Source organism: Macaca thibetana, chromosome 15 (genome assembly GCF_024542745.1).
Source record: "Macaca thibetana thibetana isolate TM-01 chromosome 15, ASM2454274v1, whole genome shotgun sequence".
NCBI lineage: Eukaryota > Metazoa > Chordata > Mammalia > Primates > Cercopithecidae > Macaca > Macaca thibetana.
The window spans coordinates 60,662,850-60,734,938 of NC_065592.1; the positions used below are offsets into that span (position 1 = coordinate 60,662,850).

The window sequence follows — 72,089 nt, forward strand, 5'->3', positions numbered from 1 at the left end:
TGAAGAGCAGAGGTTTAATGAGTTTACCAGGTTAAAAACGAGCCTGTGTCAGGCAGGAATCAGACTCATTAATTAGGGCTCCACTTAAACTATTGAGCAGTTTTACTTACCAGCGGTCCTTGGGGGTGGGCTGGGGGGTGGACTTAGTGATAGGGATGGCCGCCTTTGCTCGTGGCCAGTTATGAACCATTCATTGAGGGTTAAGAAGGGGCAGGGGGTAGCTAGCACAGAAATATAACCAATTTTTGCCATTGACCACAATACATTTGAAAATCTAAAGTCCTAGCAGTTTTACTTTTGAAACTGATTGGGACCTTGGGTGACAATCTTCTCTACTCTACTTGAGATGATTTCCAGACCACAGACAATCCCTAAATTGCCAGGCGACTTCAAAAGCTACAACTGGTGTGGAATAGGAGGCAGCCTCCTTTGGAAAAGATGTAGTTTCCTTGGTGCCCAAGTCACTGAGGGATATATGGATAAAACCAGTTTATTCACACTGTAATGAGAAGAAGCCTCCATTTTAATTATCAGCAGCTAGTTGAGAATTGGGAACTCAAAGTGTGGGCTTTGGAGAGATCTTGGCTCTGTATCTTGCTGTGACATCCTTCAGCCTCCATTTCTTCATCTCTAAATTAGGGGTGATCATTCCTAATTCAAAGGATTGTTGTGAGGATTCCATGTGATGATATAGGTAAGGTACTTAGTGCCTGGCATTTACTAAGCATGCCACAAGCAAAGGTAATTGCTATGGTCTACCCTGAATAGCAAAGGGAGAATTACCCCTTTTCACTTCTGGTTTCAACAGTAGAAATTAATGAACATGGAAAAGGGGAAAGGAAACATAGATACCAAATGCATTGGGGCATTAAGTCTAGTGAACAGCTGCAGGGACTGGGTAATTGTTCTTACACGAAAGAAGTCCATTTCCACAGGCATGCTGTGCCCTTCCCTGCTCAGTCTTTTATGTTCTCTCTCTCTCCCCTCCCTCCTTCCTTTTCCCCTCCCCTTGCCTGCTAAGGAGGGAGTGTATATTCCTCCACCTGCTTTTGTGCTAGAAGAGCCTGGTCCTGCTAATATTTTCCTTATAAAACAAAGGCATCTTGTCCCTGATTCAGGAAAATCGCAGATAAAATTGTCCCAGCTGAGTCTGGATTTTAATGTCTTGTATGCTTGTACATGACAACTCAATGCCGTGTTGACCATGCTAGTGTTCTGATTTTGCTGTCCAGATTCTTTAATTCAAAGAAAAGCAGCTGAGATGTGTATGATGTGACTGATCAGGAGCACTCTGTATGCACAAAAGAGACGTGTGAAGACCAGTTCATCCAGATTAGAGAGAGATTACTGATGAGATACATATGGGGTGGATCAAACAGAAATTAGGTACCTTTTTCTTCAAATAGAAATCTGATTCTTTTAAGTCCAGCAATTTAGAATGGTCCTTTTTTCCCTGTAACTATCAAATAAATAGTCACACACACACACACACACACACACACACACAGAACAGATTAACGAAGACAAATATAAGTGAGGAAAGGTTTCTAAGTTCCAATTCACCTCCAGCCTCTTGGCACCTGCATGTGCATTATACTGGAATGAATATCATGTCTCATGGTCTAAAAGAAACAAAGGGACACTGAAGCTTCAGAAAGGCACTGTCCCATATGGGATGTTGCAAAGAGGTAAGACTGGTGGAAAATGGCATTTACATCTTGAAATAACCTTCCTGACAGTGAGAAGAGGATCCCATTATTAACTAAAAGTTCTTTCAAACCTATATTAAACGGTTATTTCTTAGTTATACTTGTTTTGATAAGTCAAATTCATTTATTTTCACATCCTGCATCCTTCCTTTTTTTTTTTTTTTTTTTTTTACAACTTTTATTTTAGATTCAGGGGGTATATGTGCAGGTCTGTTGCCTGGGTATATTGCATGATGTTGAGGTTTGGGGCGTAAATTAGTATTACCTCTCTCAGAATTCTTCTGAATCATTTGCTGGCATTGTAAGTGGCTTTTAAACTTTGATTTTGCCCTTTTTGAGACTGTTTGTACTAAGACTTTTTGCTGGAAGAATTTGAGCTGCTTTGATTGCTTAAAGAAGGTCTTTTCACTTACCTTTGCTTTTTAAAGTTGAGTTGGACCTAGACACTGAGCATTGTACCCAAAAGTTAGTTTTTCAACCATTGCTTCCCTCCCTCCCCTGCCGAGTAGTCCTCAGCATCTGTTGTTGCCGTCTTTATGTCCATGATTACCCAATGTTTAGGTTCCGCTTATAAGTGAGAACATACAGTATTTGTTTTCTGTTTTTGCATTAATTTTTGCTTACATCCCTCCTTTAAATCATCTAATGTTTAAATTGGTAGAAAAATGTGGTGCTTAAATTATGCTCCTTGAGAGCAGGGACTTTTTAAAAATCATTTTTCTATTCCCAACTTCTAGCTCAATGTCTTACATTGAGTAGAATATTAACCACATTTTTGATGAATGAAGAGATAAGTTGGAGTAGCTTTCAAATATTAGTTAAGAGAAAAGGCTAAATAGCTTTAACTTTTTAAAAATAAAAGGTAGCATCTTTCTTATTTGAGATACTGGCAAAACTTAGAATGTTGAAAATAATACCATTCTGTGCCTTGGGTGAGAAATACAGATAGATTAGCAGAACATTATCTGCAAAGTGCTCTCCTAATTATTTTAGAGAAGAGATACAAATGTACTCTTGAGCTTCCTTTTAGTATGATTCTTGCTAGCAACTAATAGTGCATTTTGGGCAGTTGCAGGGCTCAAAAGCAGTATATATACTGTAAAACAATAAAAAACATTCCTTGAATTATAGTAAAAAGAGAACTAATGAAAAGGGACCTAAGAAATATAATGAAAATAAATAGTTCTTCCTCTTCCAACTTTCCTCCAGGGAGCAGGTTATGAAAGATAGCTAGAATAGTAGAATAGTGGAATAAAATTATTCCAGGGTAGAAAGTAATTAGGGGTGAGTACATGAAAGCCCAGATTTAATTGTTCTTTTTAATACAGTGAAAAAAAGTCATTCATCATACAACTTTAAATGAGTGTCCCATTAATGGAGTATTCTCCCAATGGAATATAATAAATTAATATTTTTATATGTCCTGTAATTATTCTCTGAGTAGCACGTTTGTAGGGCACTGCACTTAGGAGTATGCATTAAAAGCATTATCAGGTAAATGTCATCATTTAAAATATACCACAATTGTTAATATTGCATTTAAGCACTTACTTTTTAATATTCTAAGACCTTCATGCAGATCAACAATAATTTCTTCAGTTTCTGAAAGGATCCATTTTTTGCTCTAGTCACTTCACTCACTGTTAGAGATTTCTAGGTTTCTCTAGAATGTTCATTTGGGGTCATTCTTTGGATCTAACCAGTGGAGGAGATAGTGAATTTTGTTTACAACTTCAAGTCATTGTTGGTTCATTGGCGCCTGTAGGCTACATGATAAACATCCATGACTTCCCTGCCTTCATTATGGCAGCAAAATGTGCTTTACTTTCTCTTACATTAAATTCTTCTAGAGAGTAAGTAGGGACTTTGTGAGGCACATGACATCTTCCTGGGCACAGTGCCATGTAGACATAAATGGTGGCCTTAGGATACTTTTGAAGATCTGATTATAAATACCTTCTTACTGCTAAATACTCATCTGAGATGGCAATTGTGTTCACTAGGTTAAATTAAAAATGCAATGCACTGTTTCACCATGTTAAGCTGTCTTTTTCTTTCCCCTAAGAAATTCCCATATTCTTCTGCAGTTAGTATAAATGTACCCAACATCTGGATTGCTACTTGAAATGAAGTTTCCTTTCAAATTCATCCTAGAGGAAATGTGACCTCGATATCACCTGGACATAAGTCTTGAATCAGACACTGACTCTCCATGTGACCTTGGACAAGTTATTCACCCTCTCTGAACTTCAGTTTCCTCATCTGTAAAATGGCAATGATAATAGTACTTGAATCTTTAGTACTTGAACCTTTGAGACTTATTGGGAGAATCATAAGTTAATGTTCCCAACATGTTTAGCATGGATACAGCCACTTATAAATGCATTCTCACGGTTTAGAATTATTTCTTCCAGAGCTCTACTGTTGAAAATTACTAAACAAGATATTTACTCTTACTGAGTTTCAGTTTCTCAGAGGGTTGACAAAATGAGATAAAATATACATAAGGCTTGGAAAATTATTCAGGGCTATGTGAAGGCTTGCAAAATGCCAACCAAAGTGAAGACTCAGAGCAGTAAATAAAACATAATGTAAGATTTTTTAAGCCCCTAAAGTAATCACTCATTGTTTAAAATCGCTATATTTTCATATTTTATCTTTTGAGGGAAATCCTTATTCTATACATAAATATGCATATGTATACATGCATATACACAGGCCACAAAATATCCCTTGTGGGAATAAACTTCCTAGTACTGATTCCTTATTGGTATTTTCTTGTGTTTATCATGCATTTAATGGAATGGAAACAGAACAGTCTGGCAGACATATTCATCTAATAATCTAATATCTTGTTATTTACAATATCTCTAGTAATTTTATTAAAGTTATTTGTCATGTGCTTCTAGTAAATGTGGAATTACAAATACTACATTGATGGGCATTTTAGCCCCCATGTGTTTAGAAGAGGTGAAGCCACCTCGTTTCTACAACTCTCTCTCTCTCTCTCTCTCACACACACACACACACACACACACACACACACACACACACACACAACACTCCCAGTCCTCTACAAAAACTGGTAAATAAATCTGGTGGCTTTCAAAAGCAGGTGCTTTTTGGTAGGGGGTGGAGGTGGAGTTTGAATATGTGATGTTTTTAACACAATTACTAAAGTAGACTTTGAGAAAGACAGAGAAACAAGTTAAGACCAGACAAAATGGAACCCCATAAAGGGCTGTGCCATCAAGCTTGGAGTCAGCTCATCAACACTAAAGATGCTGATGAATTGGAAAATCAGAGAAGAAGGCTTCAAGTTTCAGTCTCAAGGGATGGGTTAGCCTTGGAGATTTATTTTCAGATCTTTTTTTTATTTGTCTCTACTCCATAGTAAAACTTGGGTGGGCAAAATTCTCCCCATTCCAGGGACCCCACATAGACTGTTGCAGGATTTTATGGGACTGATACTCTGTTCTTTTTTAGAGGGCCATTTATGCCCAGTGTCTTTCCTCCTCTCAGCCAGTGTACATCAGTCTCTAAATCTTCCTCCCCCAACCTTTGAAAATTTATGGCAGCTTTCAGCCAGGATTGGCTTAAAGCCATTGACCTCTGTGGCCTGCGTTATTGACCAGAACACGGCATCTTCTGCCCACATAATATATGTCTCTTTATCTCCCTGAAAGGAAAGGAAATGACTCTTGGAATGGCCAGGAACACAATAAAAATGAGAGAGGCTTTCCCATTTTTTTGTCAGTGGCGTTTGGCTTTACAAAAAGCCACAGTGAAATCAGCATGTGCATTCAGCAGTGCTTTGAACTGTGCATTGAGAGGGCACCCTTGGGAGCAGGCATTGTAGGCCAGAAGCCCATCCCATATAAAATCACCTTTTTGTAACTTCTCACCTTGAGTGTGAGTGTAACAAATGGCCCTTTGTCAGCAATCCTCAGAGCTGAATCTATAGACTCACTGACATAGTAAGCCCACAGAGACACGTGTGGAAAGCACAGTAGGAAAACACAGATTCCACACACCTTTTGGGGTTGGGGATAGGGGTGAGGGTTACAATGTCAGAAAAGGTTGAATTTTGGAGAGACGTGAGCACTCATCTAGTCCAACCCCTAAAATTGTACATGAGGAATTTGACACTCAATGAGAACATACAACTTACCCAAGGTCACAGAGCAAATAAGTGCTAGAAAGGGAGCTCACCTCTAGGCCAATGTATGAAGTACAGTAAGGCTTCAAATGTTCACCTAGCCATGTTTATAAAAGTACCCCCCGAGTATTCTACACAAAAGTCATGTGGCAAGGCTTATATGGAACAGTTGGCAAAAGCCTCTTCTGTTCCCCTGTTTGGATTATTAGTTCCACAATCCCATATTTAAGAGCTACCAGATGCCTCTTAACTACTATGTTCAGACAGGAGCTGGGAGTGTCCCAGAGAAAAACCCTAAAGGAAAACAATGCAAGAAGTGGCACTTACAGCTTCGCAACCTTTGATGAGTTTTTTTACTCTATACTTTGACTTCCCCATGAGTACAATGGGAATGGGAGCATCCCCTCAAATCCCCAAGGGTGTCGTGAGAAGTGAGATAGCTGGTACAGAGAAGTGTTCAATCAGTTGAAGTGCTATTGTTAAAGCCTGGATGGAGGAAAACTGTGGCAAGCATGTGCTACTGCAAAACGCTGTGTGAGTTGAAGCATTTTATCTGAGTGTGCCAGGGATTTCTGGAGAAGGGATTTGGCAGAAGTCATGATTTTAGCATAGCCGTAATTCACTAGAGGCTGGCAGTTTATTTCTACCTACAGCATTACAGTCATGTTCTGCATGATGACATTTCGGTCAACAACAGACCACTTGTAGGACAGTGGGCCCCTAAGATTATAACGAAGCTGAAAAATTCCCATCCCCTAGTGACATTATAGCTGTGGAAATGTCATAGTGCAATTACTTCATTTTTTACAAGTTTAGTGTAGCCTAAGTGTACAGTATTTATAAAGTCTACCATTGTGCACAGTAATGTTCTAGGCCTTCACATTCACTCACTACTCACTCACTCACTGACTCACCCAGAGCAACTTCCAGTCCTGCAAGCTCCATGCATGGTAAGCGCCCTATATAGGTACGCCATTTTTTAGTCTTCTATGTCATATTTCTACTGTCACTTTTCTATGTTTAAATATGTTTAGAATCACAAATACTTATCATTGTGTTGCAATTGCCTACAGTACTCCTACAGTAACATGCTGTACAGGTTTGTGGCCTAGGAGCAATAGGCTATATGCCATATAGCCTAGGTGTGTAAGTAGCTATACCATCTAGGTTTGTGTAAGTACATTCCATGATGGTCACACAATGATGAAATCACCTAAGGACACATTTCTCAAAACATAATTGCTTTGTTCTCAGGTTTAGAGGGCCAAACACTTGGGTGGCACTATACTCATTCCAGAACACCAGGATATGCTTATATCCACCATTCTGTTATGTAAAGTAGAATCCAGAAACAAGATTACTAGAAGAAGACAGATATTACCTACATATTTATCTGTGTGATCTGCCATAATAGTCACAGACATGAGAAAAAAAGTTAGTGGGACTAAACAACAGATATGAGTTTTTCCATTTTCCATTATTCCATTACCATTTGTTTATTGCCTGTTTGTAAGATATTTTTAGTTTTGGGTTTTGTTTTGTTTCTTTGTTTGTTTGTTTTTTGTTTGTTTTGTATGTAGCCTCAAAAAGACAAGCTGTAGAGGATGCCAAAGTTTTAAGGAAAATGTGTGGAGAAAAATGTTAAAATGAGAAAATTCTATCTAGCAACTTTTTTTCTGGAAACTTGGAAAATACATACATTATTAAATTGTAGCAATAAAACATCTCAGTCATCTCAGTTTACAAAAGACCAAGGATCCATGGAGCAATTAAAGAATCACTAGAGGGTTAACAACAGGGGAGGTCATATTTCCTAGTCATTGAAGTGTTAAAATAGGAAAAGAGACCTGGAGACTTACAGGTCCAGGTGAGTTTTAGTGTCTTACCTAACTAATAACATTAGAAAGGTGAAGCAGAATAAGTCTATATCAGAGTCCATAGTCAACTCTTTAATTTAAACATTTTAATAAGCCATACCCCTATTGATCACCATGAAATTTCTCTTTCAAACTGAAAGGAAGTGTCAAAGTATTAGGAAGACAAATGGTAGTTAAAAATATTGTCCATATAAGTCAAATAGGACTGTAAAAAATGTCTATCCAGTTTAGAATATCTTTCAGTTTTCTCAGATTTTTCTTTTGAGAAATAGCATATTAAAGAACCTATCAATTCAACCTTTAATATTGAGTTTCTATATCATATTTTTTAAAATGAATCTCCAACAGTGGGTAACTGGCTAAATAACCTAAATATACATCAAAATGATGCATTATACAGACTTTTAAAAAAGATTTTCTGCAAGAATGTCTAATGATATGGGAATACAGACACTGGTATTAAAGGAAATCACAGTCTATAAGAGTACTATAAAATATTATTTCATTTTTAATCTATAGAGTATAGAAAAGACTCATTAATAGTTAATGCTATTAATAAATGCAATATTGTTATTTCTATTCTGTACTGTTTCTATGCTCTTCTATTTTCTTCTTTTCATGTATTTCCATTTTTAATAAACATACTGCATTTGTAATAGGCAAACCACAATTGTTAGTATAAAAATTACATTTGAGTTTCTGTGCAATATTATCTAATTGCTGAAGTACCAGAAATACAACATTTCACCTATAAGGCTGTCCCCACCATATACATCCTGAAGACAGCATTAGAACACAGCTTTGCTATCCAGAGAGAAGCACAGGAAATGTGTATCTGTAAATATAGTTGTGTTCATAATAGCACTTTATGTTTGCATAGACACAAATATCATAAACAAAATATCTGTCTCTCAACTTTATTAATTATTAGGATACATAGATCTATTTCAACAGACAACATTGATTAGCTGTAATCCAGGTGTTCATTAGAAAGTATAGTTTTAAACTCATTTTCAGCTAATAATTTTCAATAGCTCAGTTGAGAGAAATTCTATTTTAAATTTTTAAAGTTAAAAGTAACAATTCTGTTAGTACAAAACTGCATATATTTTTCAAGATATTCCAAAATCTAACCCTAGATCAAGCAGGGAGCTGAGTTCTCATGGAATTATTTATCTAACTTGCACTTGAGTGTGACACCAGCAATCTGGGTTGAGAATTCTAAGGGAAAAAACAAAACATGAAAACCATTATTCTGTACATTTCAAAGACATTGTTGAGGATGTTAATCATCTCTCCATGTCTTCTTTAGGAAGACCCCTGGAAGAAATTTCATTCTGATATTTTAATAGCAAGGAGCAGCCAAAATTCGCCCAGTTGGTCTGTTTTCATCTTGTGGATATTATACATGGACTGACCAGGGGTCCCTCTGTAATTGCTCTGGCACAGTTCAGAGCCAAATGTGTGGCCCAGCTGCAGCAAATGTGTAAATCAATGCGGTATGTGTTTTTAGGCCTAATTCTTGACTCGATTTTATATTCCTACCATATTTTCCTTTCTCCTGACTTTTTGGTTTTTGCTTAAAAAAAAAAAAATCCACTAAAGTAATACAGATGTGTGGGAACATATCAGTGAGGACAGAAGAACTTAAGGTCTGAAAAGCAGCAGCCTCTACCCCTCTGCTCTCTGCCTCCACCCCATCCCACTTCCCAGATTCAACCTCTTTTAAATGTTTGTTTTTGGTTCTTTTAGCAGTTACCTCCATAAATCTAGATAAGAGGCTTAACCTCTTTTTCCCCATTTATCATCTTGAGATAATATCTCTAGACACCTTAATATGAAAAGGGGAGGATTTAGCTCATTTAATCTAAGTTTCCTCCTCCACCTCCAAATGTTTTATATTTGCATTATTACTTTTAGTTCTTCTACAGTTCATACCATTGCAACTTTAAATAATATATAAACCTGTTAATCAGAGGCTCCCACTGCAGCTTTTTAATTGTTTGTACTCTTGTAAGCTGTTTCATTTTACAAAGTGAAGAGGCTGGGCGCTTGTAATCCTGGCACTTTGGGAGGCTGAGGTAGGTGGATCGCTTGAGCGCAGGAGTTTGAGACCAACCTGGGCAACATGAGGAATCCTTGTTTCTACAAAAAATACAAAAATTAGCCAGGCATAGTGGTGCACACTTGTAGTCACAGCTACTCTGGAGGCTGAGGAAGGAAGATGGCTTGAGCCTGGGAAGTCGAGGCTGCAGTGAGCCCTGATCATGCCACCCCACTCCAGCCTGGGAACAGAAGGAAACCATGTCTCAAAATAATAATAATAACAATAATAATAATAATAATACAAAGACAACTAACAACACAAATTCAAGAAGAATAAGGTCAGCAAGTCTTCATGATGAATACAAAGGTAAATAGTTAAGGAGTCCTGGAAAATACAAAGGATGGTAACGCAGGCTAAGCAGGCCTCCGATATCACAGTGGGCTCTAAGGTTTATTGTGGTGGCAGCCTCATTTTTGGTTAAATTTAACATTGAGCTTAAGCTGATGCTTGAACAAGTTGCAGACATGTACCCTCATACTCAAGTGAATTTCTTTCAAAACTCTTTGTGATTACTTAAAGCCTTAAGTTTCAAAATTTGTCCTTCCTAAATATTTTAAGGCACTTATTAAATCTTCCTTATTTCCTGTAGAGAAGCTTTTTCTTCTCCTTGTCTTCTGTTGCTTCTCATGTGGAGATTGCTTCGAGGGCTCAGGGTAATGGATTGGGTTGACTTCAGTCAGTGAGATGAGGTTTACAGGTCTATCTCAGCGAACACCTCACCGTGTTTTAACTTGGTGACTCCCCTCCCTATGAGTTCCTCACGCTAGGACACACATCAGACACACGGGGGACCTGGCAGAAGAGCATTCCTGACAGCTCTGGTAAAGGCTACCTCAATGGCAGCCAAGGAACTTACCCTCCCATGCCATTCAGCACCAGCCACCCTCTGGGCAGACAAGAAGCCTCCTCCTAAGGACACACACAAGGGCAGCTAATCAGGCAGCCACTCAGCTTGCGCCCCAGGACAGGTGAATGAGTAGGGTGGTGATTGAATGGGGAATCAAGTGGCAGCTTTGTTTTGTTTATTTTTTCCAAAGGAGGCATTAGTTTATATTATCTACGCAGTCCCTTTCAGCCCTGCTGCTCTTAAGTGCCGGATTTTTTGTTTTGTTTATTTGTTTTGTTTTTTGGTTTCAGTTCTTTCAGATCCTGTTCAGCAGCAAGGACTTTGTGGCCACCGGAGGCTCTTAAACTTTAGTATGCTTGATAATCATCCAGCAAAGTTGTTAAAAAATATACATTTTTATGCAAGAACCACCCCCCTGTCCTTAATACATACACACCCCACCCCCCTAATCCCGATTTCCAATATAGTAGGTCAGGGTGGGAGCTGGGGGATCTATTTTTCACAAGCAACCCAAGTGATGCAAATGCAGGCACAATATTGAGAAATATTTTCCACCCATCCTGCCGCGTGACTAAAGGGAGAACCAACAACCGCACCAAAAAATAATAAATAAATAAATAAATAAATAAATAAATAAATAAATAAAAGAAAAATAAGTGGTAATGGGCCTCCGCAGAAAGAAATCCGATTCCTCCTTTCCCACGAGGAAAACAAAGTTTCAGAGGCGCCAAGACGCCCGTATCTCAAGGCCATGAGATCCCTGCCAGCTCTCCTGCCTCCAAACCTCCACGTTTAAAATCTTTCTCTTCCACCACTCACTGCTCCTCCTCTCCCTGGAGAAGACAGAAACCGACGCGCCACGCTTGCCCTCCTCGCCGCGCCCCGTTCGGTTCGTTAATTACTCGTAGAGGCTCGCGTCCAGCAAAAGAGAAAGTTCCCCAGCTTTACAACTCTCCGGGAAGTGTAGGCAACATTTCCTCTCGGAAAGCTCTTCGCAGCGATTTTCCCAGGGCTGCACTTGAATGAAACCCCCAAAGGAAATTACCACTTAAATGAGGCAGGAGGTGCCGGCTGCCTGTTTGGCCTCTACGGTGTACGCCGCCTGGCAGGCAGTGCAGGTGGCTCCAGAGCCCCGCCATAGGCGACCATAGTGCGGGTGGGCCGGGCCGGGCTGGACCGGGGGTGCGCGGGGAGCTGGGAGCTGCAACCGGGCCCAGGATTTACTCGGGGGCCTTGGGGTGCGCGGGAGCCTGGGGATGCGCGGGGGTGCGGGATGCAGGGCGTGTGTCCCGGCCCAGGGCCAGGGAGTCCGCTTTGGAAAACCGACGCTGAGACATGAAGCCACCTGTTTCCTTCCTGCCAAATCCTTCACTGGCCTGCTGGGAAGGGGACGGATAAAATGATGGGCCTCCTTTAAGGCCCGGCCACCCCGTATTGGAACCTGCCTTAATAAGTGCAGAGACCTCGCAGACAGCCAGGCTGTAGGCTTCACAAAAGCAAGAACAAGATCTGTTCTGGTTTGTTCTGAAAATCTGTTTTAAAATTAAGGTATAATTCAGATACTATAAAATTCGCCCTTTTAAAGTATACTATTCAGTGGTTTTCAGTTATTCAGGAGGTTGAGTAGCCATCACAACTAAGTCCGGAACATTTTCATCACCCCAAAAGAGAAAGTCCTCTGCTCATTAGCAGTCACGCCCCCATTATTCCTTTCCTGCATACCCCTAGCATACCATTAATCTACTTTCTGCCTCTATGGATTTGCCTGTTTGGGGAATCTCACATAAATGGAATCATACTACATGTGGCTTTTGTGCCTGGCATCTTTCACTTAGGATAAAGTTTTCAGGTTATTCCCATGGTCGAGTGCACCAGGACTTTATTCCTTTGTGTTGTGGAATAATATTGCATTGTATGGATATCTGCATTTTGTTTATTCATTCATCAGCTGATGAACATTTGGGTTGTTTTACTTTTTGGCTATTATAAGCAATGCCGCTATGAAGATGCATGTACAAGTGTTTAAACAGACATGTGTTTGATTTCTTTTTAATATGTATGTAGGAGTAGTATTGCTTAGTCCTATAGTAACTGTGGAACCTTTTGAAAGGATCTGTTTTTACCCATACAGTTGATAGCCCAGCCCCCGCACATTCTTTGACAAGTAGATGAATGAATTGAATGGATGAATGAATGAACGGATGGAACTAAGAATCAAATAAATGAGATTATGAGCTTTTGAGTGTAAAGGCATTTTATACTTTATTAAGAGCAATACAAATGGGATTTACTGCTATTATTAAGTAATGATATTATAAGTTCTTAACTTGCAATCTATGGAAGAGCTATAGGACAGTTGTGAATCCCAGAAGTTGTATATAGAATTGAGTATGTGTGCAAGTACCATTGCTTTTAGATCAGGCAAGAGGGGTACCTTAGCATGCCTTACTCTGGCTGTGCCCCTCTCTACAGGACATGATGTTCCAGAGGTCCAAGCAAAGTGCCCACTGTAAGCCTGCTTCCTCCTTTTTTGGCCCATGGTTCTGCTCCTAGAACCTGGGATTTTTCTACCTAAAGAGTTCAAGCCTCTTCCCCAAGTCCATCCTCCCAGCAGCCCCCACCTCCTGCCCCAGAGCTGGGAAGGCCAAGGATGAGAAGGCCACCACTTTCCATAGTAAAATTCCAAGGAGTCCAAGAATTCTATATTCGAACTTGGCCTTCCAGCCTTAGGTTCCTTTGAAGAGCTTAAAAGGGTGAAACCAGTGATGACAGGGGAATCTCAGAGTATTACGGGCAGAGTAGGATGGGGTGGCATAAGGCGTATGGCTCTCCCTTTGTATGCTTGTCCCAGGTCTTATAACTGATAGGAAAGGACCTGTGCACATGTATATTTTTTCAAGGAGAGGTTATTGTAGTTGGCAGGCTCTCGATGACCTCCAAAGTCTGAAATACAGTGGCAAGAGTTGAAAACTAGACAGCACTAGACTAGAAGTCAGAAGTTCTGAGTTCTAGCTCTCTTCTTCCACATACCTGCAAAGTGAACTTGGGTAAATTCTCATAACCGTAAGTCACCCATACAATAAAATGGAAAGAATCATAACATACATTGAAAATGTCTATAAACCATAAAGGAATGCAAGATGTCATTTTAATAGGTATTTCCCCACTTTGTTTTTTGTTTTTGTTTTTATTTCTGTTGACTACAGCTCCTTCATTAGCAGACCCATAAAATTATTAATTCAGGCTCATAATATTGCTACCAGCTAAATTTCACTATGATATTGAAGAAGCTCCACATAAGACAACATTGGGCTACATAATTTGTATAACATTATTCAGCAGTGAATTAATGGCAGTTAAAAAATACCTACCAGGAATTTTAACGATCCTTCCCAAGCTTTCATCTCTACCCAACACCCTCTCACCTAAGAAAAAGAAACCATGACCATTTCAGAACAAAAATATTTTTCTTACAGCTTTGACTATTTAAATGGTTTCCTTTTTCTCCTGTGGTTCAGTACTATTTTTTAGAGTTTCACTGAATGAATTTATTCCAGTATTTGTTTGTTTTGATACTCTTATGTTTAATGGGACCGTATTGTGGTATGTGAATATGTGAGAAATTTCAGCTGTTGACCATGATGGCTGATACATAATGGATGATTTTTTAAATTAACAAAACTAATTCTCTTTCTACATGGGAGAAAATTAAAAAAAAAAAAAAAACCCAGTTCAGTCTATAATGTAAAATATCCAACTCAGTGTTTTATTTCTTTACTCAATGAATTCATTGGTATTATTTATAAATTGTATATAAGGTGAGAATTTAAAGAACATAATTATTCTGGTTGTTTGTACTGTTGTTTGAGGTAGGGTGACCAGCTGTCTTGTTTGGCCTGGAACTGAGGGGTGTTCTGGACATGGGACTTTCCATGCCAAATATGGGACAGTCCTGGGCAAACCAAAATGCTTACTCACCCTAATTTGAAGGTAGCATGTACCATTTTGCCTGTGATTTAAATATAAAAGCCTTGGTAGATTTTTCTGTCAATTTAGATATTCTACTGTCTACATCTCCTGTTTGTAAGTGAATAAGTAATCTATGTCAGTATGACGTTTGTGTACTTTAAGTAGAATAACAAAGGCATAGAGAAAAATAATAATAATCCTTAACATTCTAAATAGATTTTTGTGTGATGAGAAAGAATTGTGGGTTTTCTCTTGTTGATTTTGTGTGTAAATACATTATTTTGTATATGGTTATGGTGAAAAAATCTAAAATCTATTTTTAAATTATAGTATTGAATGTGGAAGGTACGTGATTTTTTACTTTCTCAATTATAATAACTCTTTCTGTGAATTTCCACTTTGATAATTATGGGCCCAGTTTGAATACCTGACTGATCAAAACTGCAACCTGACCTTCCACACCTTTTGATTGTCTTACTTGGCTGGCAGGATGGTCTTGTATCTGTTGGTGTTGATTTTAGCTATTGATATTGTCATTCTTAAGTGTTTTTATTTTTTGTTTAATGAGGTTTTGCTTCCTGCTCTTTTAAGTAACATTCTATTGTCATCATGATTATTTAATGTCTTTTCTTGAAGGGTTTTAATCACTATTGGTCAGTGCTAGTGTCAATGAATTCTGCTAATGCCAATCCTGTATGGAAGTACAAAGGATTAGTAATCTATGCTTGATCAATTGTGAGATGCAGTAAAATTAATAGTTTCCCTCATTATTAATAGTTAAAATAGACACAGGCTAAAAGAATCAGAACACTTGGACATAAATCCCAGCTTGACCACTCTCTAGCTATCTGAATGTGGACAATCACATCAAGTCTCTGGCACCCTGTTTCCTAGCTACAAATGAGAAAGTTGGACTTCATCAGGGATTCCTAACAGAGTTCCTGAGTGGTCTGCAGGGGATCTGTGAACCTTCCTGAAGTTATAGTACCTTTAGTAAATATGTCTGTATGTACAGTCCCCTCCGCAAGAGCATCCATTGCTGCCCACACATGCGAAAGCAGTCCTTGTCCTAAGAAAGATTGAAAACTTCTGAGCCAGATGGCCACTGAGAAGATTCTAGGGGCAGTATATGATGCACAATCATGGGCCACTTCATGATGGGGACATGTTCTGAGAAATGCGTGGTTAGGTGGTTTTGTCGTTGTGTGAACATCATGGCGTGTACTTATACAAGCTTAGATGGTATAGCCACCTACACACGTAGGCTATATGGCATAGCCTTTTGCTGCTAGCCTACAAATCTGTACACTATGTTACTATTCTCAATACTACAGGCAATTGTAACACAATGATAAATATTTGTGTATTTAAATATATCTCAACGTGGAAAAGCTAGAGTAAATATATGCTATAGAAGATTTTTTAAATAGTACACCTGTATGGGGCATGAATGAAGCTTGCAGGACTGGAAGTTGCTCTGGGTGAGTTGGTGAGTGAGTGATAAGTAAATGTGAAGACCTAGGACGTTACTGTATACTACTGTAGATTTTTATAAAATCAGGCTACACTAAATTTATAAACAGTTTTTCTTCAATAATAAATTAACCTTTGTTATTAGAACATTCTTTATAAACTCTTATTTTTAAAATTTTGACTTTTTGTAATAGCACTTAGCTTAAAACACAAATATATTGTATAGCTATACAAAAATATTTTTATATCCTTATTCTATAACCTTTTTTATCTTTAAAATTGTTAGTATTTTTTGCTTTTTAGACTTTTTTGTTAGAAACCAAGACACAAACATGCACATTAGCCTACACAGGGTCAAGAGCATCAATATAATTGTCTTCCACCTCTACATCTTATCCCACTGGAAGTTCTTTGGGGAAAATAACCCACGTACAGAGCTGTCACCTCCTATGACAACAATGCCTTCTTCTGGAACACCTCCTGAAGAACCTGCCTGGGGCTTTTTATAGTTAACTTTTTTAAGTAAATAGGAGTACACCCTAAAATAACTGTGAAAACTATAGTACGGTAAATACACAAACCAGTAACATATTATTTTCAAGTATTTATTATTATCAAGTATTATGTACTGTATGTAATTGTATGTGCTATTCTTTTTTACAACTGGCAAACAGTGAGTAATGTGTTGCTCTACCACATTTTGATAGCTATAATGTCACCAGGCAATAGGATATTTTCAGGTCCTGGGATTACCATCATATATATGATCTGTTGTTGACTGAAAAGTTGTTATGCAGTGCATGCTTGTATACATTTTAAAAAACAATTGTCGCCAGCCTATTTAAGACAAATTCAGCAGACTCTACTAAAATTTCCTAAGTGAGGACTGTGAATGGCTTGCTAAGGGTCCATGGGCATCCTGGACTTCCTGCTGCCAGAGAGCTGCACAGGTGAAAGTCTAGGGTAAAGGCAGTGAAAGGAGTTCCCTTCAGTCTTGGGCTGAGGAATTTGGAGTTAACCTTGTTAGAAGCAGACTTAGAAGCTACAAGATCGTATAGAAAGGGCGTTTATCCCCACCTTTGCGGGTATACAGGTTATTCTACAGACAAAGGGATACCCGAGCCATGTCTTGAAGGATAGTCAGAGTTAGCCAGATCCCGAAGGAGACGAAGGAAGAAGAAAAGATTGTGTGCAGAGTCTTGGAGGTTCAAGAACACCTCAGTCAGCTAGGGAAGGGTGAAAGCTCAGTGTGGTCAGAGGGGAGACTTGCAAGTCAGAAAGTTAGAAAGACGATACTGGTTAACCACTGCATCCTGAAGGCTCACAGCATGGAAGCGTCCTTTTTTTCTGTGTTAAAGAATTTTATTTTATCCTGAAGATAAATCCATAGTAAGATTTTAAACCAAAGACTAATAGAACCGGACATATTTTAGAAAGGTCATTCTAAGTTTTTGGCAACCTTCCTAAACTTCTGTTTCCTCACTGGTAAAACGTGCATCCGTGCAATGCCTACCTTATGAAAGGGTTCTGCGGATTACATGAAATTGATATAAATTGCTGAGCACTGCACTCAGTTAATTTTGATGATTGTAATTATTGTAAATCCCAGTTCTCATTGATCTTTTCTTCTGACTGGAACATGAACTACCAAAAATGTTGGGCTAGACAGGGTAAGATGAAGAGGGAGCAGAGAGCAAAAGAACAAAGGGAACCTCAGAGGGATTCAGTGACTTTCTCAAGGTCACTCAGCTATGAAGAGTATGACCTAGGACTTGCACCCAGGTCTGCCTGCCTCCAGAGCTTATACTTTTAACTCCCTACCCAGAAAGCTCTCCTTCCACCTTTTTAGACTCTAGCTCTAGACATCATTTCAGAATCTCCCAGAAACCCTGCAGTCTTTTCAGAGAGACAGTAACGATTCCCTTTTAAAAGAAAAGGTTTTTAGCATTTCCATACCCTAGCCCAAACTCTGAGTGGGCAGCTGCTTTTCAGTTTAGAAGGTATCAAGGGTTTGGAAAGCACTAGAACCTGCTTCTTGGCTGTGAGAGGAAAACCTGGCCAGGCCTCTGAGAGTCTTCCAACAAAGCCTCACTCTCCCCGTGTAAGCAACCCCTAGGAGACCCCAGGACAAAAGCCTGCCTGGTTTCTGAGGTCGCTGGCATGGGGCCAGCCCCAGGGGTGACCAGAGGACCTGCCTCCTCGCTGCTGCCAGGGAAACAATGGTCCAGGGCCCCCAGCCAGGTGCAGCAGACCCTTCCAGGCACACAGGCTCACAAGTGGCAGGCTTTTTGTGAGCTCCAGGAGCACCAGCCAAGAGGGAGGGAGCTTTGGTTTGGTTTGGCCCCTTATGGAGCTCAGTGCATGGGGTTTTCAGGAGATCTTGGGTTTCAGTTCACACCCCATTGGATTCTACATCAACCTGAAAACTCACGGGGACGGTCAGCTGAAACAACTGAGTTTCGTTGGCTCTCCCCTCAGAGCCATAAATCACACTGTTGCCACTGAGGAAAAGAGCAGGCAACACGAGAAACTTGGCCCATCCTGGTTCTAATTTATCCTAAGTACGTGGGGGGTGGGGGAACTGTTGTAAATGACAGGGATTTTCATTGCACAACTGCTTAGGTTTTCATCATGAAATGTTTCTATGAAGGTACTGAGGTGTGTTTCCTTAGAACTAGGTTCTGCCTCATATGACTAAGACGTCAATTCTAGGCCCAAATTAATCAACATCATCACCATCATCATCATCACTTAGAAGTACATTATATGGTCAAATATTGTGCTAAGCTCTTGACTTTCATTAGATCCGCAAGTGAAGTAGGTGCCATTATTATCTCCATTTTATGGAGGTGGGAACTAGGCTTAGCTGGAAACTCAGCAGAGCTGGGATGTAAACCTAGGCCCGCAAGCTTAAGCACTGGATAGACTGTGAGAGAACTTTCTAGCCCAAGGCACAGAGAGCTTCTCTTCACAAGGTTCGTAGAAGGGGCTGGGCGACCACAGGTTGGGGACCCCTCACAGGATCCCGGCTGGAGGGCGGAATTGCTGATGAAGGCAACATGGTAAGGTCCAGGCTCCCATGACTCTCTGCCAGGTCCGGCTGGAAGCAGCAGAGCTCTGTCCCTCCTCTGCTGGTGTGGAAGCCCCGACTGGAAATGCCGCCCTGGAGTCTCCCCTTCTCTTTGTTAAATCCCATTAACACTGTGGGAGTTACCCCTCTGCCTCAAGGAGAACATAGACCTCTAATTGCTGTGAAACCCTGTTCGGCTACCACCCGTAACTCTGGATCTCCTCCTCCTCTGCTCACCACTGGGGGGTGGCAAATGTCTGTCAGGGGCTCTTCCAGCCTCTGCAGCCCTGGCTTGGTACCCCAGATTATTAAGTCATTTGTAAAAATAAAACTTATGTGCTCTCTAGAATGTCTTCCTAAAATCAGCTATCACAGCATGGTCCTCTGAATTTTTTTCCCGGGTGCATACAGCGAATGGCCAATCCCAGTGCAGCGTGGAGAGATGGCAGGTCTGCAGTCTGTTTGGTCTTCATCCTCTCTGGGGAATCTTTTTTCTCTCCCAGTACCACAGATTAATATTCTGATTCACATTCTGTGATGCTGCCGTTCTTCTTTCTTTTCTTTCTTTCTTTTTTTTTTTTTATTTAATACCTGCATAAACAGCAGTGCCCCAAGTTATGTAGACCGGATCAGTAAGCCAGTGATGAGCCGTGAACACCTGGACACTGATTGGATGACATTTGCAAAGAATTGTGCGAAGCATCTGGGAGCGAATGCTTGCACTTGGCAGCAGGGCGGCTGGCGCGGGAGAGCCAGGGTCATCCCAAGAACTCTGTGTGATCCCAGCCCAAGGACCAGAGACAGGGCTTTCCTTGAAGGGAGGTACTGAATGAAAGGTGAGTCACGTAACTACAGCGGAGAGAAAGGGAAACAGAAAATGGTGAAGTTAAACAAAGGGGCAGGAAGAAAGAGGAGAGACAACAGTGTTCCTCCCACCCTGCAGGGAGAAAGGAGCCGCCGCCAGGGCTTCAACTCAGTCCTCTCCCGCCATCTAGTGGTCATGCTTAGTGACTGCAGCACAGACTACTAAGGGAGACCTTGACACGGGGAGGTGTCGGTGAGATCGCTGCCTTATGGCCTGAAGAGCAGACATCCTCAACACAAAGGGTAACTCAAGCCAAAACCACCACCAGGAAAGCAGACCCTTTTCTGTGGAAGGGCTTGTTTGTTTTTATTCGAAATACTGTGCAATTAAAGAACAGATGTGTGTCTTGCTCAATCTGCAGGTTAATGGAGGTTGGCTTGGAAATTCCCCAGCCCCTAGCAATTTCTTTAAAAAGAATTCACGTGTGTAGCACACGATTAAAATCTCTGTCAGGCAAAGCCAGTTCTTTATGAATAAAGACTATTTGTTACTTCTGTTTTCTGGCACAATCCAGAAGCCAAACATTCCTTACATTTTGAAGAGGATAGGGAAGGAACCCTGTCACATCAGATCCCTTGTCTAGACTCCACTCCCTACTCCGGGAAGCTTAGGTTTTTATCCTCCTCTAATAATTAGCTTTCCTGTGAAAAATACATAACGTAGGTTCTGGCCAATTTTTTTTTTTTCTCTGCAGATTTTCTTTCCCCATTCTCAAATACGAAATATTTGAAGTTCCCAGTGATCAAATCTTGGTACAGGTGTTCGCTGATTGAATTATAAAATGCAGAGCTTTTTGGCAGCAAGAACTAATGTGTAAAGAATAAAACACATATGTACACAAGGAGTTACAGCTTCAGAAATATATATGTCTACCAGGAGTAATTGTGCTTGTCTATGCCAAAATTTTCACATGTATTAGATTCTAAGAGGTGACAAAAAGATCAAGTAAATACAGCCTGTCAACATTCCTTTTTCTCTGTGTCTGTGTATATGAGATGAACAAAAATTGTAGATCTAAGCAGCAGGGTGCTTTCTCCAGGTTCCTCTGCATTCTTTTCTGGATCACTGTAAATGTATATATCTTTGACTGGATATAGATGAAGGTGCAGCCTAGGCCTGTCCTCACAGGGAAGGTCTGATGTTTGTTTGTTCTACAGCACATCTGTGCAGGTCTGTGGGGTCACTAGTTTTTCTGGGAGTGACAATGTATGCTCCCTTACGTAAGGCAAGCTGTGTTTTACTGCGGTACTGGACGCCAAGGGTCCAAGGGTGCTACAGAAATTTCCACTTTGATGCATTGATTGCTCTGGGGCCAAAGACCCCTAAGAATTGACTCTACTTGAAGCCTGACCTTCAAGAGTACTGAGCCTAGAACAGTCAGAAAAGCTGGGTTCGTTCTGTCTGTGCTGCATTCAAAGGCGTGATTACGAGCCAAATGAGCTGAAGGATTGTAATTATGGGGCAAGCAATAGACTCTCACAGAGATAGGAGAGCAGGAAGATGCTAGGCAGTTTGGTGGTTGCTTTGGTGAAGAAGTTATTTCACTTTGTCCTGTGTTTTACCCTCAGAGATTCAGTCTCCTTTTATCTTCCTTTATTCACCCTGGGCCCAACCTTAGGAAATTGACATCTGCAGGCAATGAAAGGTATTTATTTTGAGCCACAAGACATGGGATCCTTATTTGCTCTTAAGGAGGAGTCACACCCTCATGGGGTCCTTACTGGCTCTTGAGGAGGAGCCACACCCTCATGGGGTCCTTACTGGCTCTTGAGGAGGAGCCACACCCTCATGGGGTCCTTATTGGCTCTCAAGGAGGAGCCACACCGTCAGTGGCTTGTGTTGGGAAGATGTCTGGAAGCCCTGATCCCACTGATGGACACAGCTGACAAGATCAGTGATGGAAACCTGACCAAGATGACATTCTAGAAGCCACAAGGGGTATAAACCAAGAAACGGGAGAAGCAGGGAATAAGGTAACTAGTAACTGCAGGAGAAATGGGGTGGCAGACTCCCCCAAAAGCAGCCATAATGGTAGAGTTCTAGCAAAGAGAAACACTGATATCTGAGGCTGGGGATGACACATCTTAAATTGCACAACCACCCTAAACAAGCTGTCACAGCTCAGCTGACTGAGAAGGACATCCTGGCCACTCTCATTTTTGTTTTCCTTACTCCTCTGCAAATAGTTTGATAGTAACACCCATTGCCTGAACCAACTGGGTATATATATCCATGTTCCTTAAAGGGATTGCACAGCCAGCTGCTCTGCTCCCTCTCAGGCATGACGGTGGCACAACGGAGTGAATACAGTGTAATTTCTGTTTGTTCATCACCCTTGCTACCCACTTCCATTTAGAAATGATCTAACTCTCTGTAATCCCAGCACTTTGAGAGGCCGAGGCGGGTGGATCACCTGAGGTCAGGAGTTCGAGACCAGGCTGGTGAAACCCCGTCTCAATTAAAAATACAAAAATTAGCCAGGCATGGTGGCGCATGCCTGTAATCCCAGCTACTCGGGAGTCTGAGGCAGGAGAATCACTTGAACCTGGGAGGCAGAGGTTGCAGTGAGCCGAGATTGCGCCATTGCACTCCAGCCTGGGCAACAAGAACAAACTCTGTCTCAAAAAAGAAAAAAAGTAAAAAGAAAGAAATGATCCGACTCTCTATGTATTTGTCTTTGTTGGGGGATGTTTGGCAGATTGCATTCTCCAAAGGTGACAACAACCATATCCCCATTTCACATGTTCTTCTACAATGTGACCTTGTCATTCCTCCATGAATGGGGTGGGCTTGTGACTGCTTCAACCAAGAGGACAGCAGAACTGCTGCAATGTGGCTTCCAAGGTGGGCTAATAAATGACAAAGGACTGCTTCTTGATGTGTGGCTGGGTAGGTAGGGAGGGGAATGAGCCAGGTCAGGAAAGATCCCAGGGCACAGGGATGGCTGCTTTTCCTCATCATGGCTAGGACAACATGCCTCCTCCATTCTAAGATGCTGTGTATTTGAAAAGTATTATCAATTCAATGAAGACTTTAAGGGAACAGAGTCCCACCACCTCAATGTTAAACGTGTCATCTATTATGTGATACATTAAAGGAAACATTAAAATATGAAAGAAATTCATGAAATGCAGGAAAGTATGGTAACTCTTTGGGTGTCCTTGGACATCTTTCCGTACATTCTAAGAGTCTAAAGGATGGAAGGCTTCTAGGCCTTATAAACCTTGACCTCCCTAGTGTGTGCCAGCCGTGCCAATTTATCCACTAGGCACAGTGTGGAGGGCCCACAATACTTTTAAGGTCCCAGAAAAATGTCTTTATTTCTTTTAACAATTTTTAAAAAACCAGTAGGTTAAATTAAATGTTATAAATGTAAATATATACTACTTAATATGCAATATATAACAGGAATATATTCATCTTTAGGCCAACACTCATACAATTTTTAATATTTAAGATATTTCATGTCTTTATAAATATTTAAAAGTTAATATCTAATATGTTTTATGGAGAAAAATCCTCATGCATTCAAGTTGTCTTTGATCACCTGAGACTCAGACATGTACAAGCTTCTCTTTTACCCTCTCAATATCCAGATCTCAAGGAGCCTCTAGGAATGAATCCCAGGAGGGATTTTGTCCTTTCAGCACTTCCATATTTGGAGTCTAGGTGGCCCCATTGCTCTAGAGTTAGCTGTGTGATGGGCTGTGATTTACAGTGACTGCTAGGATGCTCGCCAATGCCTCCTGTGAAGCAGGCAGAGGTTACTGCTTTCAGTAGAGATAGTTCAATGTGCACAGCTGGGAGGAGGCCTGGGATTTTTCATAGCTGTCATTCTTTTAAACCCTCAGTCCCCAAGGATAATCCCATGGAAGGTAAAACCTGGCCATTTTCAACTCTGCTTAAATTATTGAGCATGCTGGGCATAAAAAATTTAAATGTCTAGGAAAATAAATAAGGTGCATAAAAAGTTTTTATTGCCTGTCTCCAAATCAGAGAAGAACACTAAATGGCTGCTTTTTAAAAACATCATAGGAAGTTCCTGCAATTTGGTATGAGATCTCTTGGCTCCCCTGAAAATCATGGACTCAAATACTTAGGGATGGACTATCAGAAAAAATAGAATTCCCTGAAGCTATTTCATGCTTAGCGAGATGGCTTGTGGAATTTTTGAGTGAAAGAATACCTTTTCCACTTTTAGAGTCTTTAGGCTAGTCTTTTAGACTGGATGGTTGCTCATGAAACAATGGGAACAGGCTGATGCATCAAACTTTAGTTTCTCTAGCTGCTTGGAGAAGGACATACATGCAAACATGTATGAACAGAAATAAATGAATCAAGGTACATTTTCAGAGCATAAAAACCCACTCATAGGATTCTTGGGAAGGAGTGTCATTTCTTCTATTTCTGCTTTTAATTTGTCTTACATCAATAGAGACTTCTTAACCCTTTTCCCCTCTCTTGGCCACTTTGAAAAGTGATTTGCTCCTATCACATTAAATTCAACTTTCATGTAAGTAATAGATATGCTTTTTGTATTGTGAGTGGCCAGCAGGGCTTGGAGTCACTTTTTTATGAAAGGAGGTGAAAAGAGACCTTGTACCGTAGAGTTCCCTGATGAAATGCATGGTTAGATGTTGTGTTCTCTCTAGGAAAATATAAGACTCCCTCAGCTAAACTTTACTGAACTATGTTCAGGGAAGGAATTTAAATGCTCCCCCAAAATCATGATGAATATATTTTTCTCTGTATGCATGGAAAATGAGGCTTTATTTTTTGATCGAGGTGAGATTATTCAATATTGCATATTGTACATGGCATGGTAAGTTCTAAATTCTTTTTTTTTTCTTTTTTTTTTTTTTGAGATGGAGTCTCACTCTGTCGCCCAGGCTGGAGTGCAGTGGTGTGATCCCCGTTCACTGCAAGTTCCACCTCCCGGGTTCACGCAGTTCTCCTGCCTCAGCCTCCCAAGTAGGGACTCAGGCACCCGCCACCATGCCCAGCTAATTTATTGTATTTTTAGTAGAGACGAGGTTTCACCGTGTTAGCCAGGATGGTCTCGATCTCCTGACCTCATGATCCGCCCACCTCAGCCTCCCAAAGTGCTGGGATTTCAGGCTTGAGCCACCACGCCCAGCCATGTAAGTTCTAAATTCTTAGTGAAGATGATAAAACTATAGAAAGGTCATTAAATGAAATGTTATCTAATAAAGATGAGGAGAAGACAGGTAAATGGTAACCATTTACCACAGGTGAACTGTTGGTGGTAGGTTGATGATTTACATTGGAACACCCGCCTGCCATAATAATTATGAATAAATAGTACATGGCATGCGTCAACATTATTCTAAACTTGTTGCTTATATCGACTCAATCCTCACAACAACCCTATAAGGGTAGGTACTATGATTATCTTTATTTTATAGATGAGGGAACTGAGCGCCGAAAGATTAAATAACTTGCTCAGGGTCACAAACAAACAGGAGCAGATCTGGTTTGAACCTAGGCTGGCTTTAGACTGTATGATTTTGCACTCAGTCTTCTGCCTCTCAGATCCAGCTTCCGATCAATACACGTCGTGTAGGTTGTATAGATCGGTCATTCCTAGAACTCACTGCTCTGTCATCCCTTACTGCCCAGGACTGTGTAGTTATAGATATGTGTCGCACACAGGCTGGTGGGGAGTGTGGAGAGTTAACCCCAACCCTGCCCTAGCAGCTCTCAACCAATGCCCAAGGAGATGGCAGATAAATACCAGATCACTGCAGGTGGGCTCCTTTCAGGCACCCAGAGGCTCCCAGCAGGTAGCCCACAGCAGTAGGCTGGCCCTCAACATACCCAATGCTGGTTTGCTTCCCTTCCCTGTTTCACTTCCTCACTTCCACGGCAGTACTTCCTGGGATCTCCTCCTAAATAAACTGCTTGAACTCAAATCCTTGTCTCAGGGTCTGCATCTGGGGGACTCAGCTTAAGACGTGGACTTTGTATTTAATAGTTTGAAAAATCACGACTGCTGAATTAATCATTGGCAACTATGAAAATTGTCCTAAAACTAACTCCATTTCATTCTGCCATACTGCATTGACCAAAAACAAACAAATAAAGTCAATCTACAAGAAATATTGAGAGTCTACCGAATGATTTTAAACAATTCTGGGTAATGGAGGAGATCATTTATTTCTATGCCCCTGCACTTAAACGAATCAATTTCATAAATTTTCTTAACAGAAACTTCAAAAAAAGCAAATATATCAAATGTTGCATGACTATATCAAGGACCCCAAATTATTTTTAGGTTCTGACCTAAAAGCTAATAAGTCAAATAAATAGGATATTGAAAATACTCAGATCAATGTAAAACGTGCCACATTCCATTCCATTATAATTTTTCCAATATATTGAATACATTGGGCTCTGATATAGTTTGGCTGTGTCCCCACCCAAATCTCATCTTGAATTGTAGTTCCCATAATCCCAACATGTCATGGGAGGGACCTGGTGAGAGGTAATTAAATCATGGGGGTGGTTACCTGCATGTTGTTCTAGTGAGTTTTCACGAGATCTGATGGGTTTATAAGGGGCTTTCTGTCCCCCTTTGCCCCACACTTCTCCCTGCTGCCATCATGTGAAGAAGGACATACTTGCTTCCCCTTCTGCCATGATTGTAAGTTTCCTGAGGCCTCCTCAGCCCTGCAGAACTGTGAGTCAATTAAATCTCTTTTCTTTATAAATTAGCCAGTCTCAGGTGTTTCTTCGTAGCAGTATGAGAATGAACTAATACAGACTCTTTTGGAAAAAAAAATTTTTTTTTCCACAAACTGTACGTTTTGATATGTAATTGTATTTTTAATTTGTCCTAAGTATATGTTGGTATCTAGATATTTTCTCTTTTGCCAAAAGCCCATGTGAGCTATTTTTCTTGCTCTCTTTAAACGCTTTCCTTGTTCTTCCATTTTATTTCAATTAGAGACTGTAGCAATAAAAGCACATCACAATGTCCAAGATTGAGCTTAACTGGTACATTGCCATCACCTCCCAAAGCACAATAAAGTTGAGTACTCTAAAAATAACTGTGTGAAAGAAGGCATAAAATCACTTGCAGTGATTGTTCTCTAAGTGCGTCTCTTTGGGCCTGTTTGCTTACTAAGCTGAACCCCCCGAGAGCAAGCCACAGCCAGCACTGTTCTTTCCCACCACAGAAATCATTTCCCTGAAGCGAGCTCGGATAGGTTCCATAGCTTTCTAGGTACTTTCTGGTAATAAAAGTTCTCCTGAAAGTGTTAAATAATTAAAACCCCATTCAGTGTGATATCAAAATTCCAACCTTCATTTAATTTAAATTTTCTCCCCTCCTCTTTTCAGATCCTGGGGAAGAGAGGAAGAAACCTTATGACCCAAATTATCTTTCTTGCCCAGAACATTGTAATCTGGCAGCAGTACCTTCTATGTAGTGGTTGCACAGTGGTTGGCCCCCTTTTTTATAGCAGTTTGGTGGTTTCCTAGAAGTTCTTCCTGTTAGACATGGTAAGGGCAGTTCCTCTGAGGCAGGCAAGGCAGCATCTGGCTGGTCACATGGACTGTCCTCCTCCCAGGCTTTGGGCTTTTCTTGGACCACCTGTGGGTGGGTCTTGGATTCCTATGATTCTCTTGGGGAACACCTTTAAGATGACTTTCACTGGGACCCTTTTATGGCATACACACCTGGAGTCTGGGGAAACACACACAAGACTCTTCATTGGCAGCAGACAGACAACCACAGCCTGCATCTCACCTTTAGAGCTTCCACGCTCCAACACTGTGACATGGGGGAGAAGTGGTGGGAATGAGAGATGTGGAAAGGAGAGTGGAAGATGTGAGCCAGGGAGTAAGACGGGGAAACTGCACAGAATGAATCGAAAACCCACACACTGTCTCAAAGCATAGAAGACAACAGAATACTTCTCTCTTTTTTTTTTTTTTTTTTTTTTTTTTTTTTTTTGATAAAGGCAGAATAACCACAGTATTAAAAGATGACACAAATAGCACGAAATAACAACAAAAATACCAGGCCAGTCTTTCATAATATAATGAGAAGTGCTAAATACTGGCAAATAAGATTCAGCAGTAACTTAAATAAATGCTATACTACAACCAAATAAAATAGTTCCCAGGAATGTAAAAATAGTTTATATTAGGAAATACATATATGTGTATGTATACACACACATACACACACACACACACACATAATGTCAGTTGTTAGAAGAAAAATATGATTATTTCAAAGGATAATGACAAGATTGTAATAACGTTCAACTCAAATTTTTTATTTAAAAAAATAATTTAGCAAACCAGGAATAGACGGATGCTTCCTTAATACAAGGAAGAATATTTATCTTAAGCCAATAGATACTCTCTTAACAGCAAAACAAGCGCTACAGGCATTGCCATTACCAAAGAAACAAAATAAGGATTCTCTTTGTCCACACTGCTGTTTAACACTGTTGTTAAAGTTCTAAATATTCTACTAATATTTGAAAAAGAAAAGCGACATACATAGTTACTGGAAATGAAGAGACAACGTAATCACTATAAGCAAATAATATCACATAATCTTAAAACTCCAAAGCATCTACTGAAAAACTATCAAGGTATAGATATGAGACAAAAATACAAATTGAAATGTTTGTTATGTATCTGTTAGAATACATTTTAAGTAGAAAAGCAACTAAAACAACAAAAGGTTTCTATTCATGATTTTAACAAGACACAGAGAAAACCTGAGGGATAAGCTTATGTGCATGATCTATATGAAGAAAATCATAAGACCTGGCTGTGATTCATAAAAATAGAGAGATTGATGACGTTCCTGGATGGGTAAATGAATACTGTAAAGATGTCATATTAATGTAGAGGTCGAATGTCATTTCAATCCAAATCTCAATGAGATTTTTTCACAAATTTGACAATGTGCTGATAAAATTCATCTAGAGGCAAAAGTGCACACTAAATGCCAGACACACACATACAAAGAAAGAAAACTCAAGATCAGTTCTACCAAATATACATTTTAAGACCATAACAAACAAAATTTATGGCTAAAAATTTAGGAAAGAATCAAATTAGATATTTCCTAAAGAAATAACATTTAATTTTAGATGGCTAAGTGAGATCAAAACAAAATAAAACCTGAAAGTAGAGGGAGACAAATGTCTGTGGTCCCTTTGTGAATAAGGACATTCCAACCTAAAAGCAGATAAAGAAAATACAAAATTAAAATAAGAATAAAAACTTAGATTTAATTTCAAGGAAAATCTGGAGCTTCCATAAGTCAAAATATTTAATTACCAAAATTAAATGTAGGTACAAAAAATTAGAAGAAAATTTGCTACACATAAAGCAGGTAAGTTATTTGCACCCATACAGAAAGAACGTGGAATTCATTGGCCGGGCGCGGTGGCTCACCCTGTAATCCCAGCACTTTGGAAGGCCGCGGCGGGTGGATCACGAGGTCAGCAGGTCGAGACCATATTGGCTGACACGGTGAAACCCCGTCTCTACTAAACAAAATACAAAAATTAGCCGGGCATGGTGGCGGGTGTCTGTAGTCCCAGCTACTCGGGAGGCTGAGGCAGGAGAATGGTGTGAGCCCGGGAGACAGAGCTTGCAGTGAGCTGAGATGGCGCCACTGCACTCCAGCCTGGTAACAAAGCAAGACTCCGTCTAAAATAAAAAAAAGAAAAAAGAACTTGGAATTCATATTCCTCATTAGGAATGGTACAGAATTTAACCATAAAAATTAAGGTTCATAAAATAGTCTTTGATCCAATGATTCTATTTATAACATCTATCCTAAGAAGTATATTAAACATGCACAAAAAGACATATAGGCAAGTTTATTACGTTATCATTTATGCCAGGAAAACACTAGAAATAGCCTACATGTCCAGCTCTAGAGAAGTGACTATAATACATCCATATAATAGAATGCAGCTGTAAAAATGACGTTTTCCAAGAATATGTAATAATATGGAAAATTGCTCCTGATATAATGCTATGTGGAAAAAAGCAAGATATAAAACTATGCATTTCAGTTTCCATAAATATGAAAATGTGTATTATTTATTTACTTAGACGTACATACAGACACATTTGTAAAAGTGGAAGGAAATGCTTCAAATGTTAACAGTGAGTTGACAATGTCTGGTGAAGCTTCTCTCTTCATTTTTGTTTTAAATTCTTAGGTAAATTTTTAAGCTGTGTAAAATAAGCACATAGTACTTTAAAAAATTTTTTAGAAGAAGATGTACACATTCTTTTAAATTATTGAAGTAAATAAGAACAAAGTTGGAAGACTTGCACTTCTCGGTTTCAAAACTTCCTACACAGCTGTAGTAATCAAAACAGCATGGTACTGGCATAAGTATAGACATATACCAATGGAATAGAGTTGAGTGTCCAGAAATAAACCATACATGTATGGCCAATAAATATTTTGCAAGGATTCCAAGACTACTAAAATGAGGAAAGAATCGTCTTTTCAATATATGATCCCAGGTTACCTGAATATTCACATGCAAAGAGTGATTTGGGCCTCTACCTCACACCATTTATAGAAATTATCCCTAATGGATCTAAGACTTCCCGAAATATAAGTGCTAAACCTGTAAAACTCTTAGAAGAAAATATAGCTGTGATATAGCTTTTTGACCTTTGGTTAAGCAACAGTTTTTAAAATATGACATCAAAAGCACAAGCAGCAATAAGTAAATAAATAAAATAAATAAATAAATGGACTTAATCAAAATTAAAATCTTTTATGTGTAAAATAAAACTATCAAAAAAGGGAAAAGATGACCCAGAGAATATAAGAAAATCTATGCAAATAATATATCAGATATATCCAGAATATATAAAGAACCTCACAAAACTCAAGAACAAGGTAAATAACCCAATTAAAAGATGGACAAAGAATGTGAATAGATAGTTCTCCAAAGAAGATATGCAAATGGCCGATAAGCATGTGAACAGATGCTCATTAGGAATTAGAAAAAGGCGAATAAGAAACCACAATGAGATGCTACTTCATACCTACTAGTACCACTATCATAATAATAATCATAATAATAATATACCAAAAAAATAACAACTGTTGGTAAGGGTATGGATAAATTGGAATCTTTAATACATTGCTGGTGGGAATATATTATAAAATGGTGCAGTGCTCTGGAAAAAGTTTGGCAATCCCTCAAAAGTTAAAGATTTGCCATATGACCCTACAGTTCTATACCTAGGTATATGCCCAAGAGAATTGAAAATATATGTTCACACAAAAGCGCGTACAGGAATGTTCATAGTAACATTATTCACAAGAGCCAAAAAGTGCAAACAACCCAAATGTCTATCAATTGATGAATGGATAAACAAAATGTAGTATATCCATGCAATGAAATATTATTATGCAATAAAAAAGAATGAAGCACTGATACATGCTACACCATAGATGAACCTTGAAAACATTATGCTAAGGAAAGAAGCCAGACAAAAAAGGTCACATATTGTATAACTTCATTCATGTGAAATATCCAAAATAGGTAAATTCATAGTGACAAAAGTAGTTACCAAGGACAGGTGGAAGGTGGGATTGTGAGGTATAGGGTTTCTTTTGGGAGTGATGGGAATATTCTGGAGTTACTTAATGGTAACAGTTGTATGGCATTGTGAATATACTAAAAACTATTAGATTGCACACTTTAAAATGGCTAAAATGGTGAATTTTATATCAATCTTTTTTTAATTATTAAAATGTTTTTTTAAAAATAAAATACAAATCAAATGTGTGCAGAACTCCTGAAGCACCTCAGCTCAGATCTTTTATGTGGCCAGATTCTGGCTACAAAATCTGGATCCCATCTTGTCCACATGACCCTGGGGAGGATATTTGTTGTCTTAAGCCCATTTTCTCACCTATGAAATGGGATGCCTTCCTGCCTCATCTGTCATTATATGGTTCAAACGAGATAACTTGGTTAACAACAAGGCCAGGTCATAAGGGATTCTTATTGTAATCTCTTGTCACTCTCTGCTAGATTATGCCAGAGGGATGAACAGAATGCCTTAAGAGAACATGTCCTCTGCCTGGCTCAGAATAGATGATATTTGAGCTGGTCTTAAAAGATGACTTTGCCAGGCCAACACCTGAGGATGGCCTTTTTAGACAGAAGGAAATGTATGTTATTTAAAATGTGCAAACTCAGAAAATGCTATATGTTTAATTAGTGACTGGAAATCACTGGAATACAAGTTGTGGGAGAGAGCAACTGAGAGGAATTGGGACCAGATCATGTAGAGTCTTTTGTAGAAGGTGTCTGGGTTTTATTTTTGTGATAATGGAAAGCCAGTGGACATGTTTAGGAGGCATGTGTCAAGATCCAGTATGGATCCTAGGAAGAGTTCTGATGACATCATGGAGGATGAGCTGTGAGGGAGATATTTGGCAGGTAGATCTGACAGGAGGTGGTTGAAACACCCAAGTGGGAGGTGAAAAGAATCTAACCCAGAGCAAGATAAAAGTAAGGACAAAAAGTAAGCTCTTAAAGGAAGGGCATTTTGAGGTAGAACCCAAAGTAGGTGGTAATGGACTAGATGTGTAGTGAAGCAGAGGAGGAACAAAGGGCAACTGTGAGGTTTCTGAAACTGGGTTTTGAAAACTGGGCATACTACCCAGTTAATCACGATTGAGCATACTACCACTGATCAAGATTGTAGGCTTTTTGGAGAAGGAGCTGGCATAGTGAGGAAGACTAGGTTGGTTTGGGATATATTAAGAATTAAGTGCTTACCCAGAAAAACAAAAATTTTTTTAAAAGGGAAAAAAAAGAATTGAGTATAGATTGATGGAATGCAAGAAACAAACACACTCAAATAAATGCAAGGAAACAAGAATTTACTGTGAGAGGGCATTCAAATGTAGATTTGTGGGGTCATAGACCATGTTTTCCTTATTCAACAACATTTCTCTTATACCTAACAAAGTTCCTGGCATAAAGTAGGTTTTCAAATTGTATTTGAAAAAGGAATGGTTAATCTCATGAAATACAATGAAAGCAATAAAGCATAGGCTTGCTGGCATTGGAAAATTCTCAGGCAGCCACCTACTCCATCTCTATCTTTCTGAAATCATGATATCCTTTGCTTTGCTTCCCTTTTCATGTCTAGCCTAATCTCTGGATTCTCCCTGTATACTGGCTTTCTCTGCTTACTTTTCCTCAGGACACAATTCCAAGCCCTATATCACCTTAATGATGGAGGTGATTGATTCCCACACAATGGAATCTGACTGGACCAGCTTAGATGAGATATCCACTCTGGCCAAGTCAGTTATGGCCTGAGGGATGAAGTCACAGAGTAATTGATGTAACTACTCTTTATAGTATGTGGGCACATCTCTAAGAAGGGAATGTTGGCAAACAAAAAATGACTGGTATCGCTGGTATAAGACTGCAGCCAAACATTCAGGTGTAGATGAGAATATGGGGCCTATATTTTGGAAAGACTGGTCATAGATCTTGGAGTCATTAGCAAATAGATGGTGGTTGAATTCTTCAATTTAGATGAGACAACCTGGGAAGAGTATGTAAAATGATGTGAGTATGTAGAAGTGATAGAAACTGGGCTAAGAAAAATAGAGAAATAGCCAGTGCATTAGAGAGGTAATTGTCAGAAAGATATAAAGAAAACCAGGAGACCTGGGTCACAGGCTTTAAAGAAGGAGAGAATAATAAGAAATAGAGATCAAGTTCATTTTAATTTTTACAAATGATTTGTTGATAGTTTCACAAGCCTGTAAGTTTGAGGGAAAAGTTGGATATAATGTTTTTGTATGTCAACCATGCATTTGACATTTTTCATAACGTCATTTTGGGACAAAATAGAGAAATAAGGGTTGGATTGGGTTCAAAAGGAAAAATTGTCAATTAGGCAAATGAAGAATCCCAAAGGGATGCAGGTTGATGGAATAGTATCCACCACTGGAGGTTCTAATGTGAGCTGAAAGGCTCCAGTGTTGTTTTGTCTTTGTGAACATTTTATAAGCGATGTGAAAACTAAGATGATTTATTTATCCAATTTGTGAATAGGACAAATCTGGGAGGAATAGCAAGAAGTGTGTGACCGAGTGAGGGTCCCACGTGCATTCCGTAGAAAAAAGATAGAATTGTTTATTGTTAAATAGATGGAGGAAGGCCATCTGTTGTACTGTAGAGAGCAGAGAACCCATGTTCTAATGCTGACTGTGACCCAATAACTTGACAAATTACTGAAACCGATGATTTCCAACCTACACCTGAGTTAAATCCCTGCCAATGGGATAGGAATAGGGAATTCATACAGTATTTGTAACCGTTTTTCCAGGACATTCAAATGCTACCCATCACTATCCATGGGAAAACATCTGAAGGCACTGACTTAAAATTTTAATAGGCTCAGTGTCTGCATCTCTAAAATGATAGCTCACCAGGATGATCCCTAAGGTCTCCTTTCCAGCCCTGACATTTGTATCTGTGTTTGTGCAGGGGAAACATGTCTTAGCAGAAGAGTTTGCCTAATGTCTATCTGCTGGCCTCAGTCCCCACCCCGGGGATTTGAATACCTCCATGACACTCCATAGTCAAGAATCTTCATTATCTGGTCGTAGTGAAGCTATGCAGTGGCTTTAAAAGAATGCTTAAAATGTAAATATACATTTATATAAAATGATTGGGTGAGTAAACAAATAAAACCTTAGGTCTCAGACACTAAAAGGCTCAATGGTACGTAATGCTGATGGTCTGTTTCTCAAATGTATCCACATATGTTTGCTTAACCCCCAAGTTCACCCTTAAATGTCTGATTTTAGTCTAAATGGAAAGAGAACCAAGTGTGCTGGGAGTGATCTAGGCAAGTGATAGTGATGGTGCATCATAGATATTTCTCCCACAGCCACAGGTCAGGTGGAGTTCCTACCATAGGACAGGCTTAATGGGGCAGTGAGTGGAAAGCTAAGATAGAGCCATTAATGTCTCATTGCTAGAAAGAGAAGCTGGATATTCAATGACACTTTAGATAAAACCACAGTTGAGACCGGACGCCATGTCAGTAGCTCAGGGAATCTCACTCAATCATGGAAGAAGATAAAGACACAGATCAAGGCTTATCTGATACCTGATTCCACAACAGTTCAGCACCAACCATCTGCCAATCACCTTTTTAAAGGACCTCACTGCCTGGTGAGAAAGATAGAATAGAGAGCTATAAAATAACATAAAAGCTACTATGGACACATAGAGGAAGAACAACAATTCTTCCCTCCAGGAAGAAGGACTCTCTGGGAAGGCTTTTCTAAAAGCAGTGCTTAAGAATAAATCTGGGAACATCTGAGGGTAGATATAGTGAGGTGTCAGTGGGCAAGAAGGCCTGAGAAATGTTGTTCCAGGCAGTTACAAGGTTAAGTACCTATACATACCAAGCATGCTCTATGTGGAGACCTGCAAGTAGAGAGAGTGCAGGGAGTTCGTGAGGCTGGAGATGAAGGCAGTTACAAAAACATGAGGCCCCACTGAGGAACTTGCACTTTATCCTATAGGAAATTGAGAATATTTTTGAGGGTTATAAGCATAGGGGTGACCTCTATAGCCTCTGTCTGGAAGGTGGATTTAATGGAGCTAAAACTAGAGGCAGGAAGGCCAGTTATAATAACCACTGAGAAACAAAAGATGATTAAGTTCAGTCTAGAAACATGGCAGTAGAGACAGAGAGAAGGGGAATCATTTTGAAAAATTTTAGATCATATCAGCAGGATTTGGTGATAGGAAGGGTAAGGAGCAGGATGAAAGTAGGATAAGCTGCTAGGTTTTTGGCTTCAATGACAAGATGGCACTAATTTAAGAAGAGCTCACAGGAGGAAGATCAGGCAGCATGGATTACTCTGAGGTTCAGATGAAGAGGAAATAAGATTGGATGGTAGGTAGAGAGGATGGTGACGCCAGACTATACATTTCAGGAAGACAGAGATTACATCTGGATTGTTCGCTGACAATACCCTCAGCATCTAGAACAATGCTTGCCCTTGGTAAGCACTCAATGAATATTATTTTGAGTGAATATGGAAGGGCAAGTGGAAGGATCATTGAGATGAGAAAAATTTGAGTATGTTTGCAGGAAGAGAGAAAGAAGCAAGTGTGGGAGGAATAAAGCCATAACAAAGGGAGGTTGTTCTCTATATAGTGAGGGGTATTAGAACATGCCACCCCAATATACACCACTCTGGCATAAGGATTTTTTTTAGCTGAAGGCGATTGAATATCAACAGATGCAGGAAGGGTTTTCTGCCTTCCTATCATGTGCTTAAAATGAGGGCATAAATTTACCTTTGTGAAGATGCCCTCCCTGCCACCAAGAAAAGAGTGACTCTTATCACCAGAGACAGAAAGTCAACATAGAGATGAGTATGAATAAACAGACCTTTCTAAAACATCCCTTGTGTTTCATTAGCTCCCCTATATATTTCTAGTCATTTCCCCATAATTTATTGTCCCTTAAACCCCAAAACCTTTTTCCCATGTTAAAATTGTATAACTCCAAAGTCTAACCACTTCTTGAGTTTCACTTCTTTTCTGTGACCTCTTGTGCACATAAGTGTTAATACAAATTATGTTCTTTCCTCCTGTTAATCTGTGTTTTGTTAGTTTAATTTGCAGATCCTCAGGGACTAAACCTAAGAGGACAGAGGAAAAGACTTTTCTCTCTGATGACAGGAGGTCCCTAAAGAGGTGGGAAGGGGGCCGGGCTCAGTGGCTCACACCTGTAATCCCAGCACTTTGGGAGGCCGAGGTAGGGAGTTCATAACCAGCCTGCCCAACATGGAAAAACCCTGTCTCTACTAAAAATACAAAATTACCCGGGCATGGTAGCGCATGCCTGTAATCTAACCCCAGCTACTCGGGAGGCTGAAGCAGGAGAAATGCTTGAACCCAGGAGGCAGAGGTTGCATTGAGCCCAGATCGCACCATCGCACTCCAGCCTGGGCAATAAGAGTGAAATTCCATCCCCCCCCCCAAAAAAAAAAGATGTGGGAAGGGATGGAGTCAAGGGAAATATGTGACAAAACATGCAACACTGTATCCTCTGAGACAAGAGAAAAGTTGCTGTGGATGAATATTAATATAGCTATTTACAGGGACAATACTGGGGAGCTGAAGGAGGTTATGCCCAATGGACCCTCAGTTCCTTGATGAAGTAAGAGACAGTCTGAGTGAGACCCCACTCTTTTTCATTGTCCATGAACCAACTGAGCCAGAAGGGCTGGGCTTTTTGTTTCCTCCCTGTCAGATCTTGAATGATACCTCTCTAAGCATCAATAAGTCCCAAGAGTCCTGGTACTTAATCTATTAATTGGGAGTAAAAGAATCTTAGAAACTCCTTTACAACAACAAAAAATCTAATTTTCAAGACTTGCTATATATAATACTTTTAGACCTAGTGATCCTTTTCCTTTTTCCTTTACCTCCACTCTCTTCCTCTAAGATTAATTCTTTACTAAATGGGTCTTTATTCCTTTAAGTAAATAGAGTCCTGCCGGCCTCCTCTACCAGCTGCATAGATATGGCCAGACTTGCCTAAATCCCAGGGCAGAACAAAGCAAAAAAGCTCAGCTTTAAGCTGCGTCTCCTACTGTGCAAATAGACCTGTGAATCCATTCAGTAAGAAATGAGTCAAAAAATGTAAATGCCCAAAAGACTATAAAAATAGGTGAGGAATATGAAACAGCAAATGAGAAATCATACAATGTATGCAGCATTCATTTTTACCTGACTGAGAAGAATCATGAGTAATGAAAACATCAAAAACCAGGAAAATAGTGTCTATTTTCCCCCCAAATGCAATGATCATTTTATGGCAGGCCTTATAATCTAACCCTACTACTTTCAAATGGGCGAAGAAAATGTAGTTTCATTTTTCCACCTCTGATTAATCTTGAGGGACCAGTTTTGGTCCAATCTAGTAAACTTGGTCCAATTCAAGAATTCAGATGTCTTTAGAAAACTCAGTCTCTGTATAATTCTTGGTCTTCACATTTTCTCCCCTGTCTTCTGCTTCTCTCTAAGAGAGCACATGGCTACAAAGGGTGATTTTGGTGTATAATCTCATGATGGGTTAGAGGAGAGAGGCAGAGGCCTTGGATCTATACAATGTCTTCTAGATCACTACTTCTGAAACTTAAATGTGAAATGAATTAAATGTTCATCTAGTCAGAGTGCAGATTCTGATTCAGTAGTTCTAGGATAGTGACCAAGATTCTTCATATCTAACAAGATCCAGTGATGCTGATGCTGCTGGTCCTCGCACATACTTTAAGGAGTGAGGATCCAGGTCCTTGCAGGTCTTTGCTACATGTCCAAGCTGCTTAGCCTCTATACTGCTGACCACTGAGGTATGACTTGTCCCATTAGACCTGCTGAGGTGATGTACTGGCCCTTACTACTGACATCCATGGTCTCAACCACCTTCCCTTAGTTGCAAAATCTTTGTGCATCGGAGCCTCTTTGATTCTATACAGGTCTGGCATTCTGTGCACCTACTCACAAGGACATGGGAGAACACCTGGGTTACCTGAATGCTATGCAAGGCATAGGAGCATAGAGTGAAGCCTCATACTCACCTCTCAAGTTCCTTTCCACTACTTTTTTGCCATATACTGGACCATCTTAAAGAGGTCCCATGTAGAACTCCTTCAGACTTAATGATGACTTCATCCATCTCTAAAGCCCATCATTTTCTCATGGCTCTCTGGACATTTCTGAGATTTCATATCAGAGGGAAACTTTAAGAAGGGAAAACTGAGGATCATAAAGTGCTTCCTGCTAGCTCTACCTCTGCCTGTCTTCTCGCTGCAGCCTACCTGAGTGAGAAGGGATGGGCTTTTGTTTCCTTTCTGCCGTATCCTGAGTTATGCCTCCCTACTATGGACTGCATGTTTGTGTCTCCAAGAATTAATATTCCAAAGCCTTAATCCCCAATGTGGTGGTATTCAGAGGTAAGTCTTCAGGAGATAATTAGATCTAGATGAAGGTGAAGCACCCGTGATGGGATTGGTGTCCTTATAAGAAAAGGAAAAGAGACCAGAGCTCCATCTCTCTCTCTCTCTGTCTCTCTCTCTCTCTCTCTCTCTCATTTCTCTCTCGTTTCTCTCTGCCATATGAGGATGTAACGAGAAGGCAACTGTCTGTGAACTAGGAGGAGGGCCTTCACCAACAACCCAACCAGGCTGTCATCCTGATCTCAGACTTCCAGCCTGTTCAACTTGGAGAAATAAATGTTTGTTGCTAAAACCACCCAGTCTGTGGCATTTTGTTACGAGCTAACTAAGACACTGTCTCAGAATAATTGAGTCTCACTAGGTCTGGCACTCAATCTGATAATGGAAGTTAAACAAATTTCAAAACCTACCTATTAAAAAAAAAAGCCTGATTTTTAAGACTTATTATAGACTTTGATACTCAGTGACTCTTTTTCCTAGGTAGGATCTGTCCTCACTTTCCCTAGAGTAATGAGCCTCAGAGCTTAGCCATGAAGTTGAAAGACTGCAAGGGAACATGATTTAGGGAGGAAATAAAACTACATTGGTTTACTATGTCAAATATGTTATATCTGTAACCATACTCACACTATATCTCAGAAACGTTGGTTCATGTAGCCAATTTCTTCCTTTCTGATGTAATTGTAACATAGTGATTACCTCTTATTCCTGCCTTCTCACTCTGAAAATATGGCTCTTTCTAGAGGTCTCCAGAATAATGTTCATTGATATGTGATACTGGCAGTAAAAGTGTGAAAATTCCAGAGACTTAGGCAAATGACTCAATATCCTCTTCCAGAATGAGCCTTTGTTAAATACAAAGAATACTCACTCTGCCTGGGCTAATCCTGTGAACCTAAACTTAACTGCTTACTGGTGCTTTGGTTATTGATGTTTATGATGATCATGATGAGGAGGAGGATAAGGAGTTTTCTGTTGTTAAAAGCTTTACCCATTAAAAGAATATCTGATTACTGATTATCTAGGCCCTTTGATTTCTGTCAGGGCAGGATTAATCTGTTGTAAGGTGTAGGCATAAGGCTTTTCTCCTTATCTAAAATGTCCTTTTTCCATTTGCCTGCCTTGAAAATTCTTACTCAGTCTTGTAAACTAAAAGTGAAATCCCAAGCCTCCCAACTGACTGAATGGACACCATCACACCATCTTGGCCAGAGGGAGCCCAAAGAAACCTCAAAAACTGAGTTCCTGGCCATGACAGGACAGGAAGTTAGACACATCTCATTATACCCCTTCCCTTTTGCAGTTTAGACACAACCAACCAGCATTAATGTTAAAGTAGCTGGAACAGACTCTTTGTGACAATAAAATACCAAACTATAAACAGGGCCTAAGGCTGTTCCAGGCAAGGGTTACTTAAGTCCTGCACCCTACCTTTGGAGAATGAACTATGCTCTAACTTCCACAAGGTTTTTCTTGTTCTGTGGCAGCCTAACAATCACGGGGCCTTAAGGAAAGCAATATTCAAACAATTTGCTTTCAATTGTTCAAAGTCACATTCAATTCACTGCGACCATTGACTACTGACTAACTGACCAACACCACCTCAGTCCCCGCTCCCACCCTACCTGCTCCACAAGCCATAACTACAGCTTTGGCTAAATAAGAGACTTATCTCAGTAACTTTCTCCTGGTAAGAACAGCACCAACTACAGACTAGTTCTGGCCAGTTTTATAGAGTCTGCACACTTGATTGCTTTCATGTCTCAGCTTCTGCCTTTGACATCTAGGGCCTAATTGTAGATATTACAATATTAAGTCTCCACCAACAAAATGAACATGGGTCATATGTTACATGTGTGTATAGTGAATGCATATGCTTTAGGACCACTTTCATGAGTATTTATAGTTCCTCTTATAACCTGTTGAATATGTATAATTAGCCAAACCCATTTCATCATAAAGCTCCTGCTCCAACCCCCCCTCCTTTGACCTCCCTTGAAGTGTCTGTCTTCTGGTCTTTGCCAAAGGCTATACTTCCCAGCCTGCAGGAGAACCATATTTACAGGGTGTAACCCTTATAAGAAATAAAGTCTCTTCTCCAGATTTATAGATCTCATGTTTTTTTAGTTAATAGTCTTTGAAACCCAGTTGCGATGCAGCCTACAGTGTACAGCATCCCGAGTCCTCCCCTACACCCAGGAAGTCTTAAACTCCCTTTGTGCCGTCATTATATCTTGTAAACATCTCGATTATCACATCTTTCACAGTGAATTATGAGTATTTGCCACCATGCCTGTCTCCCTTACAGAATCCTCTGTATCATTCACACCAGGTCACATCTGGCATATGACAGTTGATCAATAATGTTTGTTGCCTGCATGACTGGCTGAATGAATAAATTAGTGGATCTCAAGTGCCAGTGCCAAGGTCCCACAGCTAGGAAAAAAGAATCCTGAAATTCAGCATTGGATTGTGACCGCAAGGCCAACTTTTGCTCTGCCCTATGCTGCTTTGCACTTTTGTGATTTAAATTGAGTTTGTTGTCTACCTGTGATATATAGTCATGAACTTCTGTGAGCCTCATGTGTTTTTCCCATCCTTTCTCTCCTCCTCACTCTTCTATTGATGAAGAGCATATTTCCCAAAATTGTCAGTGGAACTGGGTTTTAGGGTGAGTGTTAGTAAGAGAATAGAGTAGACTATAACCAGACCAAGCCCTAAACAATAAAGATCACAATAGAACTACTTTCCTTGAAGTCTTCCTATAAGAACTGCTTGCATTTCTTAGGTGTTTCTTATGTGCTTGACATAGTAGTAAGTTATTCGCATGCTTTACTTCATTTAATTATAACAATTATCCTTTAAAATAAGTCTTATTAGTATGCCTTATTTCACAAATGGGCAACTGAGACTCATAAGAGACAATATTAATTTCCCAAGGCCTGATGGTTTTAGTAGAAGAAGAACTGGGACTCAGGCCTGCCCAGGCCTGCCCGATGCCAAAATCAACTCCCCAAGATAATGGAGTCCGTCAAGAATAGGTGAGTAGGGAAGAGGAAGGGGAAATTAATTATAAATTAACATTTATTTGGAGTAGTAGATATCTGTCAGGCTTTGAGATTACCCAGTGTTTTTTACTATCTTTCGTATATTTGGGTAATTTTCCACATTGAAAGACTCACATCCCAAATGTGGAAGCCAGTTACTTTTTCTTGGGTAAAAAGGGAAAATGCCATTTATCACACACACTGGAACTGGCTAAATGAATAAATGTGTGGAGCTCACAAAGATAGAAGCAGTAGCAGCTGTGCAGGCCCCTGTAATCCATTGCATTCTAGGGCAGAGCACAGAGGCTTATACCAGGGCCAGAGAGCAGACTCCTAGCGAGGGATCCCAACCTTGGGCCATGGTGCTTATGAACTATGTGATTAGCAATGGCCCCTCCCCTCAGGTAGTGAAGGTTCAGAGTACAATAGTCATATAACATGATATGGTTTGGCTGTGTCCCCACACAAATCTCATCTTGAATTGTATTAAGATGATTAATAGTTTCCATAATCCCCATGTGTTGTGGGAGGGACCTGGTGGGAGGTAATGGAATCATGGGGGCAGTTACCTTAATGCTGTTCTTGTGATAGTAAGTGAGTTCTGATGGTTTTATAAAGGGCTTTCCCCCCCTTTGCTTATTCTCCTTGCTGCCATCATGTGAAGAAGGACATGTTTACTTTCTCTTCTGCCATGATTGTAAGTTTCCTAAGGCCTCCCCAGTCATGCTGAACTGTGAGTCAGTTAAACCTCTTTCTTTATAAATTACCCAGTCTTGGATATTTCTTTATTAGCAGCATGAGAATGAACTAATACAACATGGTAGAACATTGACTCTCTTTGTGACATTGTCATATCTTATAAACATCTCTATTAACACTACCCTAAGCTTTCATGATGTGAGGGTAACCCTGGCCTTCTCCTGGTATAAGGAAGAAGGTGAGGACCAAGGCTTGCTATTGTAGTTGTATCAAGCTATTGGTTTGAGCTCCAACACTTCAATCTGCATTCAAGACTCAGGAAGTACCAGCCCTTCTCCTGGGATCCAAGACTCATGTTGGCCAGAATTGAGTGCCTTAAGCCTGTACTATAGCCAGTTTCCATCAAGTTGCAAAGGACATTTTCTAGAAGGCAGCCTGCAGAAAATCAGTCTTTGACAAGTTTCCAAGGGGACAATTTCCCCTTTCTCTCTTACTTTCCCAGTCTCCCTTGCAGCAAGAGTATAGTTGTGTGACTTAGGCTTTACCAGTCAGACACGTCCATGTGAGATTTTGATTTAGAAGACAGCAGAGTGAGAACACAACAGCGTGAACTTTATTTTCATGTGAGACTGATACAGAGGACTCTGGTTTCTGGAATAACAGTGGTGGCAACTCTGGAGCCGGGGACCAGCATTAGCAGTGCCTGTTGTGGTGTCTGTGCCTAGTGGTAGCTGCAGCAGGCTTGCTGCTAAGACAGACACATAGTATAGTTTGGATATTGTTTCTGTTCATATGCTCACCAAGCTGATTTGGCCTCCTCTGAGCCACCTAATAACCTGGAATAAACTTATATGCTTTAACCAGCTGAAGTAGGTCTTTTGTTTACAACTTAGAAGCTGAGTGATAATTGGTCATCTGTTTTGTGCCCATCATTGTCCTAGACACTGTCCTATTCTTTTTTTTTTTTTTTTTTTGACGGAGTCTTGCTCTGTTGCCCAGGCTGGAGTGCAATGGCACAATCTCAGATCACTGCAAGCTCCGCCTCCCAGGTTCACGCCATTCTCCTGCCTCAGCCTCCTGAGTAGCTGGGACTACAGGCACCCGCCACCATGCCCAGCTAATTTTTTGTATTTTCAGTAGAGAGGGGGTTTCACCATGTTAACCAGGATGGTCTCGATCTCCTGACCTCATGATCCACCCGCCTCGGCCTCCCAAATTGCTGGGATTAGAGGCGTGAGCCACCACACCAGGCCTATTCTTTATCTCATTGGATTCTCACACAAAACTTACAAGATGAGTACAGTTTGTGCTGCTGAAGAAAAATGTGGTAAGGTAGTGGTATAGGATGAAGTGGGCAAAATCAACAGAAAAGAGATCATGAGGAGGATTCTTTGTCCAGCTGTTGAGTTTGGCCTTTGTCCTATTAAGCATGATACACATACCTGGCTGCAGAGCTGTGGGGGCAGCAGCTTCCACAAGGTGCCAGCATCCACAGACCCTTCCACGAGCTTCTCCTTTGCAATCCCAGGGGGCAGCTAGACATGCTAGACTTCTCAGATTCCCTCACAAGCACTGACTCACTCCAGGCACTAGTGCTTCAGGGAAAGTGGCTAGAGACTATTCTATGACCCTCTGATTCCCTCCTCCAGCCAGGCCTTTACTTCTCAACTCTTCCACATTTTAAAATCACAATTGTAAAATCCAATTCCTCTGCTATAGTCATGATTTCCAAAATGTGTAATTCTCTTTCCCTGACTGGACTGTGACTGATACAATCAGCAAAATGAAAAGTGGAATGGGAAATAATATGTGTGGTAAAAATAAACTGTAGTGCATAATCCCATTCAAAGCAGCCTAGAATAATGGAAAAATCTTGAGCTTTGGGTATCATTAAAGACTTGGATTTTAGTCTCAGTTTTGCCCCTTGTAGCTGTAGGATGTTCAGTAAATACCAAACATCTTCAGTTACCTCATTTTAAAATGAGGATCATAATACCTACGTCATGGGGTTACTGATGATAAAATGAGAACGTTTTAAAGCGTTGTGGACATAATAGACCCAAATATCAGAACCTTTCTATTTAATAATAAACTTTAAAAAACCAAATATAATGAGCACACATGTTTGTTGCCCATCCTAACTTGGAACTGTTGTTTTATATGGACTTTCAAGGTAAAAATACATATATTTATAAAATACATTGTTTTAAATAATATTTAAATATATTTACATATACATCTATAATTGTGATTGCTCTGGGTTTGCTTCCTCAAATTGGCTTTTAAAGGAGTCTATGTATACTGTGCTTCTTTTAATACATGTCAAAAAGAAAAGTAAACTTTCATAGGCAAGGGATTTTTAAGTTCTGGGAAGATAAAAATTTTATTTTTCACATTTATAAATATGAAAAAAAAACATGTTGAACTAACATGTACTTGATTGATAACAATGTGGGGTCACTGTTTACAAAGGACACATTCAAGCAATGAAATGAAAGCAGAAGGATAGATAAGAGTTCATTGTACTCACGTGGAAAGGCACATCAGCAACTTTGAAGAGTTCTACCAAGGCCAGGTTCCCCAGTCTAAAGCCCCAGTGATGACTTGGCTCTTTGGACCCCAATATCCTCATCAGTTACTATGAAGAAGGCTTAATGTGGACTCCTCCAAGTTCTATCAGTGTAGGTCCATGAATGTGAGCTCTGTTGGCAATAAATTTCATTTACTCAGTCCAACTCCTACTTGCCAAATGAGAAAAGTGGATGGTAATTAGATTTTTCCCAACTCTTGAATTAGACACTTTAAAAGAATAATCATAGCATGACGTGCATAACAAGACATTTTACTGAATGTTTTATATTCAGTATATAATTTAATCCTCACAAACCAATGATATAAAATTAATTTCTCCCCTTTTATAGACAAAGAAATAGAGGCAGAGCAAAGCTAAGTAACTCCTGTAATGGCATTCAGTTAAGAAGATGGACAAAGTCTTCACTATAATGCTGTGAAGGATATTGGTTCTGAATGTCAGACTGACCTGGTTCAAATCCTGACTTTACCATTTAGTACCTTTGTGGTTTGGGGCCAAATTACCTAACCACTCCAATGCTCCATTTTTCTTATCTGTTAGATGGTGATGATACCAGTTGTACTTTCCTTCAAGGGTTGCTGTGAAAATTAAATGAAATAATTTGTTTAGTGTTCAATAAGTGTTATCTATGCTGGAGATGATAATGATTTAACCTGTCTCCCATAGAGTGTTCTTTTAACAATGCCTAGTGTCCTGAGCAAATTGGCATTTCAAAGCTCAAGCACTGTACACCAGTGTTGTTAGACAAATGTTCATCTTTTTAACCGGAAAGACCAATGCCACATACCTGACTAAGCTGTTTCACATTTCATATGTACTCACAAAGTCAAAAACATTGGCTCTTTTCAACAGATTGCTGTACATCATATTTATATGTTTCCCACCACCCACAGGAACACACTTGGCAATCCAGAAGTTTTTCAACATGCTAATTAATGCAAACAATTCATCTTGCCTTCACTTGAAAAGGGCAGGGGAATGTGTTAGATATCACTTTCATCTATTAGAAAATATTTACATACTTCTGAACTTTCTCCTACTTTACCCTCAGAACTGACAATGCCATCAGGACTTAATGGACAATCTCCCCCAGTGCCTAACGGCAAGAAACATCTTGACAACTTTGGGCTCTGCTGTGTTCATTAGGCTCAGAAAGGCCCTGAGAAGACAGCAAATGTATTCAGATTTTTATTTGTCTGCAGTTTGATGTAATAGTGTTTTATTTTTGGCCCCCAATTGCTCAGCAAAAGAAAAAAAAATAAACCTTGGTTAAGCTGCTGATTTCCTCTAAATCGCTGAGCACAGGGATTGTAGCTTGATGAAGTCATTTAGTGCTGGTTGTTTATATTCAAACCACGCCAGTGGCTCTTGCTGGAGTTTTTCATGAGGAATGTGATGATGTTTACTTCTTCATGGAGTTAAAATAACTATGCATTTACCAGTACTAACTTGCAAGGGATTTTCAAACTTTTATTTTATCTTGAGAGCTTTGAAATATACAATTTCATTTAGGTTGTCAGGGAAGAAAATGTCACAAAGAGAAATCATGTAAACTTTGACCAAATAAAATTAGTTGCAACTTCTCCAAATATTTCTAAGTTCATTGGTCATCAGGCTGCTTGAAGGTAGCATCCTTAGGCCATTCCCCAAAGAGTATTATGGAAGTCCATTTGGATAGAAAAATTCATGGTTGTGGTATCAAAAATAAATGGAGAGAAGAAAGTGAGGAATGAGAGAACTTGTATAATAAATATACCTTGTCCCATTTTTTCTTTTTCTATTTTCTTTTCTGCTTTCTCTCTTCTCTCATACCAGAAGAGAAAAGGATATGCTGAGAAAGCAGGCTGTGCTTACTCAAAATGAGAAAAAAAAAATGAATTAGGAAAGCTGTTGGCTCTCCAGCCATCCATTCAATAAACATATATTTGTCGAATACCTGTAAAATGCTAGACATTATGCTAGAGATAAATAAACAAAATTGGCTGTTTCATCAATTCAGTCATTCATGCAATAAACATTACCAATTAGCCTATGTTTGATTCAGGAAAACTGAAAATAAACAATGATAACATATGGACAAATATATAAAAGTATTCAAAATGCTGGGGGAGCGAAAAATCAAGGAAATATCGAAGACAGCCTATGTTATGTGTCTCAGAGACTGAGTTTCAGAGGCCCTCAGGCCACCTCAGGACACACAGTAAAACTATCTCTGGCACTCTGCCTCCTCTCCTTGGCTGCCAAGGTGCTCGAGAAGCAGTGTGAGATGATGGAAAGGTTCTACTCTCTGGACCACATAGACCTGAGTCCACATCCTTTTTGTGCCAGACTGCTAATTGTCTTTCAACATCTCTTTTCCCCTTCTTCCTCAAAAACATAAATCTTGAATTTAGCTGGACACGTAGCCACCCAGAATAGACTATGTTTCCCAGTCTCTCTTGCAGCTGGGCAAGTCTTTGAGATATAGTTCGGATCAATGGTTGCAAGTAGAAATAGTGTTTGTCACTTCCAAGAAGTGTCCTTAAGAGAAGTGGAAATTCTCTTCTCCCTTTGTTTCCTCCTGCTAGCGAGTAGGTGGTGATCCACTGCAGCCATCTTGGACCATCAGATGGAACCCTTGTGTGGAGGATGGCAGAGAAAAATGATATGCAGAGTTTGACAATTGGGAAGCCTGATCCCAACCCTGTGTTGCATGAGAGAGGAAAATACAACTCACAGTTTGTTTTAGCCAATCTTGGGTTGCTGTCACTTGCAGTCAAAGCTAATTCTAACTAATACCAACAATGAGACCTTCAGCAAATATGACCTTAAACCTTCTGAGACTCAGTTTCCTAAAAATGAGGACAATAACATCTATTTTTATAACTGTTGAAAGGACTAAATTACAAGAATAAACACATTTAATTCACCTGGAATAATGCCAGATATCCAGTAGTATTAACAGCAGCTACTATTATAATAATGTTTTCTGCCTATTCAAAATTCCTGTTCCACGAGTGTCTCCAAAACTTTAATAGAACAAAAACTCCTATTCCCCAATAGTTGCACCAACCAGGGAGGTATTGATCTGATACAAGATATGTGGTATTTGAGGCCTAGCCTTCCCAGGAACTATATGGAACATGGCTCTTTTCCAGACATGGTGCAGCCTTGGGAGAGAAATGCATGGATTGATGGGGGAGGGAGAGGCTCCTTGCTATAGAGCGAGGCCAGCAGAATTGACTCTGATGATGGGCAGGGAAGCTAATATGATAATAAAAGCAATTGCATATCTTTCAAGTTGTCCCACCCTAAGATAACACTCCCTGCCCTACTGGCTTCTCTGCCCGCCACTCAAAATACCATTCATAGAGACTTTCTTACATGCTGGACCAAAATGGGAGCAAAATGGGAACATTATTTTTTATTTTTTATTATACTTTAAGTTCTACAGTACATGTGCACAACATGCAGGTTTGTTACACACGTATACATGTGCCATGTTGGTGTGCTGCACCCATTAACTCGTCATTTACGTTAGGTATTCCTCCTAATGCTACCCCTCCCCCCTCCCCCCACCCCATGACAGGCCCCAGTGTGTGATGAAAATGGGAACATTATTAAAGAGGAATTTCTCTTTGGTGGAATGTGTTTGGGGAACCATGGAGAGGATTTTTCTCTAGATAGGGGCTACATATTTTTCTTCCCCTCTAGAGGAAACAAAATCTCCCCCTTGTTTTGCCTGGTCACTTCTCCCTCTCATGATTTAAGGGGACTTGAGCAGCCTGTTGGACAAATGAGGCAGATTTTCAGCCCTTGGAGAAGCACCTGGGTCGGTTTAGTTTTACTGACAGCCAGACTGGGTTCCAATCCCTGATGTGCCGCTTACCAGCTATGTGACCTAGGGCCAAAATTCACTCTTGTTCTCCAAGCTTCAGTTTCTTCACGCATAAATACAAAAATAAACCAAAAAAAAAAAAACCCATGAAAAAAAAAAAAACAGTCGATCCAGTTACTTAAGTGGATAATTATGAACTTTAGAAACGAACTGGATATTAGCCCCTTGGTAATCACTTAGGTGGATTTCCTTAGTCCTTAGGTCACTCTTAACAATAAAAGTTAAGGGTCTGTTTTGAGGATGTGTGGACAATGGATATTAAATTACATTTGTTGGCTGAATCAGGCAGTCAGTCAGCAAACATTGACAGAGCACTCATAATGCATCAAGCTTTGCTCTAAGCACTAAGAATATTGTGAAGAACAAGAGAGACAAACACCAAAACTCTAGAAGCTCATTTTCTGGTGGGAGAGAGGGACAAAACAGACACAAAACACTGAAATAAAGTAATTTTGTGTACTGATAAATATTATAAAAAATAACAAAATAGGACTGTGATAGGAACTGCCTTGGGATGAGAGCAGGGGACGGACACTACTTTACATGGGGTGGTCAGGGAAGATAACTGAGAAAGCAGATTGTTTAGTAGAACATGAGCTATGAAAAAGAGGCAGCTCTGCAAAGATTATATGGAAAAACATTCTAAACAGAAGAAAAAGCAAGTGCAAAGACCCTGAAGTAGAACAAGTTAGTGTACATGTAGGCATAGAGTGACAAATGAAGGGGAAAAGGGAGGGAATTGAATCTGGAGAGGTGAGCTGAGTTGAAGATGTAGAAATCAGTTTGAAAGAGGCAGCTTATTTATTATCTGGCTATATAGTTTGAATATTTGGCCCCTCCAAATCTCGTATTAAAATTTGATCCCCAATATTGGAGGTGAGGCCTAATGGGAGATGTTTGGGTCTTGAGGACTGATCCCTCATGAATGGCTTAGTGCCATCCTACGGTAATGAGTGAGTTCTTGCTCTCTTAGTTCAGCTCTCTCAAGAGCTGGTTGTTTATTTTTAATTTTTATTGTTTTTAAGACAGGATCTCGCTCTGTCACCCAAGATGGAGTGCAGTGGTGTGATCATAGCTCACTGTAGCCTTGGACTCTTGGTATCAAGCGATCTTCCCACCTCAGCCTCTAAAGTCACTGGGATTACAGGTATGAGTCACTATGCCAAGCCCAGAGAGCTGGTAATTTAAAAGAGCATTGCATCTCTGCCCCCTCTTCCTCCCTCTTTCACAATGTGACATGCTTGCTCCCCCTTCACCTTCTACCATGAGTGGAAGCTTCCTAAAGCCCTAAACAGAAGCAGATGCTGGTGCCATGCAGAACTGTAAGCCACATAAACTTCTTTCTTTATAAATTACCCACTCTCAGAGTTTCTTGTATGGCAACACAAAACAGACTAATACATCTGTTTTATATTAGAGAATGAAGGAAGATTCTAGATTTAATTCTCATTACAATAGGAAGCCTTTGAAGGGTTTTAACCAGGACAGTGATGTGCTCTAACCTATGCTTTAAAACATTGTCCGTGGCTCCCTCTGCAGAGGCTGGTGTGAAGAGGACAAGACTGAAGAAAAGAAGACACAGGAGGCCACTTCAGTAGTCCAGGTGAGAGCTGCAGTTATGGAGATGGGCCAACCAGGTAAGATTCAGCACATATTTTGGAAGGAGAGAATAAAGGACTTGCAGATAGACTGGTTGCATTGTATGTGCAAAGACGAGAAATCAAAGGTGTTTTACTTAAGGAGTGGGGGATATTAGGGTAGGAGATGATCAAAGAAGAAGGTAGGCTTGGGAGAAATACATCGTCCTTTTTTCAGACAAGCAAAGTTTGAGATGCTTATCGGGCATCCAAGTGGAAAAAAAAAGTCAAGTGAGCAATTGGATGTATGATTCTGTAGCTAATGAGAGAGGTACTGGAGGAGCCACAGATGTGAGATTTGTCAGAATATAGATCTATTAAAAGCTATGGGATGGTGCATGCCTGTAGTCACAGCTATTTGGGAGGCTGAGGTGGGAGGATTGCTTGAGCCCAGGAGTTCAAGACCAGTGTGGCAACATAGTGAGACCCCTGTATCAAAACAGTAAATTACTTTTTTTAAAAAAAAGTCTGAGATGGAGTAAGATCACCCAAGAATGTAGGTATCAAGAGGACCAAGGAGAGAGCCTTCAGACATTCCAATATTAAGAGGTCAGTAAAGGACAAGTAGTCATCAGTGAGAAAAACCAAACCAATAAATATGCTGACACAGAAAACCAGAGACCTTGTATTTTAAGAAGGAAGTAATTAATTGTATCAAATGACACTGAGAAGTCAAGTAGGATGAGGGCAGAAAATTGCCCATTGACATTGGTGAGATTTGGGTCACTGGCAACTTGAATATGGTAGGCATCCTCTTAAATAGCCTTCAATGGTCCTGGCTTCCTAGTATTCATGCCCTTGTGCAATTTCCTTCCCTTCATCATTTACTACATCTATTGACTTGTTTTTAATAGAATATGGCATAAGTTATACAATATCACTTCTGAAATTAGGTTATGAGAAGACTGTGGCTTCCCTCTTGTTGACTCTTTCTCCAGCATTTGGCTTGGGTGCCAGCATTGAGTAAACAGATAGTTAGGTTTAAACTGGGTTGGGATTTTTTAAGGCGATTATGATAGAGAAAGACAGTGGTGTACAACTTAATGGGGTTTGTAATGGAGAAGTTATATTGGTGGTCCATAAACTCTAAACTAAGTAAGTAAGAAGGTAAGTGAAGATATGAACTGTGTGCAGAGAGAGAAGTAGTGGATCAAAGAATTAGAAATGCAATTCGATGAGGCCTGGTGGCATACCAGAATAACTGAGAAAGGAAGATAAGAGATAGTCGGTAGAAAGAACAATGCTTTAAATAGATATTTCAAAACTGGTATTGATGAAGTAACATCTACAGTACAACCCTGAGCATAAATGGTCCACATGGAGCAAAGGAAAAAACTAAAGGTGTAGAATGAATCATTGATGTAGGTGTGGAAGTCATCCAGGATTTTGACAGCTACCATGGTAAAACTGACAGTAAGACAGATGCCAGGGCCATCAATTCATGATTCAATGTGAATGGCAAGTTGGTAGAGATAGAAACAAGAAGGGATAAAATGTTAATGACATAATTTAAGAATCCTGGGTTGAAGGAGGAAAAATGAAAAATGGTTTGGCAGCAGTAATGGGGACCCCATTCCTAACCCCTGAAAAGACAATAGGAGAAGAAGTGTTCTCAGGAGGAAGCTTTGGTGATTACTAAGCATGAATGGAGGCCTACAGACTGTTTTGGGACTACTAAGGATTAAATTTGTATTTCCTTTCAAGTGATGAGTATCAAGAAAGTCAATCTGAGTATGCTGCATCTATCTAATAATAATAATAATTACAATTTATGGAACACCAACCAAATACTAAGGACTTTTTTCCGCCTATAATAAACTTGCACTGGAGACAAGGAAATGGAGTTCAGGTGGATTATAGACACATCCAGTGTACTGGCTTCCATGTTTGTTTAGCTAAGCTGAAGCTACGAGTCCCAGAATTTCCTTCCCAGTGAAAATCCAGGTTGGGGATATTCCCAGGAGAACTTTGTGCAGTGATTGGGTGGTGGAAGAGAAGCAGCAGCCAAGGTGCTCCGAAGGTTGATGCAGGGTGCCAGGCACCTGCTTATTCAGTGTCTCTGCTGTGCTGGCTCACACTGATGGTCTGGGGCCATGGCTCTCCTCCTGTAGCTTCTCTGACTCCTGAGCCAGGGGTGTGTGTGGCTCCACCAGATTCTCCATGAGAAGGCTACCAGGTTCTTTGTCAGGATACCTGTGTCACAAGGTTAGATTCAGGGAGAAACAGACCAGGTTCCAATTTGTGATTGTGGATTCCAGATTGTCCTCATGGGTTCCAGTTGTCCTTGTTTTCCCGTCCCACTCTGCCCTTCACGTGAAAGAGCATTTGGCATTTCTTCCCAAATGCCTTCTCAGTTGACCTACAGCAACTTCAGGCCACAACTAGACACAGAGGCAGCAGATTCTGTACTGTATCACCCGGAGTGGGTCAGCTTCCCTGACACCCCTAGGATCATACATTAGAAAGTGGTAAAACCAAGATCAGTACCATCATTTCTCGGAATTGGGTCCTTTGCATTTTTACTCATCCAGAATACCTCTTAGGCCTACAAATAAATGGCATATTTAATGAAATGCTGCAGAATCAAAAGTTAAAATCCCACAGATAATAACATGCCACCAAGATTTAATCACTCTAAATAGGGAAGTCACATTACACATGAGGTTGGGGGTTTTACTATAAATAAAAGAGAAGAAAACATTGGGTTGATTGGTGCATACTCCTCAGTCACTTTAGGTTTTATCAGTGAACAAGAAGGTCAGAAAATTAGAGAAAGGCAGAAGAAATAATGGCAAATTGTGGAAAATGGAATGAAAGGAAAGTTATGAGAAGATCTTTCAAGTCATTTGCACCTACTCAGGAATGGACTTAAAAGAAACATCATTCTGTTATATAAACATTTTCCAGAAAAATTAAAACATAATGGAGGCATGTTGTTTGTTTACAGGGTGACTAGGTGAACAGCCCACTAAAAGGTTGGAAGGAATACTTTTAAAAAAACGATTGTTTCCATAGGTTTTGGGAGAACAGGTGCTATTTGGTTATATGAGTAAGTTCTTTAGTGGTTATTTGTGAGACTTTGGTGCACCCATCACTGAGCAGTATACACTGAGCCCAATTTGTAGGCTTCTGTCCCTCACCCTACTCCCACCCTTTCCCCTGACTCCCCAAAGTCCATTCGCATCCTCATAGCTTAGCTCCCACTTATGAGTGAGAACATACGATGTTTGGTTTTCCATTCCTGAGTCACTTCACTTAATAGTCTCCAGTTCCATCCAGGTTGTTGTGAAAGTCATCAATTCATTCCCTTTTATGGCTGAATAGTATTCCATCATATATATATATTATTTCTTTATCCACTCATTTGTTGATGCACATTTGGGCTGGTTCCATATTTAAGTATCTTTTTTGTATAAAGACTTATTTTCTTCTGGGTAGATGCCAAGTAATGGGATTGCTAGATCACATGGTAGTTCTACTTTTAGTTCTTTAAGGAATCTCCACACTGTTTTCCATAGTGGTTGCACTAGTTTACGTTCCACCAGCAGTGTTAGAAGTGTTCCCTTTTCACAGCATCCATGCCAACATCTATTATTTTTTTATGTTTTTATTACAGCCATTCTTGCAGGATTAAGATGGTGTTGCATTGTGGTTTTGACTTGCATTTCCATGATCACTAGTGATGTTGAGCATTTTTTCATATATTCGTTGGCCACTTGCATATCTTCTTTTGAGAATTGCCTATTCATCTGTACAGCAAAAGACACTATCAACAGAATGAACAGATCACCTACAGAATGGGAGAAAATATCTGCAAACTATGCATCCAACAAAGGTCTAATATCCAGAATCTACAAAGAAATTAAGCAAATTTACAAGCAAAAAGCAACCCCATTAAAAAGTGGAGAAAGGACATGAACAGACAGTTTTTTAAAATTTTAAGTTCTGGGGTACAGTTGCAGGATGTGCAGGTTTGTTACATAGATAAACATGTGCCATGGTGATTTGCTGCACCTCTCAACCCATCACCTAGGTATTAGGCCCAGCATGTATTAGCTATTTTTCCTGATGCTCTCCCTTCCCCTGCCCACTTACAGGCCCTAGTGTGTGTTGTTCCCCTCCCTGTGTCCATGTGTTCTCGTCGTTCAGCTCCCACTTATAAGTGAGAACATGTGGTGTTTTGTTTTCTGTTCCTGAGTTTGCTTGCTAAGGACAGTGGCTGCCAGCTCTATCTATGTCCCTGCAAAGGACGTGGTCTCATTCCTTTTTATGGCTGCATAGTATTACATGGTATATATGTACCACATTTTATTTATCTAGTCTATCATTGATTGGCATTTGGGTTGATTCTGTGTCTTTGCTATTGTGAATAGTGCTGCAATGAACATACATGTGCATGCATCTTTATAGTAGAATGATTTATATTCCCTTGGGTATATACCCAGTAATGGGATTGCTGCGTCAAATGGTATTTCTGGTTCTAAATCTTTGAGGAATCACCACACTGTCTTCCACAATGAACTAATTTACATTCCCACCAACGGTGAAAAGCATTCCTATTTCTTTTAAATCATAGCCATTCTGACTAGTATGAGATAGTATCTCACTGTGATTTTGATTTGCATTTCTCTAATGATTGAGCATTTTTTATAGGCTTATTGGCTGTGGGTATGTCTTCTTTTGAAAAGTGTCTGCTCCACTTCTCAAAAGAAGACATTTGTGCGGCAAACAAACATACGAAAAAAAGCTCAACATCGCTGATCATTAAAGAAATGCAAATCAAAACCACAATGAGATACCATCTCATGCCAGTTAGAATGGTGATTACTAAAAAGTGAAGAAACAACAGATGCTGGTAAGGTTGTGGCAAAAAAAGAATGCTTATACACTGCTGGTGGGATTGTAAATTAGTTCAGCCATTGTGAAAAGCAGTGTGGTGACTTCTCAAAGAACTTAAAACAGAATTACCATTCAACCTAGCAATCGTATTATCTGGTCTATACCAAAAGGAATATAAATCATTTTACCATAATGACACATGCACGCATATGTTCCTCACAGCACTATTCACAATAGTAAAGACATGGAATCAACCTAAATGCCCATCAGTGGTAGACTGGCTAAAGAGAATGTGGTACAAATACACCATAGAATAGTATGCAGCCATGAAGAAAGAGATCGTGTCCTTTACAGCAACATGGATGAATTGGAGGACATCATCCTTAGCAAACTGACACAGGAGCAGAAAACCAAGTACCACATGTTCTCACTTATAAATGGAACCGAAACAATGAGAACACATAGGTAGATACAGGGGAATAACACACACTGGAGCCTACTTGAGAGTACAGGGTGGGAGGAAGGAGAGGAGCAGAAATAATACCTGTTGGGTACTATGCTACCTGGGTAATGAGATTATCTGTACACCAAACCTCCATGACACACAGTTTACCTATATAACAAACTTGTACATGTACCTCTGAACCTAAAATAAGTCTTAAACAAAATCCTTAATCATAATTAAGTGCTTAGTTACCACTACACCACATGCAAGCTGCACAACTCTGAGCTTGTTTCCTCATCTGTAAAATGGTGAGAGGATAAGAATGAACTTTCATAGAGTTTCTGTGAGGACCAACAGACATTGTGTGTGAACATGTTTTATAAGTTATAAGTTCTCTATACATTAAAGCATCATTGTTTGCCTGAAACAACCATGATTCCATGTGAATATCTAGTGTTTCTGTCTACCCAGACCCTTGCCTACCTTCTTCCAGTAATAGCATAGCTCCCCTTCCTTTGAAGAACTGTTCTTCCTTACTATGATGGAAGTGCCTCCCCACCTAAGCACGTTAGCATGCATCTGGCCACAGTGATGGGTCAAGAAGGGCATGACAGTTAAACCGGTCCAATGAGAGTCCTGCTTGAGGAACTTTTTTCTTTTCTTGCCAAGAACTATATGGATATGTCCCCAGAGACACTGATGGCCACATACCCTGCCATATGGAGACACTCACAAGGATAAAGCTGACATGCAGAGGGAATGAGATTTGAGAGACAGCATTCTGAAAGAATTCCAGTCCTCCTGTATGGCCAGTCCCATTCAACCTTGTCCACTCTGTAAGAATACAGATGCTCCTCAACTTACCATGTGGTTATATCCCAATAAATCCATCGTACATTGAAAAAATCCTAAGTCAAAAATGTATTTAATACACCTAATCTACTGAACATCATAGCTTAGCCTAACCGACCGTAAACATGCTCAGGGTACTTACATTAGCCTACAGTTGGGCAAAATCATCTAACACAAAGCCTATTTTATACTAAAGTGTTGAATATCTCATGTAATTTATTGAATACTATACTGAAAGTGAAAACAATGGTTATATAGATACTCAAAACATGGTTTTTGCTAAATGCATATCACTTTTGCATCATTATAAATTTGAAAAAATCATAAATAGAACCATTGTAAGCCAGGAACCATATTTTTATATATAGAAATATACATTAGGTATATGTACATATATACGTAAGCATATGAGTTGCACTTTATTCACTTCCATCCAAGTGTCTGGCTAATACAGATTTCACAATGAAAAACTTTCAAATTTAAAAACGTGGAAAGTAGGAGAACTTACTCATAGTTTCCTTTTTCAACTATACAACAGTGTTCAGAAGATTAAAAACCAAAACCCAGATATAGAACCAGGATGGTGTATACAGAATGAGATGCTGTCATCCAATAATCATCAAGCAGCAGTATTAATTAGCAGGCATTTTGTAGGATGTGGTGGAGGAAACAAAATTCTTTAGGAATAGGGCTCATAAACACTGAATTTCTTAAAAATTAATTGTATAGTTTTGGTTTAGCTATTCTAAACTAATACACATTGTTATAAAATCCTAAGTAAAAAGATCATTATAGATGAATTTCTAGACTGGGTGCATTGACCCTGTTGTGAGGGATAATTAGTATATGTCATATACTTAGAATGAGGCACAAAAAGTAGGCATATCAACCATTCATCCTATTATCATCATATGAGTATAGTTGATATTTAAAGCCATTGTACTCAATGAGATCACTTTAGTCTAGCAGGAGACAAGGGTCAAAGATGGAGACCTGAGATGACTTTTCTCAGAATAAGTAGCACCTTTTACAGGGTAGGTCTTTAATAAGGCCAATTTCTGTCTATATATGGTACATATTAGAACAGTGATAGAGTCGGAGGAGCCTTAGAGATACATCTGAAACAGTGTAGAGTTGGGAGGCTGAGGCAGGCTAATCACGAGGTCAGGAGATCGAGACCATCCTGGCTAACACAGTGAAACCCTGTCTCTACTAAAAATACAAAGTATTAGCCGGGCGAGGTGGCGGGCGCCTGTAGTCCCAGCTACTTGGGAGGCTGAGGCAGGAGAATGGCGTGAAACCGGAAGGCGGAGCTTGCAGTGAGCCGAGATTGTGCCACTGCACTCCAGCCTGGGCGACAAAGCGAGACTCCATCTCCAAAAAACAAACAAACAAACAAAAACACAACAATGTAGAGAAACATCATTTTACAGATGAGGAAACTGAGTCCCCAAAATGGTAAATGACTTGAACAAGTCCACATGGTTTGCAGATAAATTAGGTATAGATTCTTTACTTATGAAATAATTATTTGCCCTACAAAATGCTACACTCTAGTTTTTATTTTAGTTACTTACAATACAAATTTCTTATCTCTATTAAATTTGTAAGACTCTGATTTGTACAAAATTTAGGAAAGCATTTATTGCACCTGTATGTAATTTCAGTCTAGACATACCACTTATGATACTAGAAGTTTATCATCTTTTCAATGAATCAGCATTGAGATAGATAAAATGGTTTAGACTGGCAAAATATCTTTAAGAAACACAGACATTTGCCTGGTGCAAACATGATATTCCTAATTAATGTTCTAGTAGTTCTTAAGGCAGTAGACAAAATCCTGATTGCTGTAACTCTTGTATTAGGTAATTTTTAATCATTTGATATTCTAAGTCACAAATGTTTAATCAAATATTTGTGATAAATAGAGATCTAACGCACAGCATGAAGGCTGTCGTTAATAAAATTATGCCATATTTGGGATTTCTGCTAAAAAATTGTTTAGCCAGAGTCTCTTACAGTGCAATTATTTTCATCAGTCTTCCTGCATATCACTAGGCACTGAGAGCTCTAAAAGGCATCCTGCATCAGTTGCTTGGTAGAGTAGCCTTTTCACCCAGCAGGGCACAGCTCAGTTTAGGAGATATTGAAAGATGACATTTTTCAATGTTGCTTGCTGCTTGCTTTTATTTGAATCATTGAGCTAAATTCTCTAACCTGTGGGGTGAGTTTTAGATATCTTTAGAAAGTGTTTGCCCAGTAAATGACTGGGTGGTGGAAATCTATTTTCTATTTTTTTTTTTTTTTTAACCACGTCCTATACTCTGTCCCTGTAGATCCTCAGGAAGCTTTTGCAGGGACCAAATCCCCAGAAAGTTAAAGCTGACAGTGGGCAGCGCTGAGCATTTTCCTAAAGTCAGGACTGTGATTTCCATGCCATTTCTTTTGCCCATTGCTTTTCAGGGAACTAAGGAAAGTGGGCAGGGGAGTGGGAGGGAAAAGTAATTTTATGAGCTGTCAGTCACAAGGAAGAGATCCACATATATCAAGATGACATACAACCCTAGTAATAAAAACCAAAAACGGGCAAAGAACTGGAACATAAAAATCTCAGAAGGAAAAAAATACGATGCTAAATACGCAAATAAAGATGCTAACTTTTGGACTGAAAATTAAACCACCAGTATGATGTCTTTATTCATGGAGAAAAACTATCACAACTTAACAATGTATGTTCAGTATTGGCCATGGTGTGGTGAGGTGGGCACTTTATCTCTGTTGGCATATCTTGTATTGGTATAATATTTCTAGAAAGCTATTTAACAGCAGCCTTTAAAATATTCATGCTTTAATCCCATTTTTAAGAACTATCCCCTATCCCAAGGAAATAGAGAGAATGGCAAAGATAAATGTATGACAGATTAATATGGTGCTGTTTGAAACAATTAAAAATTATAAACACCATCAATGTGCAAAAGAATAGTTAAATGAATTATGGAACAGTCATAGGTTGAATTATTAAAGTTATTAAAAATGACATTTGTGAAAAAAATTAACAGGCAGAAATGCTCACGATGTAATACTGTATGAAGAAAGTAGGGGACAGGACAAATGTACTACTGAGTCTGTGAAACCAAAATTGCCAACCACTTCCCAAGTTCCGTTTTGAGGAAACCACCCTTAGCGGTTGTTTATATCTCATGTTGACTTAGCCTGTAATAAGACAGTGGTATTACATGATTTGCCATGTGCAAGTTTAACTCTATGTCTGCAGCAAAAAATAAAATGAGAAAAATAACTACTAAAAGAATGCTGGCAATGTTGCCTAACATTCCACTAAATAAGTGTGTACCCCTAAGTTAACATGAGTTAAGGGCTGTGAATTCGCTGTGCTCTCAGACAATCTCAATCTCTAAGGAGCTGTCATAGTGGAGGTTCCTTGCCAAAATAATCATAAGTCTAGTGTATAAAGATACAAGTCTATAACACTATCCTTTACATATTATGTCTTTTTTGTGCATACTTTCCCATCAGAATAGCTCTTGTAAAGGTCCCTTAAAATCTCTATGTAGCCTAAGTCAGTAGATGGTTCTCAGGCTTCGTCTTATTTAATTGTCAACAGCATATGATACTTTTATCTCTGCTTTCTTCTAGATATTTTCAGTTGGCTTCTGGGGACACTATTTCCTCTTTCTTCTTTCCTATTCACTCTTAAGTCTCCTCTAGTCTCTTCCCCTTCTCCTACAATCTAAATATTGGAGGATCTCGGGTCTCAGTCTTTGAACCCTGTCTCCTGCTAGACTCAACTGATCTCACTGGGTACAATGGTTTTAAATATCAACTATACTTATGTGATAATAACAGGACAAATGGTTGATATGCCTACTTTGAGCCTAATTCTAAGTGTATGACATATACTATATCATCCTTCACAACAGCACTGAGATTGTTTCTATTATGATCCTCAACTTAGAAGGAAAAGGGAGGCATAGAGAAGTTAAATCATTTGCCCAGGGTCACAGCTAGTAGAAAAAAGAGCCAAGACTGAACCTAAGCAATCTGGCTCCAGAGTAGCTGCTTTTAAGCACTACACAACACACCTCCTTGATGACGCCCAAATTATACCTCTATATCCTGCGACTCCTTTAAAATCAAGATTTGTACATTGAACATCTTTGGTTTGGTCATTAAGATGAATTTCAAACTTAACATATCCAATCCCCCAATCTCTTCCTCCTATAGCCTCCTTCAGTAAATGGCCCCTGTCTATGTCAGTTGCTCAAGCCATCCCTGACTTCTCTCTTTCTTTCATTTCCCACACTCATTCCATTAGCAAATAATGTTAGTTTGGCTTCTAAGTATACCAAGAATCCAACTGCTTTTTTCACCTTTTCTGTAGCTACTATCCTAAGTCACATCAACTTCTCTCACCTGGATTTTCACGTTGACTTTATAACCTAAATTCCACATATGTTGAGACTGTACTATGTGCTAAGAAAAAACAGCCCCACTTCCATGGCCATGACATATTGGCCCAAGGGTCAGAGTCCAAGCCAATGGTAATTATGTAAAAGTGGACATAAGAAAGATTAAATCCCTTCATCCAATAAGGATGCTCCATGTGTTGTGATGTATACCAGCCCAACCAGATAATAATTTTGGAAGCTATATGATGAAAAGTTGCATGCCAACCAATCCTGAGTTACTTCCCTGGTTCTCCATGTGTTAATGTAAGTTTACTCTTGGAAGCACTGGAACGCTGTCCAGGCTAAGAAGAAAACGTATCATGCTACCTCTCATGCCATCACAACATTGCCATAAACTCTCTTTTAAAAAAGTAATTGCATTATAATACTGCCTTACATTTTTAAATAGTCATAGGGAAATACACAGGAAAATAGTGGAAAAAATAAGTCAAAACATAAGTAGATTTTTACTCTAGGCACTCCTCTTATAGGTCATTTTATTATGTTATTTTTTACTTCTTCATGTTTTATTCTACCTTTCAGAATATCTTATTTTGATAGTCAAGGAAAATGTTAAGAACCAGGTTTAAGAGGGACTATAGAAAGGATGTTTTTGTTTAAAAATGAGGAGATCAAGGTAATTATAAAAGACATTATTATTTACTTGCTAATTTTATTATAAAATTCACTCATTCTACTTTGCAAATACTTACATCCTCTAAGGAAACAAGAATATAAAAATTCCAGATGCTGACTTTTGAATTCATATTTGAAATAACTCTTACTCCTTAGGGGGAGGAGGGAACAGTAATAGAGTTGACTCAAGAGCATTTAGTTCTAATCAGTGTGCCCCCTACTGGCTTTTTCTTCCACGTTTCTCAGTTGTTGCATTTTTGGCTAGGGGAGAATGTTTTCTGATACTACTATTACTAATAAGAGGTAAGTGAAAAAAATTACTATTCAGATATGTAAAACCAAGAACATCTTAACAGTCAAGTCTTTATAACAAGGTTCTATTGGGGCCAAAATAACTTGCTATTTCCTGTAAAATAAATAGGTAATAATGACTACACCAGGCATTTATATGATACTCTCTATAGGCTTTCCTAAACTCAGAGCAATTTGACTTGTCACAGCAATTCCAACCTACCATGATTCACCTGTACAGCACTCAGCTATAAAATAGCTCTTTGCAGACTGCATACAAATTAACTTACCATCGTCCGTCTCCTATCGGGGTTGCTGCAAATTGCTTCCTTGACTCCCAGCCTGTCTGGCCTCACAGCCCTGTGTTTCAACATCTCTAGCTCTATGCCAGTAGCAGCCCTAGCATGGCCTCTCTGGGGATATTACTACTGCTTGTGTAAAAGATGAGGAAGGGACAGAGGTGGGAGGGGATGCATTCCACAGAAAAAAAGACAAGGAGGAATAAATATTAGAGGACTGAGACAGAATGTCTAATTGCCATAAGGTAATGACGGAGTTTTTTTCCTGTGGTGGTAAATGGTTTTGAAGGTGGTTTCCAAAGAGAAGTCCAATATGTTTTGAATTATGGAATTATTTTGAAGACAATATTCTATGTGTGGCATAATTTGGGGTTTCCTGGGGGAGAAGGGGAAGGAGATTACATTAGTTTCTTCTTGCACTGCTATAGAGAAATACCTGAGACTAGGTAATTTATAAAGAAAAGAGATTTAATTGACTTCCAGTTCCACAGGCTGTACAGGAAGCATGGCTGGGGAGGCCTCAGAAAACTTACAATCATGGCAGAAGGTAAAGGGGAAACAAGCACGTCTTACAAGGCCAAAGCAGGAGAAAGAGAGAGATAGGAGGAAGTGCCACACACTTTTAACCAACCAGATCTGGTAAGAACGCTATCAGCACCAAAGGGGGAAATCTGCCCCCATCATCCAATCACCTCCCACCAGGCCCCACCTCCAAAAGTGGGGATTACAATTCTACATGAAATTGGGGTGGAGACACAAATCTAAACCATATAAGAGATTGTCATGATCATTATGCTATTTCTTACTTTGTTTTTAATTATTTCTATTCTGCTTTCTTAAGATAATTTCCAAAGATGTTACGGAGTAATAAATGGATTAATTTTTTAAAACTCCAAGTGCTCATCCAATGTAACTGGCCCAATGTAACTGGCCCCACTGCTACTCCTACTAGGAAACCTGCATCCAAACCTTCCCCTTGCAGCAAGGGCTTCAATTTCCTATTGGCCTCAAAGTCTCCAGGTGTTATGGAGCTGTTTTCCCAGGATTGCTGCAAACAGCAGCCACCTAAGTTCTGGCAGCTTGGCAATAAGAAGTCTTCTTGCTGATAAGGGCATTTTTGCACTCATTCCAAAAAAAAAGTAAGAGTAATAGGTGTTGTTATCCCTCAGCTGGAGCACTCTGGATCTGTCGAACCCAAAATGCCTCTGCACAGGGTGGTAACAGGTCTGCTGCCTTTGTGGCCATGAGTTCTAGCCAAAAATATCTTCCCTTTCTGGTGTTATCCCCAAGCCTCATAGGTTCGCAACTTTAAAAAATTAAATAAGCACATACATACATTTATAGGAATGAGTAATGAAAAAATAAGGATGAGAAAATAAGATGGAACAAGGGTTGAAGTTGTAAATTAAGTGTACGCCACAAAATTGTACACTCTTGTAACCTAGAAGTCCCAGTTACTTCAGCCCTTGTGTTTCACTGTTCTCTTTAATATCCAAAGCAAGAGTCCAGGTATCCATTCCAGGTGACCATAGGCAATCCAGTCTTCCTCCAGGTTCCTGTCTCTGAGTGTTTCTGGAGCTCTGCAGAAAGCTTCCATCTGCCACAGTTCTATCTTGGGGGCTACTTCCCTCCTCAGCTTGCTGTCTCACTTTGGGCAAGTCACTTCTGGCCATCTCAGATCCAGCTTTGTCCTAACTGCTGCTACATTCCCACACTCCTTCACTCCAAACATTAGGGAATTCCACATTTGAGGTCGGTTTCTGGAATGTATACGACTTTACTAAAATTAAGGGAACTATCATGAAGAAGTTGCCACATAGAAAAGGAAAATTTTAAATTGTATATGAAAATGGTCAGTGCCTCTAGAATCTATAGGCTAAACTATGATCATTTAGCCTACAGATTCTAGAGGCACTGACCATTTTCATATATAAACTGTGGATCTCCATAGTCTCTCTTCCCAGCTGTCTCTCCTTTTCCTCAAACTCAGTCTAATGGCAGGCTCCAGCTTGCTTCCCACAGAAGAATTTTTCTTCCTCTGATTTCACTCCCTTTTGAAAGTCAAGAAACCCGGTCCTCACCGTGGCCCAACAAAAAGGGAAGAACATCACTTTTCCCTCACCCTCAGTCTCAGGCCCGTCTTCCAGACAATAGCATAATAATCTGCACAGACATGAGTCCCCTAAAGAAAGGCAAAGTTTCATATTAATATATAGAGAAATCCAGCTTCCATATTGTCCAAAGTTTTCCATTTTGAAATAAAATTTTTGGCTTTACCTTTGCAAAAGATAAATGAAAATATTTCTCCTAATGAAGAAAATAATCCTCCTCAAAAATGAAGCAGAAAACAGCTGGCAGCTTTAAAATAGCCGCTTGAACTTACTTAGATCAAGATTTCAAAAATATTGACTCAATATTTTTGGTGAACCACAAATATGGTTCTAAATCTTCTAGCAAACCTTGTGGAAGGAAACATGACTCACTTTGTGTTTCAAGGTGTCCCATAAGACAAAAATAAACTTTTCCCATGGCTATGAGAGAGAGACACAGAGAAAGCTGTGTAATGTAATAAAAACATCTTTCATAATATCTATTAGTTAACATAGCAACAAGCTTTATAAAACTGTTTCTTACCATGATCCTCACTATAAATTGGAGACATCACCATTCAGTAAAAGCAGTTCTATGGAAAGCCAATTTAAAATGGGTGAAGAACACAATTTGCTGCTGATCTGACTTAATCCAGAAGAAGATTGTAAAGAATTCAGCCAGAGGGTCTTCACATAGCCCCTTATGTATGGCTTCCAAGAATTCTATGAATTACCACAATTGGCACACATGCATACACACACACACATACACACACACACACCCCTTCAATAAACATACATTTTAATGTCAATCCATATGTTGAGATATTATCTCATTCTAAGTAAATGTGAGATGGCATAGGATACTGTTGTATATCCTCAGGATTTTAATTAATATAATGATGTCTTATTATTTCCTATTGAACATGCCCTTGTGGCCATTGAACCACATTCACAATTATGGAAACCTTTTTATGTTTCTGTGCTGTCTGGTTTAAATTGGAAAATATTCAAGAAGCATAATATTAATATGCTCTTTGATTTGGCTTTAATAATCAAATTTCTTGGCCCTAACAATACTGAAGGAAGACTTGACATGCTACAAATATATTAGATAGAGGATTTTTTGGAGAAAGTCTTGCTTGGTATTCTACTAAATCTTGCATTTTTCCCAAACATTAAACTTTGTTTTGAAGTATTGGATAAGGTTGCTTATCACATTACCATGCACAACTGGAGAAGCCTTGGTTAATCCATGTGCCTTGGAAATGATTAAGTGAATGTGTGACTTGAAACAGAGAAAGGAATCTGAAGCAGTGTGTTATTCAAGTGACATGATCTAGCTCCAGATTCTTCTCATATTTTAAGCACATTCGTAGAGGAATTGGCAGCTATTCATCATTCCTTTCAATATGCAACTGGATGCAACCACTACATTTCTCACTGTAGTTCACAACTGATTTTCAGCTGCTGGGTGCAGGCCTGCACTTCATAAAAGAATTCCTCTTTCTTGAGCCCTATTTTGAAATTTCAAAGGCCCTCACTGTCTTCAAGATGGTGACAAGTTTCTTTGCCAAGAAAACCTCCCCATGAGGATAATCTTGATAGTCTGCTCACAGATGGAGCCCTTGCAGGACTTGGTAACACATCTGGGTTGATGCTTTGATGAACAAAGAGGCTCCGTAAGTCATAATGACTCACTGCTGTCCTCATCGGTATGCTTTTCAGTTAGAGACTCTGCTAACCAACTTGGAAGAAGTTTTGTCATTATCTGCTTAGAAGTAAGACCTCAATTTCATCAGAGTCAGGGCTTCATCCACCTCATTTTCAAATGATTTTATGAAGAAATGAGAGCAAAATTAAAATGTTATCTACTAAGCAGAAGTACACTGGTGTTTTTTGAAGACAAGTCTTGAAAGAGTTGATTGAAGCATCAGGAGGAAATTTCGGTTCTTTGAGAGAGAAAAGGAAAGCTTGTTCAGTATAATCTGACACAAAGGTATCCATTTATGATTTGGTTTTCTCAGTAATACTTTAGCCCGTAGGCAAGAGTAAACTTTCCATTGAAGGCATCAAGTCACCATATGAATGCTAGTTAAAAACAAATAAGGCAAAAACTTTTGGCTGAGCTTTTTTTTTTTTTTTTTGCAATTCTGGAAGATAAAGTTAGACATAGAAAACAAAATTAACTAAGCTAACTCTCTGAAGCTAGAAGTACTTCTGTAAATCGAGGAGAATAAATAAAGCCTTAGAGGTTTCATTATAGGCAGAAATTTAAAGACAAACACTGAAGAAGAGTACCTCTGCTCAAATTATTTGCTTAAAATTTGGAAACACAGATAAAGAAGACTTCATTCCATTGCTAAGATATCATCAATAACTCATACACAGACAAAGCTGACCTTGGAGATCAGGACAAATGAAATGATGCAGTGTGAATTCAACCTGAAGAATCTTGAGGGAACTCAAGTGTCTAGAAATAAGCCTGTCCTTGTCTGGCAAAGAGAGATGTGGATGCCACAGACCTTTCTAAACATTTTCGGACACCGACATGAAAATTTGAAAAGTATTTGGGTCAAAGTCATGCATATTTCCATATTCAAGATCATTACACAATTTCCAACTTCCTGTACAGGCCAACAACAACCTCCTTATCTTGCCATAAACCTTCAGAATCAAATTCTACTTTTAATTTTGTTTGAATTTTTGGACTTTTCTTGCAAGTATTCAATTACATTTAGATGAAAAATAAGAATGGGAAATATTAGCTTTTCTGGGCAATACTTCTCTATTCTGTATTTGTGGAGGAAATAAATTTCCAGAGCAATGAATTATATTGATTGAAAAATATGCCTGGCCAACATGATGAAACCCCGTCTCTACTAAAAATACAAAAATTAGCTGGCTGTGGTGGCTGACGCCTGTAATCCCAGTTACTCAGGAGGCTGAGGCAGGAGAATTGCTTACACCTGGGAGGCAGAGATTGCAGTGAGCCAAAATCATGCCACTGCACTCCAGCCTGGGTGACAGAGCCAGACTCCATCTCAAAAAAAAAAAAAAAAAAAAAAAAAGACAAAAAGAAAAAGAAAAATATCATATGTACAAGTTTACAGAATTTTTACCTTAAATTGGAATCTGTAGCTTTCAGCCATTGTTTAAAGGGATTTATGGCTTCAGAAATTTTAAAAATTGCTGATCTAGAGAAACAAGTTGCACAAATTATCATTAAAGCAGCCAATAAGTGTTGTTTTTAGAAATTAGGATTTTATGGATATTGAGAGGTGGTGATTTGGTGATTTGGGGCATTCGGCAAGTACATGGAGTTGTAGCTTCAGTGCTGTGTAATATACTTTATCCCCCTTCCCCACCATTACTATGGGTAGGCTCAAAATTCTCATAATAAAACTGAGTTTTGTCTCTAAAATTCACACATAGTAGAATCTAATCCCTTCTTTTAGGAGGTGAAGCTTCTCTTCTGAATATGAGACCCTGTCTCTAGAGAAAGAAGAAAAGAAAAAGGAAAGGAAAGGAAAAGAAAAGGGAAAGGAAAAGGAAAAGGAAAAAGGAAAGGAAAGGAAAGGAAAGGGAGAGAGAGCAAAAGAAAGAAAGAAAAAGAAAGAGAGAGAAAGAAAGAAGGAAGGGAAAGAAAAAGAGAGAAGGAGAAAGAGGAAGGAGAAAGAAAGAGGGAGAAGGGAGGAAGGAAGGAAAGAAGGAAGGAAGGAAGGGAGGGAGGGAGGAAGGGAGGAAGGAAGGAATGAAGGAAGGAAGGAAGGAAATAAGGAAGGAAGGAAGGAAGGGAGGACGGACAAAGTACTTAGATTCAACTATTTAATGCATGGCAGAAAATTCAAACCTGATTTCATAATCCAATCCTTTCCCACTAAAGCCATACTGCTTCTTCAGACTTTCTGAGTTCAAACACAGAGGGACAAACAACTTGATTTTTAATGATTATGCTTATTTCTATAATGCCTTTAATTATTCTTCTTCTTCCCACCTAACCATTAACCACCGTCTTTGACCAGTTCAGATCTCTTAACAATCTTGACTTTAGACATGAGGGATTTAAGGAGCTAATCTCCAGCACTACAGGACTGACTTTATTACCGGGGCTCTGAAAACTTGATTCTTCTCTGATCCCTGTTAGCACTTGCTATGAAATTACTATGGTATAAGGGAATATTTTTACAAGAAGACCCAGGACTGCCAAAATCCTGCTCTGTCAATTATCCCTTCCACTTGAAGTTTCCAATAGAGCTGCCATATACAACAAGGATTATTAGCAAAAAAAACAGGTTAATATTATACTACTTGTACTAGGCCCTACTGCTCAAATGTCTACATCTGTTAAAACTGAATTAGAGCACAGAGTTCAGGATCAAGGCCTTAGCAGGAAGTTATCACAAATGAAAACACATCAGCAACCTCCTCTCAGAGCCCTATAAGAGAAGGTGGGTACAGTGAAGAATAGAAATGAGAGGAGAGCTGAGGAAAATGACCTGAGACAGACAGCAGGAAATAGAAAAGAAGGTACCACATGCATACATATGATCTTCTGGTACAACAACCTCAATCACTAGAAATGTCTGTCTGTGTGCTGCCACCTGCCCAGTGAGAGTGAGAACTCCTCCTTTATCCTTCTGAATGATTTGAAGTGAGGAATTAGGCATAATCACCATAATACTGAGAACTCCATCTCCTTCCAAGGCCTTGAGTCCCCTCCCTGGATTGCAGTCTATGGAATGAGATCTCAGAAGTTTCCAAAGCTGAGTAACTGCCTGAATCTCTAAACAATGCATGTTCCTATATTCCCCGTAGTTACTGCCTGCCTTCCTGTTACTACATATTGGAGCTCTCTAGCATCCTTTTAGACCATACCATCCTTGCCACCAGGTTCCACAATTGGACCTGACTCCCAGTGCACCTGGTCAAATGCAGCTTTGGGCCCCATCTAGTCACTAAAATTAATTGGTCCATACACCAAGAGAATCCTGATATATAACAACCACAGGACTATGTACTAGGAGCAAACCAAAGAAGACTACAAAAAAAAAAAAATCTTACAAATTGTAAGTTTGTTAAATATGTTCTTTAACTGTAAGCAGTTTTTGCCACCAAATAAGAAAATTTTGCATATTTAAAAAAATAACCAGTAAAAATGAGCTTACAATAAAATGTAACTTTTCTCCAGATAATATCTCAAATTTTCTTGCCCCTTCCAGAAAAACTATTGTTATTCCAAAAACATTCTATGAAAACACAAGTATAGATAAATAATAATAAAAATACCTCATTTTTACACAAAGTAAAGTATCTTCTATACATAGTTTTAACCTAAATTTTTTCAATTAACAACTAATCTTGTATATTGTTTCATACAATATATAGTATCTACACACATACACACACATACACAAATATGAATAAAATGGATATTGTGAAATTGAAAAACACATTATTAACTGAAATGGCAAATTCACCAGAGGGGTTCAAGTGCAGATTTGTGATAGCAGCAGAAAGATACAGTGAATTTAAAAGTATATCAATAGAATGTATCCCATTTGAAGAACAGAAAGAAAAAACTACTAGTGGAACAACACCAATCTTTCTGTTCTTCAAATTGGATAAATCTAAGCAAACCCAAAGTAGCATCAACATAAAAGGAATTCATGTCTAAACAATTTATAGTCAAACTGCTGAAAGACAAAATAATCTTGCAAGCAGCAAAAAAAAAAAAAATGAATTATGTTCAGTTAACAATAATATGAATAATGGATAACTTATTGTCAGAAATAATGGAGGTCAGAAGGCAGTGGAATTACATATTCAAAGAATGGAAAGGAAAGAACTCGCAACCAAAAATTTTATGTTCAGCAAAACTATCATTCAAAAGCCAAACTATAAAACTCTTTGAAAAAAACACAGGTGTCTTTCTGACCTTGGATTAGGCAATAGTTTCTTAGATATGAGAGCAAAAGCACAAACAACAGAAAAAAAATTGAAACTAAAATGAAAAGTTTTGTACATAAAAGAACATTATCAAGAAAGTCAAAAGACATCCCAGAGGATGGGAAAAAATATTTGGAAATCATATAAGCTGATAAGGGACTTGTAACCAAAATACATAAATAACTCTTGCAACTCAAAAATAAAAAGAAAAATAACCCAATTTAAAAATAGGCAAAGGATCTGAATAGACATTTATCCTAAGTAAATATACAAATGGCCAACAAATGCAGGAAAATATGCTCAACATTATTATCCATGATGTAAATATAAATGAAAACTAGAAGACACAACTTCACACCTAATAGGATGGCTATAGTCACATAATGGAAAATAACAAGTACTGGTGAGAATGTTTAGAAACTGGAATCCACATACACTGCTGGTGGGATAGTAAAATGGTACAGCCACTGTGGAAAACAGTGTGATAGTTCCCTAAAAGATTAAACACAGGATTACCATATGACTCAGTAATACTACTCCTAAGTATATACCCAAGAGAAATGAAAAGATATATCCCTACAAAAACTTGTACATAAATGTTCATGGCAGCATTATTCATAATAGCTAGAAAGTAGAAATAACTCAAATGTTCATCAACTGATGAATCAATAAACAAGATGTGTTATATCTGTACAATGGAATATTATTCAGCCATAAAAAGAATGGAACATGCTATAACATGGATGAGCGTTGAAAACATTATGCTAAATAAAAGAAACTAGTCACAGAAGGCTATGATTCCATTTATACGAAATGTCTAGAACAGAAAAATCCATAGAGAAAGAAAGTGGACTGGTAGCTTCCAGAAACTAAGGGGAGGGAAAATTGAGGAATAACTACTAATGAGTACAGGGTTTCTTTTGTGAGATGGTGAAATGTTCTAAAACTAGATAGAGTGATGGCTGCAGAACAATGTGAGTAAACTAAAAAAAGACTGAACTGTAAATTTTACCAGAGAGAGTGTTATATTATGTGATAATATTTCTTTTTTTTAAATTCTCTCCTTCAAAAGTATGGATGAAGTGTAGAAATCCCTAGATGAAGAAAGACTAAGCAAATTCCTTGCTAGGAGACTTACTTTCCATAAATACTAAAGGAAGTCCTTCAGATTGAAAGGAAGTGACACGAGACAGTAGCTTGAATGCACACAAACAAATGAAAAGCACTAAATATGAT

At 39.2% G+C, this 72,089-nt stretch overlaps 1 long non-coding RNA gene across 1 annotated transcript; it reads right to left on the minus strand.

The window, feature by feature from the left end:
* Positions 1–16,413: 16,413 nt before the first annotated feature.
* Positions 16,414–27,782, minus strand: LOC126937710 (uncharacterized). Its single transcript, XR_007719824.1, has 2 exons — positions 27,517–27,782; positions 16,414–20,060 (listed from the first exon to the last, which is right to left on the minus strand). It is a non-coding gene; the product is annotated as an uncharacterized LOC126937710 (long non-coding RNA).
* Positions 27,783–72,089: the final 44,307 nt, after the last annotated feature.